At 41.5% G+C, this 72,089-nt stretch overlaps 2 protein-coding genes across 6 annotated transcripts; one reads left to right on the top strand and one right to left on the bottom strand.

The window, feature by feature from the left end:
• The first annotated feature begins 19,650 nt into the window (after window positions 1-19,650).
• On the top strand, window positions 19,651-22,948 carry dnajc19 (DnaJ (Hsp40) homolog, subfamily C, member 19). The gene is made up of 6 exons (XM_080722923.1): window positions 19,651-19,793; window positions 20,148-20,199; window positions 21,089-21,162; window positions 21,278-21,357; window positions 21,818-21,888; window positions 22,780-22,948. Exons 1-6 carry the CDS (start codon window positions 19,791-19,793, stop codon window positions 22,848-22,850), a joined length of 351 nt encoding a protein of 116 aa, XP_080579049.1. The 5' UTR covers window positions 19,651-19,790; the 3' UTR covers window positions 22,851-22,948.
• Window positions 22,949-25,359: 2,411 nt separating this feature from the next.
• fxr1 (FMR1 autosomal homolog 1) lies at window positions 25,360-47,401 on the bottom strand (the record flags this gene model as incomplete). 5 transcript variants are annotated; one of them, XM_080721598.1, is made up of 18 exons in its annotated part: window positions 25,360-27,535; window positions 27,872-27,954; window positions 29,480-29,587; window positions 30,154-30,360; window positions 31,214-31,317; window positions 32,102-32,192; window positions 32,604-32,838; window positions 36,687-36,773; window positions 37,003-37,184; window positions 38,711-38,789; window positions 39,142-39,312; window positions 39,712-39,828; window positions 40,088-40,178; window positions 41,687-41,835; window positions 42,904-42,975; window positions 43,154-43,247; window positions 43,687-43,739; window positions 47,321-47,401. In XM_080721598.1, the coding sequence occupies 18 exons, from the start codon at window positions 47,369-47,371 to the stop codon at window positions 27,359-27,361; spliced, it is 2,151 nt and encodes a 716-aa protein (XP_080577724.1). In that variant the 3' UTR covers window positions 25,360-27,358. The 5 variants fall into 5 exon arrangements, with proteins under 5 accessions (XP_080577724.1, XP_080577723.1, XP_080577720.1 ...); XM_080721597.1 differs by lacking the exon at window positions 29,480-29,587; XM_080721594.1 differs by lacking the exon at window positions 29,480-29,587 and having other exon boundaries at window positions 27,878-27,954; window positions 47,321-47,371.
• Between the last annotated feature and the right edge of the window lie 24,688 nt (window positions 47,402-72,089).

Raw genomic sequence — 72,089 nt, 5'->3', positions numbered from 1 at the left:
AACTGAGGGGATTAATGCTCATAGTGATTTTTGTCATGGTATACATGTCTAGAGTTAGAAAATATGTGATAGCCTTGCACCAGTGGTAGCTTTATGGGTGCTATCATGCATTTTATTATGTAACACTAGGCGAAAATTACATGGGTCATTATATGAAAACATACTACTTAACCCCCATATACAAAAGGTTTTTCAACTAGTTCTGGTACATCTAGGCATGCTTAAGAACACACTAAAGATGTAGGAATGTATATGTCTTATAAAGCCATCATTTTCGAGATGGCGTCCAAGATGGCTGCCTGGAGCTTAAATAGCGTTATGATACTGTTCAACCTATAGAAAGGTGGTATTGGTTATCTAACCCAAGGTTTTAGGGTTCAAGGAATGTGGCTGAATCAGTGAAATTACCATCAGTTAATTATTTATTGCCAAATCCATTGTATTACAATGATCCAATGATTTTATGATTCATATGGGGACCTGGGAGGGTTGGGGGCATACAGTAGGTGTAGATTTATGTTATATATTCAATTGCCAGTCAGTCTTAGGCCTATGTGCTAAAGGTCAGGTTAAGGTCTCTCACACCTTATCACTCCTTATCCAGGTGTCCAAGCAGGCAGCAGCTATGGTCACTGGTTGACAGAGTATTCACCTCACGATTGACAATGTTATACAGTCATTCCTCAGCTGCATTGCAATACTGTTGCAAAGTTCAGCACTGGAAATGCATGTGTTTGCATATGGAGGGCTGACAGGCAAGTTCAGTGGCAATAGTCTTGAGTGTATCAAGCACTCTGAAGTGGTTTCTATCAACTAGACCAAAGGCATTTGAACAGATTCAGCAGCAGTCTACCTGGAGACTGTGCATCTGACTGGCTGACTTTGGGTTGACAACTTAATTATTCCTACTGTATACTTCCCATCCACCAGTTTGAATGTGCAGGGGGACACCTTGTCAATAGGTTGTCACCTTTTCTCTCATGACGCACATGATGAAGTACTTCTTCCGTGCTGGCCATGTGCAGTATGCTTGATATCTCACCCAGTGCCTGCTGAGATGCATGTGCTCCATGCCAGAGTCTAAGCTAGAACTTGTCTGTCAGCACCATGATGGATTCTGGATCACTGTCTCTGCTCAACATAAAGAGCAGGAATGATGCTGCTCTTTATTTTGGTGCCTTGCATGGTTTCCTCTGCCATCGGTGTCATGACGCATGTGGGTGGAGCTGACTGACGCCTTCTCCAAAATGTGCAGAAACAGTAGTAGGGAGTCTAAGCACGGGTGTGTCTTGGTTGTAAAATATTGGGGTGTATACACGCACGCACGCACGCACGCGCACACACACACACACACACACACACACACTCACACACACACACACACACAAAACAGCATTCATGATGAGGCACCAAGATTTCCTAAATTCCTATGACCCTGTTGCAGCCATCTTTGGAACCTCATCCTTACATCCTTACTGTGTGCCAGTCAGGAGAAATACGAGTTCTGTGACATGCTAATGGATATTCATCAAGTTTTTCTATTTGTTGTTCTCCCAGAGGTCAAATGTTACCTTCAGCTGACCTTTAACATGTGAGGTATTATGGATTCTACACATATAAAACCAAAACATGAGATTACACAGGTTTTCTATACTAGGACAAGCGGATCAAATAGTGGGCATTTTGGATATTTTCTTACACACTTGCACTATATTTTGTTTAATGAATTTCACAATACATTTACTTAAAATATATGTATGTAAACATGGTTTAAAATCTTTAGGTTATTTATGAAGGAACCCTTTGTGTTACATCTTTCATGAAAACATCTTATGTAATGTAGTCACTACACTAATAGTACAGTATGTTGTCACTGCCTGTTACCATTTCTAGAGATGCTACTTTAAACAACCTTTATGAAAAACATATAGTCTGAGCTTTATCCTTGACAGAGAGGGTCAATACTAAGGGAGATCTGCTTGTGACTGCAATCGGTTTCTGTTCACGGATGACTCGGCTCTCTCTCAGGCAGAGATATATTGCAGGTTGAAAAGGCCCTTAATACTCCAGTACCTGGCTTAAAGTCCTGCTCGCAATTTGGTGTTAGGGGAGTTTCTCACCTGAACTGAGTCAGTGGGTCCCTAGACATGAAAAATCACTGAGGTGCTCGTTCGCCATAGTGGCACGAATGGCGCAATGGCCATATCAAATATGGCTGCCATTGGCTATGATGAAAATCCAGCTTTTCTGTTTCTGGGTATATATGCACATGTAATACCTCTATTTGGACTAATTGGGGTGTGGGGAATTCATTTCTGACATTGTTTTGACCATTTTGGGTGATCTGGACCTCGACAAGGTCATGGTCAAGGTCATTTTGCTATTCCGAAGACTGTGGCCATAACTTGGCCATTGTTAGGAGTAAAAACAGGTGCAATAGGTCTAAATCAACTAATGCTGACATGTATAATTCATTTCTGACATTGTTTTGACCATTAAGGATCATCTTGTCTTTGAAATATCAATGTCAATGCCATTTTTCAAAAACGATTTTGTTCATTACTTGCACTTTTATAGTATTTTTTGTAAGTTTGTTACTATTTTATTGTAAGTTTGTTTTGTTTATAACAAAAGACATACTAGTGAGATATACAACAAGTGAACATCCACATTTAACTTTAAAGGGGGGTTTAAAATGGGTGTTTAAATGAGCAAATAAGACTATTTACGAATAAAAGTGACAAATAAAAATCACACACAAAAGCACACACAAAATTAAATAACAATTTCCCTCAAAGTGCACCATATTGTGATTGTGTGCATCCAAGTTAGTATGATGTGTTTTTACAGGATGTATTTGCCATTGTTCCATGGCAAAATATGATGCACCGATATTGGGGCGGCATAGCTCAGGGGTAGAGAAACCGTTATTAGAGCACGAAGGGTTCCCAGTTCGAATCCGGGCTCCCCCTGAGTTAATGTCGAAGGGTCCTTGGGCAAGACTCTGAACCCCACATTGCTCCCGGTGAGCTGGTTGGTGCCTTGCATGGTTTCCTCCGCCACCGGTGTATGAATATGTGGGTGAATGTAATGCACAATTTCTGTAAAGCGCTTTGGATAAAAGCGCTATATAAATGCACCATTTACCATTTATCCATCAGCAAGGCAGCCATATCCTCGAGAGTCAAAGTGTTCCTTGCATCCATCCATGTTCCATTGGTTCTAGTCTTTCCTCAGGTTCCTTGGCTGTTGCAAGCAGGTAGCAAGACATGCACTAGAAAGGTGCCTTGTTGGTCTCAGCAGTTGTACTTCTCTGCTACCAATGCTGTGTCTTGTTCTGTCAAGGTCTTTGCCTCTCCAAAGTTTGTTAGATATTGTATTCGGTCAGAAGCCATAGCTGCATGCTTAGTCCCCACCTGGCCCATGCAGTCATCTCCAGTTTCCAAGGCATATGTCCCCTGATCACTGTCTTGGCTAGTGGTGCTCCAAGATGAGAGACTGCTTGATGCTGTAGAAGCATGTGCCGCTGCACACCTAGTGCCATACTGCTACCAGATCTACTTAATCCCCAGTGCTTGGAAGTATCACTACGACAACTCTCTGGGGTCCACTCATAATCCTGGCGATCCATTATTCCCTCCATTAGGTTAGGGTTATGGGTAGGTTTAGTTACAATAGGGCCAGTTGACTCCACATGTACCAGCAGCTTGGTGACAGCCTCCTCAACCTAGTTCAATCTTTGGGATCTCTTCACCTCCAGCCCCTTTTGCAGGGAGCCACTCATCATCAGAGATAACAGAGTCGACAGACCCATCCCTCATCAACTTTACAAATTCTGGGTGTCTGAGGAGAACAAACAGCTCTCCAGCTGTGTGTTCGGAATATGGTGTCCATTCAAGCTTGTGGCGATGTAGGTAGAACGGCTGCCTCCTGCTTATTTGTCGAAGTGTCCTTAAGCAAGACACTGAACCCCTAACTGCTCCCGATGAGCACCTTGCATGGTTTCATGGTGTGAATGTATGTGTCAATGTGTGTTGTAAAATACATTGTACAGCGCTTTGGAGAAGAGTGCTATATACTGTAAATGCAGTCCATTTACCATTATCAGCTCTGTTGTCTCTGTTGATGATGTCGCTAGTGGAGAAGAGATCCCAGACATCTTGAATAGGATTGAGGAGGCTGACACCTGGTGCATGTACAGCCTCCATTATAACTAAGCCTATCCCTAACCTTCACTAACCTAATGGTCAGAATAATGGGATGTCGGAACTATGAGCGGACCCCAGTCTCCTTCACATTACTGCTATACTACACCCCATATTTCCAAGCACTGGGGATGAAGGAGATCTGGCAGCAGTATGGCACTGGTGAGACTCACTTCCACTGCATCAAGCAGTCTCATCTTGGAGCACCACTAGCCAAGACAGTGATCAAGGTACATACTGTATGCCTTGGAGACAGGAGATGACTACATGGGCCAGGTGAGGATTAAACATGTAGTTATGGCTTCTGACCGAGTACAATATCTAACAAACTTTGGAGAGGCAAAGACCTTGACAGAACAAGACACAGTATTGGTAGCAGAGAAGAACAACTGCTGAGACCAACGAAGCACCTTTCTAGCGCAATTCTTGCCACCTGCTTGCAACAGCCAAGGAACCTGAGGAAAGACTAGAACCAATGGAACATGGAACAGGACATGACATAAAGGCTTGTCCTGTTGTCTGGGACAAGTGCCCATACTATGGAGTGGAGGGAGCAAGGGGGTTCATTTTAGCCGTCCTTTTGTTATTATTTCAATGTATGAGATTTTTATCCGGACAAGTGACTTTTGTCCCCAGACAAGTGAATGGGAAATATACTTGTCCAAAGGACAACTGCCTCAAAAAGTCAATGTCAAGCTCTGATGGATGGAAGGAGCACTTCACTCCTGCCATGTCTGAAGCAAGACACTCGACACTGATGGAGTTCTGTGCATCATATTTTGCCATGGAACAATGACAAATCCATCCAGTAAAAACACCTCATACTATACTTGTATGCACACAATCACAATATGGTGCACTTTGAGGGAAATTGTTATTTAATTTTGTGAGTGATTTTGTTGTGTAATTGTATTTGTTACTTTTATTCGTAAATAGTCTTATTTGCTCATTTAAACACCCATTTAAAACCCCCCTTTAAAGTTAAATGTTGATGTTTACTTGTTGTATTTCTCACTAGTATGTCTTTTGTTATAAAGAAAACAAACTTACTATAAAATAGTAACAAACTTACAAAAAATACTATAAAAGTGCAAGTAATGAACAAAATCGTTTTTGTTCATTACTATTCATTTATAGTAAAATGGCATTGACATTGATATTTCAAAGACAAGATGATCCTTAATGGTCAAAACAATGTCAGAAATGAATTATACATGTCAGCATTAGTTGATTTAGACCTACTGCACCTGTTTTTACTCCTAACAATGGCCAAGTTATGGCCCACGGTCTTCGGAATAGCAAAATGACCTTGACCATGACCTTTTGAGGTCCAAATCACCCAAAATGGTCAAAACAATATCAGAAATGAATTCCCCACACCACAATTAGTCCAAATAGAGGTATTACATGTGCATATACACCCAGAAACAGAAAAGTTGGATTTTCATCATAGCCGATGGCAGCCATATTTGATATGGCCATTGCACCATTCGTGCCACTATGGTGGACGAGCACCTCGGTGATTTTTCATGTCTAGGGACCCACTGACTCAGTTCAGGTGAGAAACTCCCCTAACACCAAATTGCGAGCAGGACTTTAAGTCAGATACTGTATTATAACTGTGAACTAAACGAGATCTGCACCTGGCTCAATGACAACAGACTCTCAATTCATCTAGGTAAAACTGAATATATCCTCTTTGGATCTAGTCAGAAACTGAGCAAAGTTGAGAACTTCACAATTAACTTAAGTAGGTGACACTGTGATAGCACTGTGGGTTGCATCCTGGAGGCTAACCTAACCAGTGAAAAAATGACTACCAAGGTAATAAATAAAGTCAACCAACGAATTTGATTATCGCAAAGGGTTGCTCCGCTGATCAATTTTAAATCTCTAAAGACCCTAGGAGGTGCACTTATTGGGCCCCTCATAAAATAGACTAAGCCCCCATGCTCCCACCCCCCCTTTTCTCTGCCCTTATTTCAGCTTTTTCTGCTTTTGAAATTGATGTTATCCTAGATACTATGTTCTATCCGTCTGTCTTTCAATGTTATATGAGATACTTAAAGTGTGGTTCCTGTGGAAATAAGCCTTGGCTTTCTAGGATCTCCTTTTAGTTGACCTTGTACCAGTGATTTGTATTTGACTTGTACTGTACTTTTCTATTGCAAACTTCTAATAAATTCTTCAATCAATCAATCGGATTTTGAAAACTGTGTTTTGGCATGTGATTATAAATGAAGTAATAACACACAGAAAGCTACCCCAGATGCAATGCTCTCACATATTTCCTAATCCTAAGGATGTATACCTTCCCAAAAGTCACTATGAGAATCATTGCCCCCAAGATGGTAATGATGACCCCACATTTGGGGCCCTGGCATATTATGTCATAATTATATAGTCACTATATGTCACTGCCTATAATAAAGAACAATTCTAGATATGCTAATTTGAACCACCTTACTGGACAATATATAGTCTGAACTTTATCCCAACCAGAGATAGGATGAATAATAAGAGAGAACCATCAGTTTGAAGTAGAATGTTCCATTCGGATTTGAAAAGTTTTTTTGCATGTTGTTATAAATGGAGTGATAACACACAGAAAGCTACCACAGATGCAAGGCTATCACATTTTTCCTAGTACTAGGGATGTACAGTATACCTTCCCAAAAATCACTATGAGAATCGTTCCCCCCAGATGGTACCGATGACCGAACAATGTGGAGCCATGGTTCACAGAGGATTATGTCATAATTATAGTCACTATGTTGTCACTGCCTGTAATAAAAAACAATTATAGATATGCAAATGTTAACAACATTAGTGAAGAATATATAGTCTGAGCTTTATCCCAACCATTTTTCAAAGAGATAGGGTCAATATTAAGAGAGAACCATCAGTTTGAAGTAGAATGTTCCATTCGGATTTTGAAAACTGTGTTTTGGCATGTGGTTATAAAAGGAGTGATAACACACAAAAAGCTACCACCACTGCAAGGCTATCACATTTGTCCTAGTACTAGGGGTGTATACCTTCCCAAAAATCACTATGAGAATTAATCCCCCCAGATGATACCGATAACCCCATATGTACGGTGCTAGCTCACGGCCTACTACATTTCTGCCATATACATTTCCACCATTTGAAAATAGCCGATCTTTCAAATTATTTTTCTACATTTTCTACATTGGAAAAACTGTAAAATGGGACATTCTGCATAATGACTATTTTCTACTATCGGTATTTTAAGTGCATTTTGATACCGATACTTTTGTACTTTTACTCAAGTAGCCTACATTTTAATTCTAAACTTCTACTTGTGGCAGAGTATTTCTACAGTATTGATACTTTTACATAAGTAAAGAATGTTTGTACTTTTCCCACAACTGTTCATTAGAATGGCAATGGAACGGCTCCCAATACTGCGAACCGGATCCCATCGTTCATTTCAAAGAGCCGTTCAAAAGACTCGATTCGTTCGCGAACGTCCCACGTCTACCTCCAAGTACAACGATAATACCTCACTCTGACAAGTACAAGTACTCTGACAACAGGTATTGCATAGCCGGGGGGCATGCGTTTCCTCACAAGCATCGCCCTAGTATATTTAAGTCATGAAGGTACCTCTCTCGTTGGCTCCATCTACTTTTGCAGAATGGACAACACGGTAAACTCACAAGTTTAAACTTGTCAATATGCCATCTCAGCTCCACGGCAGGTAGGGAATACATATACAGTAAGCCTGTGAAATATTCAATTATACTTGATAAACAACAGTCAATTGGCATTTAACTTCGAATTTGCTGGTGAAAATACTGTGACACCATCCATCATCACATCCCGGCTCGATTATTGTAACGGCATCCTCTACGGCACCATGGCAAAGATCCTCAACAAACTACATTATGTGCTCGTCTCCTCACCAGAAACCGCTCCAGAGACCACATTACACTCCATGACCTACACTGGCTCCCCGTCAAGCAAAGAATCCACTAGAAAGTCCTGCTCACCACCTACAAGGCACTCAATATACTGGCACCCCCTACCTCTCTGCTCTTATTGAACCCTACGTCCCCTCCTGTTCCCTCAGGTCCAGTGATGACAACCTTTTGGAAGTCCAAAAGGCCAAGCGCCGTACCTGTGGGGACAGGGTTTCTCTGTTGCTAACCCCACCCTCTGGAACGCACTCCACAAACACATCAGAGATGCGCCCTCCCTCACTACCTTCAAAACCACACTCAAAACACACCTCTTCAGTATAGTTTTTCCCAGTTGAGGTCTAGTTAGGCTGTCTCCTAACCTTTTTATCTTTTTATTCTAGAACTTGTCTTTTTTTTGGGGGGGGGGGGGTTACTTTTTTCACCTAATAAAGTTGGTTCCTCCTTTTCCTTAAGTAAAGCGAATTTGGGTATTTAGAAAAGCGCTATATAAATCTGAGCTATTATTGCGACCGTAGGTCGCATTTACTGTGAGTGAGTCAGTGAGTCCGTCACACGTCACACGTCACACTTTTTCCCTGCTTATATCTCCGCACCCGTTGACCCGATCCATGCCAGATTTTACACACAAACACTCCTTGCCTGCCAAACTACAACCTCCAAGGACCCCCGGAGCCCCAGGGACCCCCAGGTCCCTGGGGGACCCCCAGATGTAAAAAATGACCAAATGTGCAAAAATGACCAAATGACCACCCCAACGGGGCTGCTCACGGGGAATTCCCGGGGACCACCGACTCCTGGTGCTCCAGAACGGTTGCAAAAGTGGTGGCGCCCCCAGTGGAGGACCCCCTGCCACTGCAGCGCACATAAAATGCCGTAACTCGGGCTAGGAGCGTCCGGGAGAGCCGGGGCCGGTACCTATTCGTCCGCCAAGGCAACGCGGAGACCCCACCCCTCATTTCTCACATGGCCCTATTCTAGCGCCACCTTCAGGCCGATTTTTAAAACACATTTTTGGACACTGCTCCTACAGTTTTTGCCCTAAAATCACGAATATCACTACACAGCATGTCTACACTCATGTCATCAACATGGATCAGGAAGATTTTGGAAAAACACATTTTTGCCCTATTTGTGGAGATAAGCCACCTACGGTCGCTTATCTCCCGATTAGGGAGTCTTACTGGTTATTATTAATGTTGATGTTTTTCATGTATAGAGAGGTTTCTTGCTTGGTTGTCTACATTTACAGTTAAACATTGTTAATGTCCTTTGGCATAGACTTTGGTTGTGAGGATTTTTTTCCCCTTCAACTGTGCTAAATAGACAGGTCATATCCATCTGCTGTTATCAGAAAGCAGCAGCAGATAGAGCAGGCTGCCATTTAGGGATCTGATGCCAGTGTTTAGTCCTCATAAGAGGGTTGCGACCTTGTGACCAACAGTCATTAGTTTACTGCTGTCTTCTTTGATAAGCCCACCCAGGCCAAACACCCCCATCATCCATCTTCTGATAAACCACTCCAGGAAGTTGATTTCTGTACGAGAGCTCAACCAATGAGGATGCAAGGAGGTGATAATGATTAGTGAGAGGGAGCAAAGAAAAATCTTGACTAGGTACAGACTCAGTGAGTACAGTCTTGCAATTGAGAAAGGACGTCATAGACATACCTGGCTCCCTAGAGAAAACAGACTTTGCACCAACTGCACACAAAATTAAGTGGAAACTGAGCTACACTTCCTAACCACCTGTCCACTGTACCAATAAGACATCAGAGACACATACTTCCCACAGATCATAACCATCCAAGGAGAATTTGCAATGTGCAAACACAGCAGCAAGATTTGTGAGCTGCTGCAATAGGGGGAGGATATCAAATGGAATCCAACCACCTTAAAAAAAAATCAAACCTCGGTTCGAAGTGGAGCGGTGAATTTGAGCAGTTCCAGGTAAATATATATATATATATATATATAATTGAATATTGAATATACATATTTTGGGGACCTCTCTGCGGGTCTTGACCCACAGATTGACAACATTAACCTCCCGTGGCAGGGGGAAGAGAATAGAATAGTCCATGACTTTTTTTTCACCAATTTATATATTGACATGTGTCAATTCTTGATTGCCCGTGGCTCGCTACGGTGGCTGCATGCTTCGTGAGCCTCCACTCTAGTGGCTATCACGGGTGTGTGTGTGTGTGTGTGTGTGTGTGTGTGTGTGTGTGTGTGTGTGTGTGTGTGTGTGTGTGTGTGGTAAAAGTCCGCGCATGCGCAGATGCCGCCGTGCTGACCAACACAATTTGGACACAGTAAAAGTCTGCGCATGCGCAGATGCCGCCGTGCTGACCAACACAATTTGGACACACAAAGCCACACAAAGGGAGCTGTGCTAGCACACCGCTCCAAAAAAAACCACATTGTATATATCCCTGCTTTGCCTACACGTAACCTTGATGCATGAAAACGGATACATTCTTTTCACCTGTACATATTTTGTTCCGATTGTATTGTATTGTATTGTGTACACGTCTGCTTTGGCAATGTAAACATATGTTTTCTCATGCCAATAAAGCCCTTTGAATTGAATTGAATTGAATTGAATTGAATTGAATTGAATTTAATTGAATTGGGAGCAGAGGTACAGTCAAATTAGGACAGGTTTACACGTATGGTTGGTCAGATAACATAAAGATGAAGGCACTGCATTGTTACCGGTACATGAAGTTAGAAAACAAAAAAGAAAGAGATCGAGTCTAAAGGCCAGCTCCAACGTGTGTTGCCCCCTGAGTCGAGAACAGCACTGGATCTAGAAAACGGGCCTGTCGGGCCCGGGCAGCCCTATATGAAGTTGGGCCAACTTATAAACACATCCACGTCCTGACCCCAAATTTCAGGCTGAATAAAAAAGACCCTATCCACCTGTTCCCGCGAGAATTTACTGTAGCATTATGTGTGGGACACATCCGGAAAACAGCTGACATACAAGCTCACGTCGCATCGCAGTTGCAACCGTTTGTGGATATACTCTGCAGGGGGGCCCACAGCCAGGCAAACAATACAGGAGCATCGGGAGCAATACCACCAGACTCCTGAACAGTTTCTATCATAAGCAATTAGACTGCTGAATAAGAGCTAAGCCTGTGGCCACTGCACACTGAACTGTGTATTTAATGCATAGACTGATCTGATCTTTTAAATGGACTCTTATTTACATAGTAATGACTCTTAAATGATTATGCAAATTTGTATTCCACTTTATTCTTCTTCTATTCTCTAATTCTTTATCTATCTTTTAAGTGCATTGATGGGCCTGCACAATTAAGACTTTCACCCATGTTACTTGTAATGTGATGTGACAATAAAGTTTGATTCTGATTCTGCAGAGGCTTAGTTTTGGTGTCCTTTCTGGTTGCCCATGCACCCTCTGCAAACTGGTTGGTTGTTGACGGTATTTGGCAGGTCACTACAGCAGGCCTGATGCTTTAAGCCCTAGCCTAGCCCATGTCATTATCTAACTGAGGTTCTATACATGGTTGTTGAAGACACCTTGTCCCCTTTTCACTGTACAACATTTGCCGGTGTGTGTGTGTGTGTGTGTGTGTGTGTGTGTGTGCGTGCGTGCGTGCGTGCGTGCGTGCGTGCGCGCGTGCATGTGCATGTTTTAAAGCTATACTATGGAAGTTGCTCAACTACTGGTCAGTAGCGGTATTGCTTTTTTCTGCAGTTTTTCGCCCGGGGTCGCCGCGGACCACCGGAGCGGGCTGCAAGACCACCGCGACCGCCTGCAGCTCGCCGATACGCATCCGTATAGTGGTCTCACGTTCCAGGCTAGACTCCTAGACCAGCTTAAACACTGCTGTTGAAGCAAGCTACTTCCTGAAGAGACGGCAAGACGCGCTGTGATTGGCCGGTAGTGTATGATCCATTATAGAGATGGTATATGGGCAACGCTAGCTCAGCATCTCCGAAGCTACTCCCCAGGGGCCATCTGCGTCTAGCTCACCTTGATACTCCCACGGCCCCGCCCCTCACTCTGGACTGACTCGGTCTCACACCCTGCATATTCTGTTGTAATGCTGATAGGATGTTATCTCAGCCAGGAGCAAGGATTACAGTATGTTTTCACCCCTGTCCGTCTGAGTGTGAACGTATGTTTGACGTTGAGCGGCTAATCTCGGCCACCCCTGGACTGATCGGTGTGAAACTATGCACCAAGGCCAAGGGAGAATGTCTACAAATACTGTATTTCAAATAGGCCTCATGGTGACGCTACAACAGGCCGCTGAACCTTTTGATCTATAACTCTTGAACCGTAGGTCCAAATACTAACATAAAGGCCTGTTTAGCAAAAATCATGCCATAAATCAAGAATGCAGCGCCGATCTGGCCCACATTTGAATTACTCATATAGGGGGCTAAACAACGCTAAGCTAAAAGTGATTTCACAATTTGTGATTTCCCATAATTTCCATCACATTGTTGCAGAAACCAAATTAGGCACAATTGGTCTTGTGATTCATGTGACCGACACTCCATACCGTTTGGTGGTAACTGCTGTAACACATTTGTGGGTGTGACCTATTTCTTTAAGAAAATGTTATATATCATGCATGCAACATCCAATCATACCCAAATTGGAATCGCACGTTTAGGGGCTTCTACAAACGCACTTCCAAAACCGATTTAACTTCTGCCCACAGGAGGTGCCACAAATACAAACAGTTGCACCCCAAGACTGACCCAGCCCTGGGTAGGCAACCAGGCCTGGCACTTTTCTAGTTTGTTTTTCACTGATCATGAAATCAAATTAATAATATCACATCTTACTTTTTCATTAAATAAAAGGGCCCAAATGGTTCCGGTGACTACATCTTGTGGGTCTCCATATGAAAGAAAGAGATATTAGGGAGATGTAATCATGGTACAATAATCAAGAGTCAGGAGGACCCAGCATATTGACAGCATATACTGTACATGTCGGTTCCTTCAAACTATGGAAGCAGTTAATGAGCCTGCTTGACAGTGCAAGAAACAAAATATTAAATGTATTAACATAGCCAGAAATAAATTGCAACACCTCTGGATCTTAAAGCATGTTAAACTGTATACTTATACTTGCTTCGCGATGCGCTCTGAACTTGTTGATCTACTATTTTCAACACATTGTACGATGCTAAACAATCTGATAAATTAAGCTTTAGCCTTCAATAGTTAAAAGGAGTAGAAAGGGAGGATGAGGAGAAAAAAAACATACAAACAAACTTTCATGTTAACTTAAATTTATGTTAGTTTAGTAAAATATTCATCCTTTCAATTTTATCAATTGAAAGGATATATTTTCTGTGAAATAGGAAAAGAAAGTTGGGAGAGAAAACTTATCTAATAATTAAAAAAGAATGGCTTTAAAACAAGAGGGTAAATAGTTTGCTGTAGAACGGTGGTTCTCAACCTGTGTGTTGGGAGTCTTGGGACCCCCAAATTATTTTGGGGGGTCCCCAGATGATTAGCTTAATGTGCAACATTGTTTTCTCACTCAACAGTAAACAAACCAACACAAAGTTTAAGTGAATAGAGGGTATCTGTACATTTAAAGTGACAATTGAAGGACTTTTTAATACCTCTAAAATGGCAAATTAAACATTGGCCAAATTGTCAAATATTAAAGGCAGAAATGATGAAAATAGACGATCTACATGCTCACAACGCCTCACAATGCGAGGCATTGTGAGCATGTAGATATGCTATTTTCACAATGTAATGCCTCAACTCTCAGTGCTCGTCAGGGTGGGGGATCCCCAGTTAAAATATGATTATTTTGGGGTTGCGGCCTGAAAAGGTTGAGAACCACTGCTGTAGAAGACAAAGTTTTAACTGTACAAGGCTGACTTCAATGTCACATAATTATGGATTCAAGTTTCCTGTCAAACGCCTTCAACCTACTTCTATTGGCAGAAGTGTGTCTTTAGTATGAACTTATTCTTGCAAGTGATTGGTCCGGAGAATAAGCCGCCCAATAGTCGGTCAGCAGGTCATCACAACCTCAGAACCTTGCTACTAGTTGGCAGTTTGTTCAAATTCATCTAGTGGGGGTGGAGGGCAAGGCCCCTGTCCTTAAGCCTTTCCTCTAATTTGCATAATTTGTGCACAACTACAACAACTATTACCAACAGCCTCAATATCTATTCTGTCTCAACAACTTCTGATTGACTGTCAATCAATAATAAATTGCATCATATAGTTTAAAACCCCATTTAGGGCTGACCTAAGTTTTCTGAAAAAACGACAAATATGATTCAAAATGTACAAAACAAAAATGTTGCTACATACTGTACATGTACTGTACTACACAAAAATTTGTTCCCGGCCTGAATGGGTTAAAGTATATTGTTAGCACAGTGTGGTTGAGTTACTGGAGTATGCCACACAAACTTGACAAATAACGTGTGACAAATAAAACCTCTTGAATCATATGTCAAAACTTTAATAACTGTTTAAAAATGTTTAAGTCATGTGTAGTTTAGTTATAATTCATACCATAGAATACATATCATTTCCTTCCATGGATGTTTCAGCATCAAGTCAAGTCCAGAACTTGAACTAAACGTATCACCTCATCAGCATGGATGAAAAGTTAGCCCTGTCCCTGCTCATCCCCTCCATAAAGCTCTCCAGTATCCAATATGCTCTCTGAGTCAAAGGAAAAACCTTCATAAGTCCCCAACGTGTGCTATTGTCATTCCTAATCACTCCTCAGAATCGTAAACAATCCCACAACTTTTTATTCAGCCTCTCTATTTATGCAGCTCCCAAAAGGCATTGCCTTTACAGAATGGCCTCTCCTGCGAAAAAGACAGCGCGGAAGACAAACAGTGACGGAAAACAAAACAAAACCAAGTCTCCTGAAATACCTTGTGGATGCCCAGAGGAAGACGTTGGACAGACAGATGAGCAGATAGGTTTCCTCTCTCTCCCTCTCTCTTCCTCTGCCGGCTGCCTCCTCGCTCTGCGTGCTGCGGGGAGTGACTGCTCAGAGCCCGCCTGGCATATCTAATTAGAGCCAGACTGTTGCCACTATCGGGCTGAGGATCTACCTCTCCAATCTCTCCTGACTCAATCTTCCCCATCTCTGATTTTCTTTTATATTTATGCTGGAATATTTAATTGTAGACAAAAGGTTACTCTGGGCTCTATTCATCGCACACAGGCAGAATAATCTCCTTTAAAAGGCTTGACATTTCAGGCTTTTCAAACGGGGCTGAAAAAATTATATCCCCGCTTTTGTTAATCAATGAAGTAGAACTCCCCCGAACAAAAGAATTAAATTGCTTGGTTGGGTTAATAAAACACACAGAAATAGCTGCTTCCTGTGGGCTTTTGTGCTTGCCACTGGCTCCCCCCACATGCAACCAGCACTGTAATTCCATATGATTTGGGGGGCAAAACTCTCATTTCTCCACACAGTTGGCTTTTTAAATCCTATTGAAAAAGCAGGCTGTGTGGCTGGCTGATTGGAACCTCTTGCCTGAGTCTGGCTGCCTGGTTGGCTCGTGAACAGAGCAGGCTCTCTCCATTTAAACCTGACTCCCACTAAAGAAAGACAGCAGGTCCACTACAATTTACAATTTCTATACTGCCCCTGCCTCAGAAAAACATTGTAATTATGCAAATGATAGGGGCAATAATTAGGCCCTTTGCTGTCCCATTGTGTTAGCTGCTGCAATGTTCCGTTCCGATGGCAGAAGAAGCAACACAGTAGGTACATACTGTTTTAAATTGCTCCTTACAGACACACAGACAGCCTGCAGATGTTCATAGCAACTTCAGCTCCTGCCACAATGCCTGCTTGTATGCACTATGCTCCCATCATACTGTAGCTACAGACTATATTTGGGAGATCCCTATGGTCTTCTCAACAACAGCCTAGCTGCTGTTTTGTCCAGTATGTTATATACAATGTTGCAGCCTATATAGACAGTTATTAGAGGGCCTGTCTGTTTGCTTTTAAGTTATAGTTAGCAACAGAGCTGGCCTGGGCTCAGTTCGCGCTGTGAATGTAGGAATGAAACAGAGATGTACTTGCTGAGATTTCAGTGGTTCAAATGCTGATGAGGAACCAGTTTGTAATATAGCCTGACATGGGCTAGTTGCTCCCAAAACGTAGGCCAGTACTCGTTTTCCTAAAGCTTGAAAGATTCAAAGAAAGAAAATATGTGGCCCACAATTTCAGAAAATAAATGCACTGTATTTCATGGAGAATGAATGTTCCTGTTTACCAGTAATTCCCTTGTTCCCTGTTGCGAGGCAATGTGAGCTTGTAGATCTGCTATTTTCACAATATTTATCTAAATGTAATACCTCAACTCCAACAATTCCAAGCGCTTATCAGGGTGCGGGTTCCCAATTCAAATATGATCATTTTTTCAAATATGATTATTTGGGGGGGGGGGGGGGGGGGGGGTTCTCAAACTAGCATTTTAACTACAACCAGAAAATATGGCCTGATCAACCCTATATCTCGTCCCTTTAATCACCTCCAATTCATTCATTATTATAGAGCAGTTTGTAGAACCTATATATTACATGGTTTAGCATGATCTTACCCAGCAGATCTTCTCTCTCCATATCCATCTCCCCCTCCAGTCTTCAGGGGATGGCATCCTAACAATCAAAAGAGTTCAAAATAAATCAGGCAATAGCAGTGATGTCATTACGTGCGCATCCCGCATCAAAAACTCATTCAAGTCGCCTAGGGACTCATTCATGTCATGGTCCTGGGGTCCCGGGGATGCGCCTCCATTGGAGTCCATGTTAAAATAATTTACCGGGTCGTGGTAAAAAAAAACATTTTAAAATTCCACAGACACCACCATTGTTCATGGGTGAAAGCATCCTACTTTACCCTACGTTAACACAAATAAAATCCACGTAGAAAGTCTTAAACAGGCGATAGAAACGTCAATGTTTTGATTCCACCGACGTCCGACGCCATTTTGCGCGCCCGAATTCATTAGGGGCACATGTTTTAGTAGTTCTAAGTTCAAACATTAGCCAAATTGTAAAATAAATATAAGAAATAGGCAAACATTTTGAAAATAGCCGATCTACAAGCTCACAGCGCTCGAAAACATTGTATTGAGGACTCATAAAACTTTTCTGGGACCCATTTGAATGACCACCTGTGGGTCCCCGGACCCATTACATTGAAAACCTAGTAACATCACTGCAATAGAGCTTGTTCCTATATCGAGCCCATTGGAAAAGTCCTACTGTAATTAGGAAAGCTATTAATGTTTTATAGTTTTACGTCAGAGAAATTACAGGGAAACCACAAGGAGAGGTATGCTGCTAATCAGGTGGGAGAGAACTAGTGAACTTGGGGACTTACCCATAGCCCACTGGATAACCCCAGTGGGCTACAGGTATGGTTACTATTCGTTAGCCTATATACTTATTAAACAAAACCACTGCCACCACCCCCAATATTAGTGTTTGAAGTGAGCAGTGCTATTTATGAGTTAATTTCATCAAGCGTCCTGCAAAGCTTGGCCAACGTGACACAGGGCGAACAACAAACTTTGGACAAACGGACAAAGTCAGATGTTGGAGCTTAGCTCCTTCCAGGAGCACAGAAAACAAGCGCTCCTTCCACACGCGTCTCCTACGGATTCCAATACAGAGTACTGCATATGGTACATCCCTTTTATGCCCATACATGGGAGATCCCTGTCTGAACCAGCCACACAGATATGGGCTTCCTCCATATATGGGCATTCCCATATGAAGTCCTGTTAGATATGGGCTTAATATTGATGACGTCAGCAGGGGTTGACACTAAGGTCTCAGATGCACTTGCCCGTTGGGCAAGTACAGGTCATGTTCTACTTGCCCAAAGCCCAAAGGTCATGCCCACTTGCCCGAAAAGTAACAGTATCGTCTGTTATAAAAGGATTGGTAAGATTTTAATTACTGCTCATTAACAGTTAGTTCTTTACTTTCTGGGGCTGTGCGATAAAAATGTCATACTGTACCTCAATACTTACAAATCCAAATACCAAATACCTAGCTATGATTGAATATGTCTATGTTTTCACACTTGTTATTTTACATTTTTAAGTGTAGCAACAGTAAAAACAGTACATTATAGGTAATCAGTGCTTATATTTTACATTCCGCAGTCCAGAAGACAGAACGCTCTGGCCACGTTCAGGTGTTTAGACAGATATCTGGTGTTGTGTTTATAGATGGTTGCTTCCCCGTTCAAATGAGCACTTGCCCGGTCGGGAAATCTGAAAGCTAACTTCACCTGCCCATCACAACATACAATCCCTTTTATGCCCATACATGGAGAGCCCTCCATGTCTTGGCCATCTGGCCAGTGATGTATATCGATGACATGAGGGATCTTCATATATGGGCATAAAAGGGATTCTGGGGAATACCCATACTGTGTATGGACTTTTACACACCTGTGATGTCACAGTGTCAGGGGAACCACAGTGTCAGTCGTGACATATAGACAGAGATACATGGACAAGATGTGCCAGTTTTCATAGTTTGCGACCTCGCAATTACTTTTACATAACAGGCAGCATGTTTGCCTTCTTACAAATGGTTGTGTGTGTGTGTGTGTGTGTGTGTGTGTGTGTGTGTGTGTGTGTGTGTGTGTGTGTGTGTGTGTGTGACATTAAGTTACCTGCCTTCTGGCACTCTTGTGACTTGTGTAGGTAGGCTAACCTATAAACAAACAAAAACAAATAATAACTCATATCTAACAAAACAAGGTAACAAATATTAGGACATAATTTAACAATGAACCTGTTCATGAAAAAACATATAGGCCTAGTCCCAAAAGCAAGCTGGGGTGTGGGTTACAGAATTATTACTGTGATATGAGGCTATAATATAACATACTGTACATTTAATTTCATGTCCGCTCATTTCATCATGTAGGCCTTTTCCTAGCAGACTCGGCAGGCTGCGGCCTGCGGGGGTAGCTAGCCTAGTACTCTAACTAACTCACCTATAACTATCCTGTCCTGTGACTGATAAATTGTCACATAGTAGGCCTAGTTTCATATCCATTTGAAGGTTCTGGAATCAGGACTTTTGGCAGAAAAGTTGTACATTTAGTAAAAAAAAAAATACAAGCTTCTCACACGGAATTTCTAAATGGGGCTACACATAAGAGCGCATAACGACAGGTGTCACCGTGTCAATGCGCGCGTCATTATCAAACCAAGTCCGCAACGCACCCCTCAAAAAAGTGTAGATATTTAACAAAATACACGTTTTTATGGCAGGATCCTTTGCTACCCGCGGGGAGGGCATGGAAGTGATATATTATATGGTCTGTCAGACTAGGAGGAGTGCATCTTGTAGACTGACTGTGGCTCAGTTTCCTCCGAGGTGGAAAGTCTGGTGGTGACGCGAGGCGAGGTCAGCTTGCTGCCAGCGATACTGATACCGTTTACGACAGCACCGGTCACTTTCCGGCAGTCGTGTTTAGACACGAGTTGTAAACATGAGAGGTCAGACAGTTAGTTAATGTGACAGACAGTTAATAACTGACCAGGCAAAGGAGTCATATTAGAAGTTATGGTCGTGTTTTTGAGAAGAGACAGCAACGTTACATAAACATGGTGAGTTGCACTCTACTGTCCGAACCTCCGATTTTGAATGGGTGCAAAACGAATGATGGTGTGTTAGCCAGTGTTAGCTTCATGTGTAATGCAATGTCCCTCTTTACGATACAAACATAACCATTGCCATTAATCATTTAATGATTGAATTTTGTCACGGTAAAAAAAAAGAAACACCGTAATATGATGATAATAAATGTAAGTACTGCCAAGTAACAACAACATACTATAACCCTTGGCTAATCAAATATGTGCAGTAACAGTTGACTTATTATGTGAAAACCACTGAGATGAGGTCTGCAACTCTGCATGGTGTGTGCTGTTAGTGTAAACTGACCTCTGTCATCCACACAGGCCAGTTCAATGATTGCTGCAGGACTGGCGCTGGCAGCAGCAGGATTTGCAGGTGAGGAAGAGAGTGTAGAATAGATCTTTTAAAGCTGCAATCCGTTATGTCATGACTCATGTTGCCTGGGTGGGAAGTGGGAAATATTGCACTTCAAGTTCAGGCAGCAGTACTACTTGTCAACCAGTACGTGTTCATTACATTATGTCTCTCGTCACTATAAATGTACAATTATATAAGACTTTTAATGTTATAATGAACATATAGATTCAACATCCTTGCAAATCAGGTGATTCAGGGCACCAAAAATATGTCAGGAATAGATATTTATATTGTAAAAGAATCTCAATGTATTCTCTTACTGGTTAATAAAGATTATATTTACATATTTATATATTTTTTTTATCCAATTTAATTCTATTTCGAGCTTTTAAAACATATTCCCTTCCTTTGCGTTCCTTCCGATTGTAGTAGGCTGACATCAAAATCAGGCACGCCGTTCAGTTGAGTTTTAAAAGCCTTTATTTTGTCATGCTTGCTTGGCAAAGTTAAAAACATTACCAACGTGTTCTGGCTCAGGGGCGTGATATTTCGCTGCTTTAATCAGGGTCCAATAGTTATGACATGCACACACACGTCATTATATTGACCACATTGATTGATTGAAGAATTTATTAGAAGTTTGCAATAGAAAAAAGAAAAGTACAGTTTCATGACAGTACAAATCATTGGTACAAGGTCAACTAAAAGGAGATCCTAGAAAGCCGAGGCTTATTTCCACAGGAACCACACTTTAAGTATCTCATATATAACATTGAAAGACAGACGGATAGAACATAGTACTTTATCTAGGATAATATCAGTTTCAAAAGCATAACATCAAATACAAAGGCAGAAAAAATATACAGACTGTCAATATACATTGACTTTGTATTTATTTTGTCTCCAGGGCGCTATGTAATGCAGGCTATGAAACACATGGAGCCTCAGATGAAACAGGCCATCCAGAACTTTCCCAAGACGGTACGATGGAGTGCACACACACAAAATAAACACAATTTTCAAGAACCATGACCAAGTTGTGTTGTATATTGTGTGAAGATACAGGGCACAGTTTGACCTTTGGTTGTTGCTACAGGCGTTTGGAGGAGGATATTATAAAGGTGGATTTGAACCAAAGATGAACAAGAGAGAAGCTGCACTGGTTTTAGGTGTCAGGTGTGTATCAGAAGGTTACCAGTGTACAACTGTAGATACGCATAATATGTTGCATTTCATGTAGCTTTTCCTTTTAAAGACTACTGTGTGTGTGTGTGTGTGTGTGTGTGTGTGTGTGTGTGTGTGTGTGTGTGTGTGTGTGTGTGTGTGTGTGTGTGTGTGTGTGTGTGTGTGAGAGACATACTGTGTAGAGTTTGGCTAGAGTTTAGCTTTTACAGTATGTGGGCTAAATTAATACTGACAAGATCTACTCAACAATATTTTATCGATTTCTGGACCAACAATACTTTGGGCAGGACAAGAGATAGTAATTAGCTGATAGTAAGTTTTCTCACTCACACACATTTCTTTTTGTTGTTTTAGTTATTACGTCACAAGAGAGTTCTACTCAAAGTCTAGTGTACCATTAAAAACTATGATACAATATGATGATTTACTTTATTTTCCTCTGTCTCTCCAGTCCCACAGCCAACAAGATTAAGATAAGAGATGCCCACAGAAAACTGATGATCCTAAATCACCCTGATAGAGGTAAACAGAACCCTGCTATTCAGGAAAATCCAACGGGGCCACATTCTGAAACAATAACATCATGTAGCAACCGGTAACAAGTATGCCATATAGTTCCATTAAGTTAAAAACAACAACTGATGACTATGAAGTTAACCATACTGTATATGATCAGCCCTGGTTACATCTCATTAGACTAGAGTACCTGTCAGAGACAGAATATAAATATAGAACGTTTGTGACATTGCAGAAATATGTGGACTTAAGCCCCTGAAACACGTAGCAATTTTTTCATCAATATCAACCAGCAACGACCAGAGGTGTCAATTGGGTTTGGCAACTTCCATACCTTGGCTAAAGGGGGAAAAAAACATGTACTTCTTAAAATAAATTCATGCCTGTTGATAAGGTATGGCAACATGACTGGTGGTCATAAATCGTCATTGGATTCATCTTTTTGAGCCTTCACCCGTGCAAGACACCAGTCATGTTGCCATACCTTATCAACAGGCATGAATTTATTTTAAGAAGAACATTTTATTTTTTCCCCCTTTAGCCAAGGTATGGAAGTTGCCATATCCAGTTGACGCCTCTGGTCATTGCTGGTTGATATTGATGATAAAATTGCCACGTGTATCAGGGGCTTAAGATACATTCTGAAACACATGGCATAGATACCTCAAAATTCGGAGCTAGGGCACAGTCTAAGACATGCAAAGTAGATATACTGTATTTCATATATACAGTCAGTGTTTATTCGGCGTGGAATACAGTTTGTCACAATTGCCATGGTGTGTTGAGTGTCCAGTAGGGCATGAGTCAGTCAGACTTATCAATTTAGAGAGCGTGCATTACTTATGAAATGTATGCATAACCTTGTGCAGATGGATTGAATTGTCTCTCTCTCCCCAGGTGGCTCTCCTTACATAGCAGCAAAGATAAATGAAGCTAAGGATCTTATGGATGCCCAGAATAAGACCTAGAAGACATTGTTCCATTTCATACTGTTGTTGATATTGATGTTATTCTGCTGACTGAGAAAGAGGCTTTGTGCCCAAATAAATTATGTATTGATTTCTCACTTCATGTCTAGTGGCTGTTAATTTAATGATGTGGTTTTCAACCTTTTTCATATCAAGGTCCATTATTTAGTCAGCATTTGAGCCACTGACCACCATTTGATGAGATTTAGGCTAAGAGTATTTTATCGTTGGATAGGATTTTGTCCACAAATCCATGCTGTATTGATTTGGTACCAATTAGGAGAGATAACAGGCACACTTTGATAAAAATAACATCTTTTACTTTAATTTTGTAGACTTGTAAATTAAGTAATGCAGATGTTTAACAATTTAACTCTTGACTTGTGAGTGTAAAAACGAACCAAATCATTTGACTGTGGACCACCTGGAATCCCTTCAAACCACTGATTTAATGTATCATTTTGTTTATCCAAACAATACTGTCTAAAATGAAAGCAGTGCTAACTTAATGCCAGGCCTTGGCTATTTGAAATCTTGGCTATTTGAAATATTTTTTTATCATTTAAAAGATTTTATTTTTGGACTTGCAAGGTTTCTACCCGACAGCAACAACATTCATATTCAAGCCGATATTATTTATTTCAACTTATTTCAAGTGGCAACATCAAGTGTGGGGTGAACTAAACATTTCCCCCATAAAGTGGAGTCCTAGTGTATAACATATGTATAGTATACTTGTAAGACGCCTCAGGGCGACAAGCGGCGGGCGAGGTCACGCCATGTCTTGGCCATCTGGCCAGTGATGTATATCGGAACAGTTACCCATATATGAAGACCCCTGGTACCCATATATGGAGATCCATGTACTGTATATGGAGATATGCTGTGAGAGCCCAAACATGCTTACTCAGTTATTCGTTATGTGAAAGTCCTATGACGTCTATGACATCTGACATGCAATCCCTTTTATGCAGATACATGGAGATCCCTGTCTGTAAAACCAGCCACACAGATATGGGCTGTCTTGGCCATATATGGATTCTGTTAGTGTAGTATGTAGCCTCCATATATGGGCATTCCCATATGAAGTCCTGTTAGATATGGGCTTAATATTAAATGGTAAATGGTGCATTTATATAGCGCTTTTAATCCAAAGCGCTTTACATAGATTGTGCATTACATTCACCCATTCACACACACATTCATACACCGGTGGCGGAGGAAGCCATGCAAGGCACCAACCTACTCACCGGAGGCAATTAGGGGTTCAGAGTCTTGCCCAGGGACCCTTCGACATTAACTCAGGGGGAGCCCGGATTCGAACTGGGAACCCTTCGGGATTTATACCCTTCGTGCTCTAATGCCAGTTTCTCTACCCCTGAGCTATGCCGCCCCACCAATATTGATGACATCAGGGAAATATATATATATGGGCATAAAAGGGATTCTGTTAGTGTGGCTCCCCTGACATCACAGTGAAGTCAGAGTGTGATGTCAGAGCGGCAAACTCATTCTGTTAGTGGTTCCCCTGACATTACAGTGATGTCAGAGCGGCAAACCCATAGACCGTAAAAAGTGTACACGTCCATCCAGACAGACGAGTCGGCACACTTCACACACTTAAACTGGTCGCAATAAAAAAAAGTTAAAGAACCTGAATAATTATAGTAATGATCAATTGATTGTTGGGGCAGTGCACAGAGTTGAACATGCCTGGGGAGAAGCTACAGATTTCAGCAGCAGTTTAAAAAAAAAAAAGTTTTTCCCACTGCCAGGGTTCTGCCTGCGGTGGTTGAGTGAGTCATAGGGCTGTCACAATTATTACATAATCGTCCAATTGCAATTATTTGAGGTAATCGCAATTATTTTGCATAATCGTCATAATCGTTTCCATGTTGAGAAATGTTAATATAGTTTCAAACACTTTAAAAAAAGTAGTGGAAATAGCAGATCTACAAGCTCACAACGCGTCGCAGTGCGACACGTTGTGAGCTTGTAGATCGGCTATTTCCACTATCAATGTTCTTTTTTTAAGTATAAAGTTGTCAAATATGTCAGTAATTTCTTTGTATATTTAAGTTATGTGTCATAATTGCCATGTGCAACTTCAATGCCTAAAAGCCAAACAGAAATGTAATTGTCAACGACAAAAACAATTAAATAGTTAATCGCAGTTATTTGCGTGACAATTAATCGTCATGTCAAATGTCATAATCGTGACAGCCCTAGTGAGTCACCACAGAAATAGTTGTCAAGGGTTAAACGGATTACGCAAGAGATAAACATGAACCTGGGAGGCAGACAGTCTCAATTTATAACATTTGCTGCATCTGCTGGTCATTTGGTGAAGTCTGGTTATGTTGTGAACTACTGGTTGGTACTTATTTTTATAAACCAGTGGAGTTTCATAATTTCACAATACAGTATCATATACCTACAGCAGATATTGTTTTCATTCTAAATATCAAGGCACAGACAAAAGGTTTTGGTTTTAGATCTAGGTGGAAGATCATATTTATTTAAGAACTACCTGCATACAAAACATATTGCACATCAACCAACCAGAATGATCCTTTTAAAAAAACAGACAAACATACTGTAGTCGACCCAACAAAAACACTTGGGGAGATACAACTCTCAGTAGTCCAAATTGTCACCTGCCTCAGAAAATGACTTACTAACGCCAGTTTTAGTGTCAGAAAGGATAAAACAGATTATTTTTGTTTTAAATACTGTACATTTTTTTTTTATTTTCTTTTTTTTAAATAAATAAACCAAATAAATCTCCTTCCTCAGTGAAACAGTCATGACCGTCTCCAGCCAGCCAGTCTGTGGAAGAACCATGAAAATGACATCATCGTGACCTGGGCTCAATTTCCCAGAAGCATCTTGACAGTAGGGTCATCTTCAACCCCATAGTTGACCAGATTCCCAAGGGTGCTAGAATAGGCCCCCCTCCTGTTTTCACTCTCTACAATCCTTGTCGTAAATAACCAATCCACAATGTAGATCGACTATTTTTGGCGTGCGGTACACCCCAGAATAGCGACAATAGGCTTCACGTGGTTAACCTTTCAACAGACTAGTTTTAGCAGGAGGCAGATTAGAGGGAGATGAAGACAGAAGGAGTGAGGGAGTCCCCTCTGTGTCAACACAAATAATGTCTTCTCTCCAATTTTAAGAATTGTTCATGGGGAAAATGTGACGGCACTTCCCGTTATCATTGTCCATTTAAATGCAAACAAACCCACTGCGTAGCACCAAGATGCTTTGGAGAAACCCAGCTGTGATGGCTACATCTTTGTCCAGCACTGAAACAGTAATAGGCCACTTTCCAGACTTACCTACAATTATTCTTAAGGAAAAGAAGTTACAATTCAGTGCAAAGAAAAACAACTCTTATATTGTTTGTTTGATTGTTTGTTTGTTTCTTTTCCAGACACACTGCAATAACATTGCCTCTTATGACAGAAGTGGTTGCATATTGAAAGAAAAAAATAAAGTCAACAGAAAGCAGCTAACGACACACTCCTCAACAGATAAGATAAAAGGATAACTGGACTCATCTTTTTCCCATGAATAGAACAGAGACCTGATTTCAGAAAAGAATATGCTACTGAAATAGTTTCATATGCTTTAAACGTTTACTTCAGCCTGGCTACTTCTGATGTCATAAGGGAATAGTTCCCACTTGGGGACTATTTAACAGCCCTGGCAGGCGAGACCAATCAAATAACGCAAAGTAAATGAAGGATTTCAGGTGGTATGGGGAGCCAGGCAACGACATGTTGAATCTACTCAAGGCACAACAGCTGATCACATGTATGGTAAACATACTTGGACTGAGGTTCCAGCAAACCTACACTGTGGTACCCTTCATGCAAAATGTAGAATTTACAAACATTTGATGCACAAAAACATTGTATTCTGTGAAAGAAAAGAAAAGCATTGGAAACGTCTCAATGAGTCCACCAGGTAGAAGATAAGTATTCAACACTATAACCAGGCCATAATATTCTTCAAGTATTTGAAAAAAAGAGCTACTGCATTAATACCACAGTCTGGGTTTGTGTGGAATCTCTGTCTTTTATAGTCTTTTATTCAGTCCGGCCCCTCCACGGAGAAGGGACTGAAAAGCGCAGTGAGCTGAGATATCTGCACGTCTGTGTTTTTACTATCTTTGGCAAGCTCAAACAAGAACTATCGTAAAAACGGTAGCAAAATGAATGAAGTTGGACAGAACCTGTTTGGGGGTGGCGGGGGCAAAGTGGCAGACCTCAGCAAAAACCTACAGGTCTCAAATATCTGTAAAAGGAAAAAAGGAAGAAAAAAAAAAGAAGAGGAGAGCTTGTGTTATTTTACTCTCGTATTCCATCTCCAATGCTGTCCAAAAATGGCCTCTTTGCATGTGCTTGATTTGTTCCTGGGAGTACAAATGAAGAACACACAAAGATGTTCAAACATTTGAAAACCTTTTTCTTTTCTTTCATTCTTTTGTCAAGGTCTGATCAGGAGAGTCCGTTGACAACAGCTTGGGGGTTTGATTCCCCCTCGTAAGAGACTTTCGCAGGCTTCTCTGTGGAAGACCTGGGAGCTCTGGCTGCTTTGCTGTTCTCCCCACCGTTATCTTTGTTGCTATTGCCGTTGGTAGTCGCACTGTGTTCTGCAATGGCCTCCTCCTGACCCTAAGAAGAGTGACAGATCACCTGGTTACACTTAGTCCAAATTCAAATTTTAGTCCACTTATTTTTTACTTAAATACTTAGATGGTTCTTAACATTGCCCAGTGGAACTCATTCATATAGATTAGACAAAACAACAATAAATAAATAAATATTAGTTGATCAGAAAGAAAAAATGACTTGTTTATTATGTCCATGAATAGCTTTTCAACAGCAGTCAGTGAAAAAAGGTGCAGCGTAAACGGTGACAAATGGTCCAACCCTTTTATGGATTAGCTGTAGTGCACCTGCCAAGCAATAAATACATAAAATGCAGCTGGCCTCCAACTATATACTAACCATTACCTTGTTCTTCTTGGGTTCCTTGGCAGGCTTCTGTCGGCTCTGAGACTCTGCCCTGGATATGTAGTCAGCCACTGTCACTTGCAAGATAATAGAGAAGCCAATTAGTCAAGATATTGCAGTCCTTCTTTGACTAGGGGTTACTTCGGACTCATGCTGAGTCATCTTCTATTCCCCTAGGACTATGGGACAAAGTTACTAAACAGCAATTCTTAAAGCATTTTCATTTTAGGTTCTTCTAACCAAGGAAAATGCCACTCTGTTTGTGTCACATTTCTGAACATTTCAGTTTTTCTACAAATATCAAACTGCTGACAGTGTATGTGTCACTCACTCATACAGGTACAAGCAGTGACATGTTGGTGTCACTAGTACCTTCTACATTGCAAGGGAGAAATACCCAACATGAACATGTTATGATGACAAGGCATACAATAACCAGTTACTTGGCAAGACACATTGACCATGACAAAAAAAATCATGGCTGCTACAGACACAAAATACATTGCGTATAACTGACACCACAGTAGTGCTTACTGCTAGTTGCAGCTGGAGACCTTGCTTATCTTAATCAGTGGGGAAATAGGATTAAGGTACTACAAGTTATACAGTGCAATGCCACACAATAATTGCATTTATTTTAACAAACATAGTATATCTTGTGCAGTGCAGACGCTTGTTAGTGAATAAGTAAATTTCCACATGCCTATGAAATAAGCTGCAGATACATCATTAATACACTGTAAGGTAGCAGGCCTTACAAGAGTATAAAAAGGTGTATCATAACACTCATTTAGTGGGGCGTTATGGAAGAACCACATCACTCCTATAGCTCATAATCAGTTAGATAATCAGCAAATCGGCAAACCCGAGCCAAGTGACAATTATCAAGCCCAAATCAAGACGACCAGTCGCTTATAATAACCACTTGAAACCCAGCATCCATATTCTGAAAAACGCAGTCCAAGTAAAGAGCCAACACTCAGGTCCAGTCGAGTCTAGACAAGGGTTTAAGTCAGGGTTCCCCAATAGGCGGCCCGCGGGGGGCTACTGTCTGGCCCCCACCAACCCCAGTAATAATGGTGGTATAAGAGCAGCAACAACACTAGTATATCATCATTGTCGGGTGAAACCTCGTATTTCCAAATTGGTACGTTATTTCGCAAAGTAAAGCCCTGCTTCTTCATACAAGGCCGTCGCACAAAAGTAGTGAAAACAGCCGATATACAAGCGCTTGTAGATCGGCTGTTTTCACTAGTTTTATTCATTTTTAAAATGATACCGTAAATGCAAAACGAACGGTTTTGGACATACAAGATTTTCACCCGACAACAACGATATCTGAACTGTCGCTGGAGTAGCGGGAACGCCACCGTCGCCCCCTGCAATGTTGTGGCCCTCGGCTTGGTACCCTAGACATAATTCGGCCCTTGGGGAAAACTAATTGGGGAACCCTGGTTTAAGTGGTTAAAACAATTAATGCGTAAACACTCAGTATGTTGTTGTTGGAAACACAACAAGCACCAGAACTGGGGGTCCACAACCGTTCAGCCAAGCAGTTAGTAAGAGTGACCACACGCAGTCAGTGGTGGTTGCCATCGTTACCTGGCTGTCTCTCACGGTTACCTGGCTGTCTCTCTTCTGGCAGGGGCTCGCCACCACCGCGGCGGCGGCGGCTACGGTTGCGGCGCTGAGGTTTAGCCTCGCCCTCATCTATAGACCAGGGTGGAGGGGGTGTCAGAAAAGGGGGGGTGTGGGGGGGGGGTTGGTGGCATACCAGATCCACATCTTCAGGGAGCTACCTGCTATTGTTCCTGTCTCCCTAACAGCGAGGAAGCACCGCTGCACACTGCGGATGGCTGAACGCTACAACTTTTAGCTGTCTTTATTTTGTTAATTTCTTTTGCCATATTTTGGGGGCATTTTCAGTTGTTTATTGACAGCGAGGGTGTAGAGAACTGAAATGCGGCGAGAGCATAGGGGGATGACATTTAGCAAATGGTCCATCCGTCCGGGAATCGAATTGGAAACTCGTTGGTCAAAGCTTTGAGCACATGTGGTATGAGCCCCAACAACTCAGCTATCGGGGTGCCCTTATTTAGCAACCTTCCTAAAGCTGCCGCTGACGAGTCATTACCTTATTGTCATAACTGGACAATTATTTTGTAACTACTTCATATGTGTTGCTGCCTTCTTGGACAGGCAGCGGTCATTATGAATGGTCTCTGTTCAACAAGGACATTAACAAATGACATGAAAAAGAAGGACAAACCGGTCACCTATTCCGTTTTCGCTCGTTGCGTTGTCTGATTCGCTCATGCCGTCTATGAGTGTGGCCTCCTCATCCGTTCTGCGCCGCCGGGACCTCCGGCGGCGGTTAGCCATCATGTTGGACTCGCTAGCGTCTGTATCGGCGGTCTGGTCGGTCTCTGTGTTATTCTCCAAGGCCCCGTAACCCTGATTACCCTCAGGATCACGAGTACCAGCTAGAGGAAACAGACAATTCAAATTAAAGTTACTGTCAGACTTCACATGTGACAGGCAGTGAGTGTGCGTTTCAAACTCTGTCACGACCCCCCCAAAATAATCATATTTGAACTGGTGACCCCCCACAATAATCATATTTGTTTCAAATATTTTTATGATTCGCGAAAAGAACCAAAAAAGAAATTGCATTATTTTAGTACATTTTGTCATTATAAAATGGCATTATTTTAGTAATTTTATTTTTTTTGCAAAAATGTAATGTTTGACCAGTTTTCATAGTACAGGTAGTTTGTTGATTTATGATTTCCAAAATGAAGCAAAAAAAAAAGGGAAAAAAGGAAAGAAAAGACACCAAAAAGTACAAATTACAAATCTCAAAGCATAAAACGGCATTACGATAAAATTGCAAAAATGAAATGTTTGACCAGTTTTCATTGTAGTTTTTTTAAAAGGCCATAAAGGAGTAGTTCACCCCCAAAATGACTTTCTTTCTATTGATTACTCATGCCATGGAGAGTAGAGTTCAATAATATTTTTAGTTTTTTGTCACATTCCTAAGACATAAATGTGATAACAATAAATTTACCCCCATTCATTTCGGATGGTGACCCGTTTCGAAACGGGTCACCATCCGGAATCAATGGGGGTAAATTTACGCAAATCAAATTTTTGTCTTAGGAATGTGAAAAATACCAAAAAATATTATTGAACTCTACTCTCCATGGCATGAGTAATCAATAGAAAAAAAGTCATTTTGGGGGTGAACTACTCCTTTAAACTATCACTTTACTGTCATCTGGGGTCCCCCTGGGGGTCCCGACCAACAGGTTGAGATCCACTGTTCTAACTTACTGTATCCTCCTCTTCCTCTCCCTCCTCGGCCTCTGCCGGGTCCAGGTCTCCTGCGGCCGTCCCTCTGTGGGCGAGGGCCTCTCTCCCGCTCCCTGTCTCTGTCCCTGTCAACCAGTTAATGACTCAATGAGAATGTCACACAAAGACAACATTATGCTATACTGTATGAAAAGCAAAACCATATATTAACCCATTTAGAACAGGTACACATTATTGTGTATCATTATTTTATGCTTTAACTATTGAAAAATAGCAGATATACAAGTTCACAGCACGGCACCGAGTGCCGCACTGCGAGCTTGTAGATCTGCTATTTTTTTTTTTATCGTGAAAATTAGAATTTTGACCCGATTCTAAGTGTCTTTTGAATCCTTCGAAGATTTTTTGAAAAACCTATGTTTCTATGTCAGCAATCTGGCCAGCCATCGTCAAAGAAAAGGTCCTTTTCACTTAAATGGGGCTCAGTTAGTCTGTTCTTGAGAGACTACTATGTCAGTGGTTCTCAAACCTTTTCATGTGAAGGACCCCCAAAATGATATTTATTTGACCACGGACCCACCATCTCAAACACCATCTCAAAATATTTCGTTCCAGGGACCCCCCAGAAGCAAAATTTGAGTTACAAACGTTCGCTTTGAAAATACATATATTCAAAGATTTGCACACATTTTCATGACTTTTTCACTCTGTGCCGCGCTGTGAGCTTGTATATCTGCTATTTTTCACTGGTTAAAGCATTCAATAATTCTAGGCCTAAATGGGAAAAAAAAGATCAAGAAGAGGGGGTCTTGCACTAAGTCACCACTTGCTCAACCATGTCCACCAAACAGTATTGCGGAGATAACGTGAATAACTGCAAACAAAAGCTTTTAAAACAGTCTCACACACCTGTCCTGGTCTTCACCAGCCAGGGACCAGTCACTCAGCTCAGCGGCATTAGAGTCAGTCTCTGAGGCATTAGACTGCTCTGAGTTGGTGCCTAGTAGAAACATGATAGAATTTTTAAACAGGCAGGAGATATATGAAGATATTAGGAGAGGTGTAGAGTTACTTCCAAAGGCTAAGTTCATGAACATGACACAATGGGTGCATCCCAAGTCTCTTATTTGATATTTCCTCGATCCTCGTTTGGGTCTCTCAAGTCAAGGTGTCGCGTTAGGACCCGTTAATAAAACAATCTTTAAGACAAAACGTTTTTGATATTTGGTTTGTCTAACTTCTCAAAAACAAAAGAAAACTTTATCTCTTCTCTCCAAGCATTGTTTCCTTGTGTCTCTACTCTCTAAACACATCCTTGGTGGGCTGAACTAATACACAAGGAAAGACACAAGTGAAGGAAATGAGGAGGATACCATTAAGAGACGTGGATATGGCTGTGATGTGAGCCTACCATATCCAGAGGTGTAGTTGTTCCCCCTGCGTCCTCCACGGCCACGGCCAGAGTAGGAGCGGCTGTTATGCAGAGAGGAAGAGGAGGCCGTGCCACTGCCATCCACGTTCTCTCGGTTCTCCCTGTTCTCCCTCATCCTCTCCCCTCTCTCTCTGTCAGAGGGTCGGTAGCCCTGGTTGACCTGCCTCAACTGCTCATCGATCTGCAGCCGCTCCATGCGAAGCTGCTCTACCTCCTAGATGGATTGAGATAGAGGAAGGTGGGAAACAGAAAAGAACGAGAGAGACAGGAGACAATGGATGATGAGAAACCGAGAACGGATGGCAGGATATTAGAGAGAGATAAGGAAGGGAGGGAGAGAGACAAATAATGGATAAAAAGAACGACTACTTCCAAAAGAGTCATCTCATGCACAGGTATATTCCAAAAGCATTAAGGTAAGATTAAGGTTCAACTTTATTGTCAACAATACCAATTACAAGTAAAAGGCATGTGAAATTCATTGTGCACTAAAAACCAACACAGCAGCTAGTCTCAAGAGTACCACGTTAACAACTCAGGGTCTAAAGTGTCCAGTGTTAAAAACTAAGCTGCTTAAATAAATAAACAATCTATATAAAACATCTTAAGTAACTAAAAGTTCAAAATAGCTCAAGTGCAAACTGCATTAATCCATTGTGGCATGCATCATACACACATCTACAAATAATTGGTGCCTTGCGCTGCTTAGTCTCAATGTTGCTAGGCAGTGTCCCTGTGTAATCTGCCTCAGCTCCTCGTGCAACTGTTGGCTCTCCTTATGAAGCAGCAGCATCTCCTACATACACATACATGCACAAGAACAAAAAAGGATGCAAAATAACAACACACACACAAACCACCCAAAAGAGCACAAGACATGCAAAACAAGAACACGAGGAACACACATACATACACACAACGCACAAAACACACAAAGCAAAACAAACTGTAGGTATGCTCATCAAAACTGGTGACAGATTATGTAACGGATAATTCAGTCAGTTATGAGAAAATACTGTTAGCAGGAGATTTTCTCATAACCTACTTATACAACAGCTAAGCTGTGAAGTCTCCATAATTGCCAAAAATATGAAACGTTAAACATTTATAAAAGATATATAAATAGATACATTTAATGTAGCCACAGCAAGATATTTTTGTCACCCAGATGTTATCAATTAAAGGGGAAGACCACCCATTTTCAATATTGAACTATGTCATTAACTCATATGCTGCCATTTAACAATACCTTCGTACTCTTTAACTGCCATTCGTCTCCATAGACTTCCATGTAATTCATAGTGCACGGATCATGCACACCCATGCCTAGATAATGCACCACGTGTGTCCACATTGCTCACAGCTTTCAAACAAAAAAATCCGAATGGAAATCCGTTCAGGCATTCATGAGATAGCAGCCATTATGTTTTACACTGTTGTGAGCTTGGAGGTCTGCTACCTGAGTTGTATGGGGGTTAAACAAGCAATTTCGCGATCGCTATCATGCCTACTAACGTTTTTGGGGTCCCAAAACATTTTTTGAAAAAAAAAATGTTTTGAAAAAAAAAAAAATGGCGGAAATTCTCTAATATACCTCTAAGGTATATTAATGACATAGTTCAATATTGAAAATGGGTGGTCTTCCCCTTTAAGAACAGGAATACTTTCAGGAATTGGAAGTACAGTGTAAGCACTAAGCAGCACTGATTAGTTTTTGTTTGTTAAGCTGGGAACAAATTGTTCTGTTCTCGTTAAATGTAAAAAATAAATTAAGGGACATGAAACCCTAGGATGATTTTGTAATTTTCTGTTTTCTGATTCAGGTTAAAAACTACAGAAGTGTCATTGAAAAAAAAACATTGCTTGTTTAATTATTCTGACCTTATCGCAGTACACAGTGATGTAAGCAACTCAGCTGCACCTAATAAAATTAATAATGGGTGCGGTGTGGTAGATTTAGGTGTGCCAAAGCATGCACGCATGGACAATACTGTTGATTGCTGTCTTGCACATTGGCACACCCATGGCTCAGGGCACATGTACTGTATCTAAAAACACCCATTGTTAATTGTATTAGCTTCAGCTGTAATGCTTACTACTACATCAGAGTTTTTGAAATGCAATGTTTAACTTGTGTTTGACCTTTTATAGTATGTTTTTATTCATGTATGTTGAAAATTAAGAAGAAAAGAAAACAAGGTTATAAAATATACTAAAGCACCAAAGTAAATTATAAAATGTATCCTGTGTTGAGGACATGGTGGTTACAGTATGATGAGCATAAATGCAGATATACATTATAGGCTACACAACAACCTCACACACACACACACACACACACACAGCCTGTGTGTGTCACTCACACACACCTTATTACCAAGGGTGTTTTTAGAGTAACCCTTATTGACGATGTCCTGTCTGTGTACTCGATGCAATGATTTATGCTAAAGTTATTTAAATGACGCAGCACCCCATTAACCTCTCAGCTGAGCCTGAGTGTGAGCGTGCACACACACACACACACACACACACACACACACACACACACACACACACACACACACACACAGAGACTACAGCATGACATGAGCATGTCGAGGTGGGACTGACAAGAGATTTTTTGGGTAGATGCGGGTTGTAATTAATTGTACATGCAAAGTGAATTACAACTTGTGAATTAGTTCAGACTCAGAGGTAGCAGATGCACAGCAGGCGGTAAAACAAAATGGCGAATCTTCCGTACATATTGATATTTTGTCGAGGTAAAATATCATGTGTCACCTGGACGAAACGACAGTGTGTTTAATGCATGCTTTTGGAATGAAATGTGTCTCAGAGTGACACAGGATGCGTATAACAACATCCCTGCAGGAAAATAAACAACAAAATCTGCTCATTTTCATGCCCCTCGTATTAAATGTCATTATGAGAAGAAAATCCAGCATTTGCTTTTCCTGTCTTTCTGCCTTCCTGTACACATTCACATCCCCAACGGAATTTAATCCACCGATTACAGATAAGATTCAATTATCATAGCACACCTACTACTCACAGACCACTCTTTCAAACTCCCCACACGCGCGCGCGCGCGCGCGCGCACACACACACACACACACACACACACACACACACACACACACACACACACACACACACACACACACACACACACACACACACACACACACACACACACACACACACACACACACACACACACACACACACACACACACACACACACACACACACACACACACACACACACACACAGTGTGTGTCACTCACACACACCTTATTACCAAGGGTGTTTTTAGAGTAACCCTTATTGACGATGTCCTGTCTGTGTACTCGATGCAATCATTTATGCTTAAGTTATTTAAATGACGCAGCACCCCATTAACCTCTCAGCTGAGCCTGAGTGTGAGCGTACACACACACACACACACACACACAGAGACTACAGCATGACATGAGCATGTCGAGGTGGGACTGACAAGAGATTTTTTGGAAGTGGTAGATGTGTTGTAATTGTACATGCAGAGTGAATTACAACTTGTGAATTAGTTCAGACTCAGAGGTCGCAGATGCACAGCAGGCGGTAAAACAAAATGGCGAATCTTCCGTACATATTGATATTTTGTCGAGGTAAAATATCATGTGTCACCTGGACGAAACAACACTGAGTTTAATCCATGCTTTTGGAATGAAATGTGTCTCAGAGTGACACAGGATGCGTATAACAACATCCCTGCAGGAAAATAAACAACAAAATCTGCTCATTTTCATGCCCCTCGTATTAAATGTCATTATGAGAAGAAAATCCAGCATTTGCTTTTCCTGTCTTTCTGCCTTCCTGTACACATTCACATCCCCAACGGAATTTAATCCACTGATTACAGATAAGATTCAATTATCATAGCACACCTACTACTCACAGACCACTCTTTCAAACTCCACACACACACACACACACACACACACACACACACACACACACACACACACACACACACACACACACACACACACACACACACACACACACACACGTGTACTTACGTTGAGGTAGGAGATGTGGTACTCCAGTAAGACCTGGACATTGCCGATGCTCTCCTTGGTGCCCACAAAGGTGAAGGGGACCATTCCCTGTGTCAGCAACACAGACACGATCCACAAGACACTCAAGAACTGCACTAAACAAAATTCATTCATTCTTTGTGGTAAATTTATAACCATGATATTAGTATGTAGTACACAGTGAAATCCTTGTGTTAACGTATCCATTTGTGACAGAGAGTACTAAATTAAACTTCAGGATTGTACAGAGTAGTACTGTAGTAGTAATAGTAGTAGTAGCAGAGTAGTGTATGTTTACTTCCTGTTGTGGTTCCTGTCGTGGCTCCTGTCGTGGCTCCTGTCGTGGCTGCTTGTTGTCATTGTCTCGCTTGTTGTCATTGTCTCGCTTGTTGTCATTGTCTCCCTCTATCCTGACTCTGACCACACCGGACTTGTCCACAATCTCCTGGATCACTTTACCATTCTTACCAATCACCTTGCCTGAGAAAGAAAGACCGACAATCAGGAATAAAGTCAGACAGACAGACAACTTGAAAATCATAAGAAAAACCGAGGCCAAATGATTGATGATGTTACGAGACTTCAGGAAACTACAGAGCGGGGATAATGAATTGTCAGCAGCCCCTGCACTATCCTAAAGTAGTGGTGGGAAAAGAACGTTCATGTTCAGGGTAAGGATCCGTTCAAAAGATTCCTTCACCTTCACCGTTCAGTAGCGCTATTGTCTATTGTGTACAGTATGTGATTGAATTTTTAAATAAGTGTTAAATATTCTGATAGTAATCATTGCAATGGAGTCTCTCCAGCCCTTTAGTAAACAAACAATACATTTTCAGGTCAGGATACTAATTTCATCCAATCAGGAGAGAGAACTCACAGGATAAAACGATGAACAAGTGAAACTGGAAGTAAAACATAACTTTCAAAATTGGGAATGGAAAACTATAACATTTAAAGTTATACCATGTAACTTTTTTTATAAAACAAATCTTAAAATTGTCCTAACTGTTAAATCGCTAAAGTTTTAGAACCCCAACTCGGGGAGGGATTTCCCGGCAAAATTACGTCATCACACTACCGGCCAATCACAGCGAGGGTTATACACTGCCGGCCAATCACAGCGCATCTTGAAGTGGGGTCGCTATGGCGGCCATATTTGTAGTTGCCCGTGTGTCTCTATACTCAAAAGGTAATCTCGCCTACCAGGCAGGGTGAAGGAGTCCGTTTCTCCGGAATGGCTGAACGCACAGGAACCAGGGACCCCTCTTAAGATAGATCTCGGCGAGGTGGAGGCAGACGCGGGGGTGTGAAGGTACGAAAAACGGCCGAAAGACGCGGACGCGACCGCGGTTTGCTATAGGGCTACTGACCACTAGTTGAGCATCTTACACAGTATAGCTTGAAGCTAATAAATGGATTTAATTGGATGAAATTGGCAACCCACCTGAAACTGTATTTTCTGTTTATTAAAAAGATGGAAAGATGGGGAGACCCCCGTTACTGAACAAACATACTATATAGCTGAATGAGTATCATCATAATATAGAGCTTTAACCTTTTTAGCAAAAAGAATATCACTTACACTACTTTTATGTGATCCGTATAAGGTACTGTTGGCATTGGGGATCATTTATGGCCACCAGACTGAAGTGGTAATGAACATAACGTACCAACCAGGTTCCTAGGCACCAGTACAGAATCCTCTAGGGATCATTTATGGCCACCAGAATGAAGTGGTAATGAACATAACGTACCAACCAGGTTCCTAGGCACCAGTACAGAATCCTCTAGGGATCATTTATGGCCACCAGAATGAAGTGGTAATGAACATAACGTACCAACCAGGTTCCTAGGCACCAGTACAGAATCCTCTAGGGATCATTTATGGCCACCAGAATGAAGTGGTAATGAACATAACGTACCAACCAGGTTCCTAGGCACCAGTACAGAATCCTCTAGGGATCATTTATGGCCACCAGAATGAAGTGGTAATGAACATAACGTACCAACCAGGTTCCTAGGCACCTGTACAGAATCCTCTAGAAACTCCAAGAAACCCCTGGCCTTCTTCACCGCCTCCACTGTCTGAAAAACAACACAACACAAATATTAGCCATCTAATTCAGAGCAAGTTGTGTGTCAAGTCTACTGCATTTCTTTTGTTTCTTTTTTGATCAATTGAATCATTTATTTAGACAAACATGAGTAACATGACAGGTACAGACAACACAAACATATGCAGTGCAACACAGGACAGTTAAACATCCTGCCCAAAAACGGAAAATCCCAAATAAGACTGTTTAAGGCTTTAAATCTGTACAAAACACATATACATACACAAACTATCTCTCTTACTCTGCCTCTCAAAGTGATATTGATAGATATTGATACAGTATGTTCCTTCTCTCCTCTTCCTCACACACACACACACACACACCTCTCCATAGATCCTGAAGGTGCCAGTCTCTTCATCCAGCTCTATTGCAGTGACACCTGGAACTTTCCGTGCCTGCTGAATGTTGCTGCCATGGCTACCAATGGCCAGCCCCATCAGGTCCGTTCGCACTGTAAACTCCTCCTGGAAGGATGATGCCAGCTGCTTGGAGCTCTATTAGACAGATGGATGGATGGATAAATAGATAGATCCATATACTGTAAGATATACACACATTGTTATTATTAAAGATACTGTATTCTCTTTAGGCTTATTAACCAGCTTATTTCCACAAGAAAGAAGCAATTCTGTTGATAATGAAAAGTGTAGGACGAGCTCATACAAGTCATAAGTGGAGCGGTAAAGTATCCTACTGAGTGTATATCTGGCCTATCTAAAGAACCGCCAGACCGATCCACTTCAAATCGGCATGTGTATCACCGAAGATTGGAGGGAGTACAGTGGCCGGTGTGAAGTCTGTCGGATAGGCGGTTCTCCTGAAATGAATATAAATGCACTAATCCAAAAAAATCACAATACCATTATTAACTTGTTACTATGGTTAGTACTGACCTCCAGATGTTTTGTGGCTTCCTGGTTGCGTGACATTAGAAGCAGCTTTGTCCTAATGCTGCGCAGGTGCATGTCACTCAGCAAGGAAACACGCTTGACTGTGGCCTCATTGGTGGACTAAACACAGAAACACACACACACCAAGTAGGAGTAAGAATCACTAACACATACTTCACTTGCTTTGACGATAAGAACCAAAAGAGCACCCGAGTCATCTACTGCAAGAGCACAGCTCTCACAGGAATAGTCTACAATATCTATACATATACTGTATACTCTTATATATCTCTATATACATGTTATCCCAAATCCTGCCATCACAGAATCACAGGCATAGAACAGAAGCAGGGCAGAAGGCAACAAGAGAAACAGTCACCATGATGACTAGTTGGCTGGTCTCGGGGCAGTAGGAGATATGAATGGCTCCCACAGCTTTCTTAAAGTCCTTATGTGGGTCATTCTGGCACCTGAAATCAAAGAATAAAATCTATAAATATTAAGGCTGGGACTTTAACTGATTAATTGTGATTAATTAATTACAGAAAATTAACGCGATTAAAAGAATTAACGCATTTTAATCGCACTTAGTTTTTGCACCAAAAAACCTTCAGTTTCGGGCATACTGATCATAGCGATGCACCAACCAAGAAGAGACAACAAACGCAAAGGGAGAAGTAGCCGATCAGAGCGCTTTGCTTGGCCCAGTGGATGCGAAATTTAGATTAAAAAAACTCACTTGTTGATTCACTCGTACAACAAAATGTGTTTGACCTGCTTCTCAGGTCAAATATCGATGTGCGATTAAAATGTGATTAATTGCGATTAATTAATCACAGAGACTGTAATTAATTAGATTAAAATTTTTAATCGCATCCCAGCCCTAATAAATATGCCTCTCAGGCTGCATTTTTAACTTGGGTTTCTCTAAGGCAATCTGCAAATATCGATCTCCTTCCAGGATGAGGTCTGTATAGCAGAGTTTGGATTGATTCTTTCAGCCTACCCAAATCCTGTATGCAGCATAGAGCTTGTATACTTCTTGTTGTACTTTGGTTGTTGCATTTGTTGTATGCATGCATATTTTTGAACAGTGCTCCTGGGAGGAGCTAAGCTCCAACATCCAGCATCCAGGCTCTTAAGTGTGGCCTACAACTGGCCTACATCTTGGCACAAAGCACTCAAAGTTTGTTGTACGGCCAGGGTCATATTGGCCAAGCTTCACGGGGCGATTAATGAAATGAACTCATAAAAAGTGATTTTTATATAAAAATTTAAAATGTAAGCAAAAAGCATTGAAAATACATATTTTGTGCATGAGTCATTGTCATTAATCAGTAGTAGCCAAAGCAGGACTGGTCTTAATTCTCCCTCCCAAAATCATGAAGGCTCCCGAATTCTGTGCCCACTCTACAATTCAAAAATTGACCATGGCACCCGCTACTTGTGGGGTATGATCCAGACCTACAACACTTTCTGCATACGGCAAACAAATCAACAAACACAGGTCTATCTCTCCTGTCCCAATGCTCAAGGCAGCCTAGACTTTTCTCCATTGTGTCTCCCAAGCTGTAGAATGATCTCCCTCCATCAGACCTCCTTTCAACTGCAGAGTCACTTGACTCGCCATCTTCTGCCCAAATCTGAAAACTCATCTCCTTGCATTTTCTTATTATCTTTGTGTCTGGCTGTCTGCACTTCCCATTTGTTGTTTAGACAGATGCTAGTCATGTTATTTAGATGCCAATTATGTTGTTTACTTGTTGCTCAAGTTACTTTGTAGCTCTCCAATTCCTCTAGACTACAGATGGTAAATCTCTCTAATCTACTCTGCATATACTGTATGTGTCTGCTAAATGCCTACATTGTAAACTGTATTTGCCATTAGGAATTTAGTTAGGTAGTGAGTGTGTTTCAAGTATAAATAGTCATGGTGTGAATTAACATTGCAAGTCTGTAGATGCTTTACTGTACATACGCTTCTCGTAGATCCTGCGGAACAGGGACAGTGCACTTGAAGAAGGAGTTCTTGGTCATTGCCTTGTTGGTGTTGACCGGACGCAGGCGATCAAAGGTTACTATCTCGTTGTAAGTGGCATCGCAGGCTGCATACTCAATCACATAGAACTGGACAGATGGAGGGTCAACACAACACATTAAAAAAAATCATGACAGACTTAAAGAACAATGTTCTGTTGATGTCCACATTTTAGTCTGCTACTGGATTTCACTTGTTACAAAGTTGTGGAAAAAGTGTAAGTGAGGGTGCTTCAAGTTAGACTGGACTGAATCCCGATCTTGGGAACTCTTTTTTGATTTTGACGATATATTACACAGATAATGAAGGGGCGAAGCCCTCAGACCATAAGGAAAGTTCCTCCTATGCCATTTGCATATTGCCACTTTGAATTTAATGACTCCCGATGAGCCAGCCACCTTAGGGAACCACACAAGCCACCTACTGTTTTTTTTCTAGTATGGGCGTGGCTAAATGATTGGTAGGCGACGGTCGCTGTGGATTCAAACGTGAAAACCAGTTAAAACACGCTCTGTGATTACGTGAATAATGCACTATGAATGAGGCTTACCCAGACTTAGTGGATACATCTCACTGTACCTCACTGTCACATTAGCCAGCCAAGGTTCAAGTTACCAACAAACAGTGATTGCTATTCCCTCTGACACATTATGCAAACCACACCCCCATGGCTTTGATTTTGACATCACCTGACAACAAGGCAAGCGCACTGACATCGACTTATGCATCCACACCCGTTCTCAAATTGCATATAACTTGACATAGTTGCGCTTTAGGTTAGCTAACTTTATCGGGCAAGTTTTGGCTGCAAGAGGGCACACGTACGTAGTGTAACCAATGAAAAAGATCAGGCATTTGTGTGATTTGTCAGAGAGCCAATAGCACACACGCTATTCTCAGTCCCTGTTCAGCTTTTTTTAGTTCACCTACTTGGTCATTCAGAAGGACTTAACAGTGTACCATTTTATTTTTGACTATGCTTTTAGTCTATGCAATACAAACTATCTTTCTAGGTCCACATTTCATCTCTGACCAATTCCATAATTAAACTTGGTACTGACCAATTCCATAATTAAACTTGGTTAATTGTTTTCAAGCGGTACTGAATGGTACTACTCATGAGGAATCTTTTGAGTTTATAAGTAAATGGAACTCACATCTCCCTTCATCATGCGCACTTTGGCCAGCCACCAGCCACAAGGCTCCTGGTCATTGGCTCTGGAGAATATCTAACAGGTGAGAGGCAAAAACAGAAAGGAGAAGAGAGACAGAGAAGAAATTAGAAAAAAATAATTAAATAAACCTGGAGAATGCGCAACAAAGAGCAAGTAGTTATAAATAATGAAGTAAATGGTCTATAACTGTATGAAAGGTCTTGAATGTGTGCACAGTGTGACTCATGCTCACCTCCACCTCCTCTCCTTCGCCAATATCCTTCTTCCCATCAGCAGGAGGCGGCATCCTGACATCACTGAAGGGCACCTGGCGTTCTGGCTGCCAACTGGAAACATTCACAATGGCAATGAACAAACATACAAAATGTATGTTTTGACCACCAATAGCATGTATTTAAAATTGTGACATCCGTTGAGTTGAAGCTCGAGACAACAACCCAAACACCCCCAGAAGCCCTGGCCTGCATAACCAATTCCCCCACCATATACCCCCAAAATAAACCTCAAACGTTAAGGAAATTTACAAAAAAGCAAATGTCTACATTATATGGTATTTATTATCATCATTGTATAAGTTAAATTACCCAGCAGCACTAGCACTTAAGTTTGGTTACCTGCCTAAATTAATATTTGCTATCATAAATTGTAATATTCCATCACAACCATATTAGTTTGCTTAAGGGTATTTGGACAAGAGTTTCAAAAAGGTTTTTGTTAATAAAACTGTCTGGACATAAAAAGAAAAGAAAAGAAAGACAAACTCACTTGTTCTCAAAGGCAATGGTGAGTGAGTCATCGTGAACATCTTTGACAAAGCCCTGCAGGCCAGACAAAGAGAAAATTGAGTTATTTTTAAATAAAACTTTCACACACATTTGTTGTTAGTTTCATTGTCAGCATTCAAATGTGAAAGATGATTTGTTTTTCCATCTTCCAAAAACTGACTGGACCACATTGGACCATTTTAGTTACATATGATTCAAAGAAAAGATCATATGATGACACGAAAATGGTAAATCATGCTAAAAGATTGTTTTTGCTAGTTTACAATATGAAATGGAAGTCTAGCAGCTGACATTTCAAGACACGTCATGACAATTAAGAGCAGAGGAAAATAAAGACACATTTAAAAGAGCCTATTTAATTCATAGCTAATCAGACACTTTCTGTTTTGAAACATGAAGAACCCACTGGCTTAGAGCCATGCTTCACTCTGCCAACTGTAACAGCCAGAGCCTGAATATTTCAATGTTGTTGCTACCAAACAGCAGATTGACAACCTAACGAAGAAAATTTCACTTTTTTATGATGTGGCTGGAGGTCAAGCAGGTCTAGAAAATGATTTTTCTGTATGCATACCTGTCCCCTCAAAAGTACAAGATTTACAGGCCGCCGATGGCCTAGTGATTAAGTTGCATACCACTAGCACATACTGTATAGAGTCTATACAGTATGTGTAGTGTACAGGTATGTGGTAGTGGTATAGACTAACGCACCATGACAGCATGTCCCGGGTTGCCTTTGCTGTTTGTCATTCCTCCAAAGAATGTATTATATATTATACATTTATTTTTACAAGTATATATACAAGTAGAAGCTTTACAAATCGTGCATGTGCATGACCTCACAATACAAAATCACATGCAGCCAAACAACAGTCCGCACAACCAGGCCCAGGAAATGCCTGGTGAAATGAAAGTGAAACTTATGAAGATCAGACAGATCATGTCTAAAATATATAAATATAAACTAATCACTTAGTTGCACCAACATTGTTTTTGTGAAGCCTTTGTTTTGTTCCTATTCCTATATGTTAAGATAAGAATAAAGATTCCCTATTTCCAAACACAGGCTAGTCATCACAAAGTCGAGTCGACATGCCCACAAGCAGGCAGTTTATCCAGGCAAGGATTTTTTCCTGTAAAATGTTGCTTTGCCACTGAACACCTATTGTGATTTGTGTAGTGTGTGTTCACAAACTGCACAATATATGAGGCAAATGTGTGTCCTTTCACAGGTTTAGAAATTAGGACTGAATTATTAGGCTATGCCTTGATTTGTATGTATTAATTTATATATTTATAGTCTTCTAAGTCAAAGACTCATATTAGACTTTGACTGTTTGTTGAATCATGTGCTGGCTGGTATTTATTCATTTAATCAAAGGGAAAGCTTGAGAGGTTTATGTGCTTATTGTGGAAGGCAGTTCACCAAATATATATCACTGTGCAGTGTGCGCTCTATGCCAGAGTTGTACAATTAGCAATGACACCAATGGTTTTGTTTTGTCAAGTTTAATTACGGATGTTGGTGGAGTATTCTAACCTTAGCTTCACTTAAACTTAGCCAGCAATACGGATTAAGGACCGGTCCTGAAGTAATATTTTATTCATGCATCTAATGCATTGCTAATTGACTACTATATTCTCCTCATTATATTCTCCCAAATGTTGCAACTTTTACTGTAACAGATATAAGGGCAGAACATGTCCACACCTATAGATCAACAGGTGAGTCAGAAGACCACGGGCTAACGATCATAAAACAACGGACTCCCTGCACACTGTGCACAGTGCACACTGTCTTCTTGACTTGCAATTAAAAGAATGACTCTATTGGAAACAATGTTAAAGATGACAGAACCTTAAAACACCAGAGGTAGGGCCAAGTGACACTGGCTCAAGTCACAAGAAGGAGAAAATTCCAAGCGAGATAAGCCAAATCATAAAGTCTAGTCACAGGAATCAAAAAAAAAAGATCACAACTGAAGTAGTGTCAAGTCAGTCAAATTTACCAAACTACTGTCAGTAAAAAAAAAAAACAATGGATGAAGTCGGGAAAGTTGATAGGAATTTGATTGCGCACAAGATATTCTTTTAATTTAAAACGGTTTGTAGTTAATGATTTGTTAAGACTGGAACACACATCGATGAAAACAAAAGCCAACTAGGAAAACCAAATAAACCAAATCACATCAACAGCATACACAATTACACCACAGAGTAGATAAACTCAGTAATAAAGCTTGGACAACTGTAGTGGCAACAGGGCCAAGAGGATCACAGGGGAAACTCAAAGTCAGGGTTGATTGGGTAGAGAATGACTAAAGAGACGATTGTAAGAGAGTAGAGAGAAGAAAATAGTTAGATGACAGGAGAGGTGTGATGAGAAGAGGGAAGGGGGAGGAAAGATGAGGAATGGGGCCAGAGGAAAGGAGGGGAAGGGGGACAGGGGGCTTTTCAAGCAGGCATGTCTAGAAATAGCTTAGAGACAGAGTACAGAGTATCAGTGACCCTGTCCTGACATGACAACTGGTCCAGATTGACACTGGACAGCTGACACAGAAACACACAGGGCACCCACGAACCACATAGCTTAGCTATGAATCATAATCACATAATAAGAGTGTTACACAAGCTTCTATAGGAAACCACGTTCAATAAACGCTATAATGCCACGACTTAATGTTTACCTCACAAATCTAAACAAAATGAATACTTAAAATACATGCTTATTTGGAATATTATATTGAGTGACCGTGTCAGCTGTAGAAATACCAGTCTAGGGCAGTGGTTCTCAAGGGGGTTCTCTGTGGGTTCCTTTAGGCCGGGGGATCTAAAATGACCCATACAAGTCTGTAACCCTGACAGTGTACAAATGGAACCAAATGAACCCGTTAGGGAGACCATGACATGTGAAAGTTTGATCTAGGGTGTAATGTTACGTAAAACACTGAGGCAATTGCTAACGTTAACTTTTTGTTATTAAAGAGGCCACTAGCTAACAGCATTATAGCTTTCTGCTTTTGCATCAGTCTATTTAAGACCAAATACTATCAGATATCAAACATTGGGTATATGATTGTGTTGGATACATAATGATAACGTGCAGCTCATCATCATCTTATGAAAGAACGTCGCTAACAGGTGAGAGTTGAGGACCTGCGACCTAGAACAAACACACCAAGGACCGCAATGTTACGTCACAACCCTGAAGCGTGCGTAGTATCATTGGTGCTTTTGACAAGGGCTGACAGATAGAAAACTTATATTTCCAACTGCAAATACTTAAAAGCTGCCATTTTAATTCATACATTAAGCTTTTGCGTGACAGGGTCGCTGTTTTGCGTTTCAAGGGCCCCGGAACACTCCCTGCTCGAGGATACTTTGTGGTGACATCACTGACGGATCCTTAGTGCTGTAGCCCCCAAATGCTAACGAGCATAGCCCCGGCTAACTTTGGCTAGCTTAGCGAGTTGAAGCTAACGATTACCCACTTGTTAGTGTCATCTGCGTAGAGCAACAGGGACACATAACCATGCTATAACAAAGGCTCCGTGCGTGTCTCGTGTTGCAGTCGGTTTGATGTTTGTTATGGTGCTATTATAGCCGGTGTTTACCTTGTAATAAGCTCCGTTCGCTCCACGGACCTCCACCGCCAGTTCCTCCATGTTGGAAACGCAAAGGATTCTGGGGGGACAGGTGCTGTTGAGGTTTAATTTTGGAATCCACCCAAGAAGCAGTGTGGGAACTTTAAGGATCTGTCTGGAGCCATGCTGGCTTGTCATGGACATTTTTGTAAAAAGTCTATTTTTACCATGATGGACATACACAATGAGTAGAAATAACATAAGGAGCTAACTTTACATTACAATTATCTGCAACTGAGAATGTACAACTTGAACCAAAATCTCAGAGTTTTGGTGGTTGAAAATAAAACATTTCAGAACCACTGTCCTAGTTAGCTCTGGTCCATAGCATTAGAGCAGGGGTTCCCAAACTATTGGCTCAGGGCACCCCTATAAATATTATTGCGACCGTCAGGGAGCAGTTTACTATGAAAACCTCCACCGGCCGTCCGTCCGTCCGTCCGTCACACGTCACACCTTTGCCCTGCTCATATCTCCGCATCAGTATGACATCACACCACATGTGTACACAAACCTTTGTGTACGTTGCTGTGGCAACAGTCTGTTGTTGCTGGTCTGTTAGTGTACGTTAGCAACCACCTTAGCAACCATGGTTTTACCCTAGCAACCAACTGTTTACCCTAGCAACCAACTGTTTACCATAGCAACCATGTTTTTTTACCCTAGCAACCAACTGTTTACCATAGCAACCAGATACGCAGAGCAGGGATCTCCATATATGGGCATAAACAGGTGACATCACACTGATGTCAGATACTCAGAGCAGGGATTTCTCCATAATATATGGGCATAAAAGGGATTCTGTTAGGGATCTCCATATATGGGCATAAAAGGGATTCTGTTAGGGATCTCCATATATGGGCATACAAGGGATTCTGTTAGGGATCTCCATATATGGGCATAAAAGGGATTCTGTTGGGGATCTCCATATATGGGCATACAAGGGATTCTGTTAGGGATCTCCATATATGGGCATAAAAGGGATTCTGTTAGGGATCTCCATATATGGGCATAAAAGGGATTCTGTTAGGGATCTCCATATATGGGCATAAAAGGGATTCTGTTAGCTGTTAGTGATCTCCATATATGGGCATAAAAGGGATGCTGTTAGGGATCTCCATATATGGGCATAAAAGGGATTCTGTTAGGGATCTCCATATATGGGCATGAAAGGGATTCTGTTAGGGATCTCCATATATGGGCATAAAAGGGATTGTATCCCAGATGATGCCCTGTTAGGAGATCCACACTAACAGAATCCATATATGGTCCTACCGACAGCTGCTATAAGCCAACCCTGGCGATAAGGTCTGAGTCGAAGAAATGCTTCTTTCCTGGCAAGAATTGCCCCTTTATACTGTAGGGCTCATTTGTGTATTGTATGACATCACGCCACATCATCGGCTGAGGACTGTGTGATGTCATCATATCTCCATATATGGAGACATAAGTTGCTCATGCCCAAATATGGGCTGGTGAGGTCAGACTTAGTGTGATGCGTAGGTTATCTCCATATATGGAGATTCAACTTCAATGAGTAACCATGGCAAACTGTCAACTGCCCGTATGTCTTGATAATTGGTAAAACAAACTTTTGGCCTATTTGTGGAGATAAGCGACCAACGGTCGCTTATCTCCCGATTAGGGAGTCTTACTGGTATTGATTATGTTGCAAGGAAAACATTGAGATAATAGCCATTTTGATTAGAACTAACTGAAAATAACTTTTGTACTTCAAGTTTACAATGATACTAAATATTGTTTTAAGTGTCCAAATGAATTCCAAATATTATCAAATTATCTCGCGGCACCCCTGGACTGCCATCACGGCACCCCAGGGTGCCCCGTCACCCACTTTGAAAACCCCTGCATTAGAGGAGTTGACCAGAGCTAGTCCTAGTGGACTCCTGATGTGCCATAGAAAATCAGTGTCATAGACATTCTGAAGAAAACCTGGAGACCGACATTCAGTATTTGGGTCATGATCAAAATAAGATAACATTATGGTGGTGGTGTATAAAAGAAATCAAAAATTTCGCCACAGACACATTTGTCTGTGTGTGGACATAATGACCCCTGGTCAGTTAGGCCTATATTATAAAAATCACACCTAGTGTGAAGTGAGCTGTGCTATTTATGAGTTCATTTCATTAAGCTGGTACGTACAACAAACTTTGAGCGCTTTGTCCCAAGATGTAGGCCAAATGTAGGCCACATGCACTTCACGTCCCGAACAGGGCCATAGATGTTGCAGCTTAGCTCCTTCCAGGAGCACCGCTCTAAAATGTTTGTATGTATAGTTATTTCTACAGTACAGTAACCCTGTTTAATATGAGTTTTAAGGCCCATTCCCACTGGGCCAGATAACAGATATCTGGAGATATTTCTCCAGATATTTTTCCATGCAAAGTGGATGGTAGATACAGATACAAAAAATATTTGCCACAGATAAAAGTATCTGTGGCAAATATCTGTGGTAGACTTTTTTTTATCTGTATCTACCATCCACTTTGCATGGAAAAATATCTGGAGAAATATCTCCAGATATCTGTTATCTGGCCCAGTGGGAATGGGCCTTTACCATGAAGCTCAAGTTATAGGTAACTAATCAGTAGGCAACATTAGGGGAAGTTCTTGTACTTTATACCTCAATAATGGATGTTTTCTTTTAAATAGTTACAAAAGGAAGATTAAATAAAGCCAGAAAAAAAACGGGATGGAAAAAGCATAATCATTCACAACAAATGGCACATAAACAAGATAAAACAGACAAAATAAAAGTTGGACACGTAGCTCCCTTTTGCATATGTATTGTTGGTACCACGTGAGTGGGCTGCATGAGCGACATTTCGTGAAATGTGGCTCTGCCCACTACGTTTTCTAGTTTGAAGTTCAGCAGAATCAGCACATGCCTTTAAATGGAAAATGATGTACGCCTCTATTGATCCATTGCGACCGCCAGGTCACAGTTACTATCAAAACCTCCACCGGCTGTCAGTCTGTCTGTCTGTCAGTCAGTCTGTCCGCCACACGTCACGTCACACTTTTGCCCTATTCATATCTCCGCCACCGTTGCCCCTATCCATGCCAAACTTTGCAAATTTCATTTCTCACATGGCCCTCTTCTAGCGGCACCATGAGGCAGATTCTTGCAAAACACATTTTTGGACACTGTTCCTACAGATTTTGCCCCAAAATCACACAAAGCGGTACACAGTATCTCTAAAATCAACATGGATCTGTCCCATTTCCCATATTCCCTCCTGATTGGCTACCATTGCCTTCTAAAGTTTGTGTATGCGACCTGATGGTCGCTTATCTACCGATAGGGAGTCTTACTGGTATACCAATGGAAAAAAATATATCTACAAGACTAATAATAAGAGAGAGAGAGAGAGAGAGAGAGAGAGAGAGAGAGAGAGAGAGAGAGAGAGAGAGAGAGAGAGAGAGAGAGAGAGAGAGAGAGCAAAGAAATACTGTACAGTATAGGCTATATTAAGCCTATATAGCATGGTCACATCAGTGAGTGACTGTATGGTGGTAAAGTGAACAGTGCAGAATATTAGCTACAGGACAGGAATACAAAATAATTAGGTTTTTCATTGTTAACATTATTACCCTAAGGAAGTTCTTCATCAGCAATATGCTCATTTATTAGATTTGAATTGTACCTTTATTAAAAAAAAGATTAAAAAAAAAAGAAATCCTCTTGGATTGCTTCTTGACTCTTGTGCTACCTGTACTCCTTACTGCTGTTGCTGATATGACACCTGAATTGTCCCCCTTGGATCAATAAAGGTTTATCTCATGAGAGGCAGTTGGAAGAGGCACATGAATGTTGAAAATGTTGTCTGTTAGACAAGGATTACGTTTGAATTTGTTTGTTTCCATTGTCTGCCAAATATGGATGTGCACACGCCCAGAATGTTCACCCTGCATGTGTAACTAAATGCCACAGACTGCCAGTCTGAAGGAGTTGGAAAGAGTTTCTTGTAGTCTCTTTGGTGTGAAGTCACCTTTAGGAGCAGTGGCACTCACCACAGAGTGCAGACCCACTCCAGCTCTAAGACCAGTGCCTTATCCATAATCCCTGCTCCTAAACAATACAATGCAAAACACATGCCCTAGGGCCGGGGTGGGCAACTGTGATGATGGAGAGGGCTACTATAGTTTCACACTCACTCCAGAGGGCCACAATGCATAGCCTACCCTATACAGTCAAAAATAACAAAATTTACCGAATTACAAGCTCAAAACACGTCACAGTGCGACGCGTTTTGAGCTTGTAGATCTGCTATTTTTGAATCAGAATCCTGAATTATCTTGAGCTATTTTTTAATTGGAATCCTGACAAAATATATATATTTTTTTATTTTCAAATGCATTTCTACATTCTTATGTTAACTTTATGAACTTAAATACAAACGCATTGAAAAAAAGAAAAAAAAAGACTAGTGCTAGTCATTAAGCTACTACTACAGACTTAAGTAATTAAAGCGGGTCATTTGGAATTGTAACAGCTGAAATCAATAATATATCAGTATTCCGATATTAACCTGCGGGCCACATTAAGTGAAGGTGAGGGCCGCATGTGGCCCCCGGGCCGCCAGTTGCCCATGTATGCCCTAGAGTGAGTCCTACAGCCGAATGATTAACTGATTAATTGTCTTCACAATATAGATTTCTAACGGCTATTATATTATAATAACAGATATTAAACATGTTCCATGTTGGGGGCTGGGCGGCCAACAAAGTAAATCGTCACTGTCGGGCAGAAACCTCATACCTCCAAGTTTCAAATTTGTAATTTTTTTTTCACAAAGCAAAGCCCTGCTTCATCATACAAGACCGTTGCACAAAAGTAGTGAAAACAGCAGATCTACAAGCACACAACGCCTCGCACCGTGAGGCGTTGTGTGCTTGTAGATCGGCTGTTTTCACATTTATCATTTTTAAAATGATAAATACAAAACAAACGGTTTTGGACATACAAGTTTTCCACCCGACAACAACAAAATATAACTCATGTAATTGGCCCACTGGCTTGTCACTTAATTGTCATGATCTGAAATGGCAAATCTTTGAGTAGCAGCAGCAGCGCTATAGAGATCTCTCTCTATAGCGACATAGTGACATAGTGACAACTGATGAAGTGTTTAAAAAACTGCGCACCCTACCTCAATTCAAGGCCGCTGGCCATGATAAAATCGCCCCCAAATTTCTCATAGACTCAGCTGCCACCATTGCCCCAATCATTACCCATATTATTAATCTATCTATCAAGCAGGGTTATGTCCCCCAGGACTTCAAATTAGCCAAGGTAACCCCCCCTGCACAAAAAAGGCAGTAAACTTGACCCTGGCAACTACAGGCCAATCTCAATCCTTAGTTCCATCTCTAAGGTAATGGAAAAAATTGTCTATGAACAGGTGGCTAAATATCTTGAAGAGAATAAACTGATCTACGAGTTCCAGTCTGGCTTCAGAGAGTCCCATTCCACAGATACATGCCTCATCTATTTGAATGATTACATCAAACGTGAAATTCACGATGGCAAATATTGCGGCATGGTCATGCTGGACCTCCAGAAGGCATTTGACACAGTCGATCATTCTATTCTGATTGAAAAACTCAAAGCTATTGGTCTTGATAGCACAGCAGTGAGATGGATGCACTCTTACTTGGTGGGGAGGGAACAGATGGTGGAAGTCAACGGAACCCTGTCCCCCCCCCCTCCCAGTAAACTGTGGAGTACCTCAAGGGAGTATACTAGGACCACTGTTGTTCTTAATATACGTAAACGACATGTCATCTGCTTGTGACTGCAATCTGTTTCTGTTCGCGGATGACTCGGCTCTCCTAGTCTCAGGCAGAGACATATTACAGGTTGAAAAGGCCCTTAACTGTGAACTTAACAAGATCTGCACCTGGCTCAATGACAACAGACTCTCAATTCACCTAGGCAAAACTGAATGTATCCTCTTTGGATCTAGTCAGAAACTTAGCCTAGTTGAGAACTTCACAATTAAAGTAGGTGACACTGTGATAGAAAGAAAAAACCACATCTGCTACCTGGGTTGCATCCTGGAGGCTAACCTATCCAGTGAAAAAATGACCACCAAGGTAATCAATAAAGTCAATCAACGAATTCGCTTCTTGCAAAGAGTTGCCCCGCTGATCAATATTAAATCCCGAAAGACACTAGGAGGTGCTCTTATTGGGCCCCTCATTGATTACGGAGTCCTTGTCTGGTATCGCGACGCCCCAGCTGCCTTAAAGTTAAAGCTCCAAACAGCCCAAAACAAACTAATTAGGGTTGTGCTTGGTCTCCCTCCTCTGACCCACCTTACCGAGCATCATCACGAAAGCGTGGGGTGGCTCAAAGTAGCTGACAGAGTACAGCATCTTGCAATGGGCCTGGTGTACAAGATACACTACACCTCCAAGATTCCCATGTACCTGACAAACTACTTCTTAAAGGTCAAGGATGTTCACGATCATAACACCAGAGGCAGCTCCACTAATCATCATCAGCGTAGATTTAACACTAATCAAGGCGCTAACTCGTTCTCCTGCTATACCATCAACATGTGGAACGCCCTTCCACAAGCCCTAAAGGAGAGCAAATCCCTAGCCTCCTTCAAAATTGGTATGAAAAGTCACCTTCAGACAGCAGCTACCCGTGACTTGTAAATAGACTAAGCCCCCATGCTCCCCCCCCCCTTTTCTTTGTATTCTGCCTTTTGTATTTGATGTTATGCTTTTGAAACTGATATTATCCTAGATAAAGTACTATGTTCTATCCGTCTGTCTTTCAATGTTATATGAGATACTTAAAGTGGTTCCTGTGGAAATAAGCCTCGGCTTTCTAGGATCTCCTTTTAGTTGACCTTGTACCAGTGATTTGTACTGTCATGAAACTGTACTTTTTTCTATTACAAACTTCTAATAAAATTCTTCAATCAATCAATTCATTCAATCAGCGCGCAATGAGGGCCTCTCCAACTCTTTTTCCTGGGCTGAATCAGGGGCCCAGCACGTCCCTGCTTGGTATTAATATATGTATGTATTCATTCTGCTATTGCTATAAGACAGGTGTTTCCTTGAAACCAATAATTCATCAATAAATCATAATTCTTCTGTATTGCTATATACACAGTGCTGATCTATGAAAAGTGAAATAACCACTTAAACCCCAGCATCGGTATTCTGGGAAAACGTGCACAGAAAATAGCAGATCGACAAGCTCACAAGCGAAGAAGACTCCAGACAGTATAGAGCCCTGAGGGACTCCGCTCAACAACATTAAGTGCATTAAACATGCTGTGTGTGGTTTGGAGACAGTGCTGTGGTTATAGAAACAACTACTGTGCCACCTGGTGGCCAATAGTTAACATCCTGTGCCTGCTAAGCAAAATGAAACATTATTTTGATATTTCACGATTTAGAGCTTGACATTTAGCTTATACCCAAATTCAATAGAAATTTCATTTCCCTTTCTTTTTTCTCAGGTTTGGGTCACCTCAGGTCCAGAAATATTCCAGAAGGAAAAATACTATTACTCTCTCTGTCAATGCCATTACAAAATTATTAACCATATTGGACCTTTTTATTAGACACATGGGCACCCTTGCCCCTTAATGCTTAATGCATGTTTAAACAGATTCTTTACTGGAAACACAATATGTATTACTGCATAATATTATTACACATTAGTACACAATTATTTGTTTGGAAACACAAGTATTAATCATATAGTAGTCTATCGAGAAAAATAATGTACCAAGCTTATAATGTCTTTACCTCTGTTTTACTATACAGAGATATGGCTAAAACGAGGTTGCTCGATTGTCAATTATACAGTTATTTAATTTCTTATTATGTCATTACCTCAAACTCAGGAAGTTCATGGTGGACAATGTATTGTTGCATACTGTATATATCTTTGTTCAGTAAAAGTTAAGAACAGGAATATGCGAATAATTAGAGAAAATCAAGAATATATAATATTCTTCCCGAGTCCCTCTCACTCATTCCATGCTGTCATTTTGAATATATTATCCTAATAAATAATTCAACAGCTTCAAGATACTTCAGAATGTAAATGGTTGTAAAAAATAATAATAACACCTTTATAACAGCACACACACACACACACACACACACACACACACACACACACACACACACACACACACACACACACACACACACACACACACACACACACACACACACACACACACACACACACACACAAATGAAAAGGAAATAATTGTAAATCTACAGTACAATAGCAAGTACTGTAGGTACCTACCTATAAAGGTCTGGGTTTCCGAGGCTAGTACATGTACTGTAGGTATAGTAAAGGGGACATTCTTCATATAGCATTCATCTTAAAGCTTTGTTTTGTCCGTCTTGTTTGGTTTGCTGTAAGGAATAGAGACCAGCTTACTTCATTTTAAGGAAAAGGCATGTTACTTACAGGTAATCATAATTCCACAAAAGTATTAATTAAAATGGAACATATGTTATTCCTAACCAAAACAATGCTTTTTAGGATGTTAAAGTCAAATGAACGAGTTTGGTTTGCATAACAATACAAGCCATACATTCTACGTCATTATTTAGTTTGGAGATTGATACCTTTTTTTATAAAAGATACCACAGAGGGGTGTACCACGAGTCCGACAAAAAAATAAAAATAAACATACAGTAATACCTCTTTGAACATGTGTGAAGAAGATATACATTGTGTTCTGACGAGAGATGAGAAAAGTGTGTGTGTGTGTGTGTGTGTGTGTGTGTGTGTGTGTGTGTGTGTGTGTGTGTGTGTGTGTGTGTGTGTGTGTGTGTGTGTGCGTGGGTGCGTGCGTGCGTGCGTGCGTGCGTGCGTGCGTGCGTGCGTGCGTGCGTGCGTGTGCGCGCGTGTGCGCAGTGCCTGCGTGTAGTTCTGCAAGGAAAACATTTCCCCGGGTCTGGAGACGTTTACCACAGACCCTCACAGTCTGCCTGATAGTCTGTCTACATGTTCTGATTTAAACCAGTTTACCAATTCCATTATGCTAAGCCTGAACACTGGTTGGTGAAATGATGAACGATTATGTGAAATACATAATCTCTCTGCCGCACCATCACTGCAATATGACAGCCAAATTTCATTCATCCTATCCAATTTCTTCCTTATTTAAGGAAAGAAAATTACTGGGGCCAGTAATCAGATATGTAGCCAGGCTGTGTGCAAGAGTTAAGCCCACTCCCATTAGGCTTTCAGCCTTGCTCCCAGTTTAGTCAAACACATGCACACAGAGAGAGAGAGACAGATACACATGTTCCACGTGTCTGACCCTCCTCAGTTTTCACATCCCTTTCAGCCATTTCAAGGACTATTATTTGGTTTTGATATATTCTATAAAACATCATCCGTTAGTGACGCCAGTTTGAAACACAGTGTCACTTAAGTGGTTTATAAGGCTGCATACAAGCAGTTCTCACGCACGCACGCACATGCACGGGCCCACACACACAAACAAACACACACACACACACACACACACACACACACACACACACACACACACACACACACACACACACACACACACACACACACACACACACACACACACAACCCAAAGCCAGGGGAAAGGCCCCCCTTTTTCTTTCTCACTTCCTTCCTCTAAGAATAAGTATTGTACAGGTAATTTTTTCCCCCCAAACTAAAGCATACAGAGATATTTCAAATTAGAGTGCAATATTGTTTTTATCATGTTGTATTTTGCCCATGATTAACCTCTGACAAAAAATAAAGAAATTAATGGATAAATTAAAGAGTACACCCCATATTCTCTGGATGTTATAGGCTCTTAGCAAGCTCCCTAGTCCTGTGTTACAAACATGTAAAAAAAAGGGAGAGAGAGACAGAGAGAGAGAGAGAGAGAGAGGGAGAGAACTGTGGGAGGGGGGTGAGAAAAGAGGTTCGATGACTGTTTGTTCCCCTCCAGCCTCCACACATGTACAATTTCTCCCTCCAATCGGGAATGCATTATAGGTGTAATTGAAAATTAGTAGTACATCTTCTTTTTTTTTCCAGGGGTAATTTATCAGGCCTCATTGTTGCTGCGTGACACCTCCAGGGCCTGCATCATCTAACAAGGAGGCTGGGAGCAGCGAGAGGCTTTCTGCCTGCCCGGGCCCCGCGCTGCGCTGCTCTGCCTGCTTTGTCACTAATTGTGGCCTCCTCTCCACTGAATTGTGAGTCGTGGGTAAAAGAGCTTGTTGGCTCGGTGCGATGAAACAGCCGGTGACGCTCTCACCATTATCAAAGATACTCTTGATCTTTTCAAAAGCAGGAAATTGATTTTTTTTGCCCCCCCCCCCCCCCTCCTCCACAGTGCCTGTTCAATCAGAGAGGGGGGGTTTTGGAGAAAAGTAATTTGCAATGCGTCCATTAGTTCTTCATTAAAGCAAGATTAAATTGCACCTCAAATCACATCTGCCTTTTCTAGAGTAAAGGGTGGCAGTTTTAGGGCCAAAACTAATTACTAGTGCCAATGAATAAGAGAGGAAAAACAGGGCTGTTTTTACATAAGATAGTGTGGTCTGTCATTATATTCAGACTAATTCCACTCTGCCTGCTCTCTTAATGAGACCAGAACGTCCTCATCTTTCTCTCTCTCTCTCTCTCTCTCTCTCTCTCTCTCTCTCTCTCTCTCTCTCTCTCTCTATCTGTGTTCTCCAAATGTATAATTTTGATAGCGCTTGGAGTTTGCATTAATTAATTTTTCTGATGGACCTGCTACAAATGCCAAATCTGTGAGGTTCTGAATTACCATTTAGAGAGAAAGAAAAGACGGACTGACTGACAGACAGACAGACTGACAGACAGACAGACAGACAGACATTGGGACTCAAAGCAATATACAGTAGGGCGTATCTACTTATGTATACTGTATAAAGGTGAGTGGCTTCTCAAATTAGACGCTGCAGCTTAGTGATAAGCCATCTCTCGAAGGTATTTTTCACTTTGCTAGAGTATTTCCAATATTCAGTACTCCACTACAATTATAAGAAAACATTACTTACTAGTTACTTTGTAGATTTTGATTATTATTACAAAACACACTAACCCATTTATATTTCAGCAGATCTACAGGCTCAATTGTGAGCTTAGATCTGCTATTTTCAAAAGATTTGTTATAATCTTTGAATTTGTGAAATGGGACATGACATTCTACACTCATTCTGTTTACTTTTGTTACTTTAAGCATATTTTGATGCCAATAATGTTGTATTTGTACTCAAGTGCATTTTGAATACAGGACTTCTACTTGTAACAGAGAGCATCTACATTGCAGTATTGATATTGATTTTGGGGTTTGTATTGTAAAGTACAACTTGATGACATCACACCGTTGTACTTTACAATACAAACCCAAAATCAATCCTCCAGTTCTAGGCAACACAGAAGGGGGGGAACTTTTTTTCTATTTCCACACAACTCCTCTAAGTTATATTAATGACATAGTTCAATATTGAAAATGGGTGGTCTTCCCCTATAAGTTAAACATGTGAGCACGTCTTCCATCACTGATATTCAATGGGTACTTCAAATATTTGAGCGTGTGAGTGTTGTGTGTGATAAGGAAGGCATGTGGTGAGTGTATGAAGAGCAGCACAGCACACCTCTCACCAGGCCTGGTTGGTATGCAGGCCAAACTTCCCCTTTCACCTCACAATCAGTGGACTGTTATTAGTCTAAAAGGACATTTACCTCATTCTCCATGTCTTCTTCAGGGAGCTAGAAGCCCACACTGCCATTATGCACATACAGTACGGTAGGTAGCACCTTGCTCAGAAACACCACTGGCAATCACAGAAACCTATCCCACTAACCAGACCAGTGTGAACTTCAGTGAAGTTTCATGTGTGCCTGATCTTATATATCTATAAATTAAAAAATTATCTCGGGCAATGGCGGACCGTTTGACTTCAAACTTGGCATGTGTCCCATATGACACGAGGGTCTGACATCTGTCTGTCTGCCTGTCTATCTGTCTGTTTGTTTGTCTGTCAATCAGTCTGTCTGTGGACACAAAGAATCTCTGTGTGTTTGGGGGGTGTGTGGCTTCCCTGATTGGCTAACCCAACCTGTCTGTTTCACAGATCGGCAGAGCTTTGCATCACGTTTGTGCCGCTGCGAGCCTGCGACCATTCCTGTATATAAGTGTCAGTGTGTACAATAGAGATCCATTCCTGTATAAGTGTCAGTGTGTACAATAGAGATCCATTCCCGCATGGCCTTATAGCCTACATCATCAATCCTCATATCATATGCATTACCCAGCAGTAATGCAGCCGTACTGATACGGACAGACAGACATACACACACGGTCAGTTGTTGGAGTGGTTGGCACAGAAAACAGCACAATGGGTCGCACTCGCAACGCAAAGCATTGTGAGCTTGCAGATCAGCTATTTTCAGCAAGGAGAGAGGGGAAAAAAGGAGTAGGACTTTTAGACCTTGGGGATAGCTTTACTGGTAAACAAAGTACTGCATATAGACTCACAGTCCATTCAGCCATCAAAACCCTTCCTCTTTACTTTCAGAGATCCCAGGCAGGTTTACTGTAGTTCCCCTTGGCCAGCGATGACTAACGGTTAATTTCCCAGTGTACCTGATCACTATCAGAATGGATGCTTTTCACAGTGGACATGAAGCAACACATAAGAGCACCAGTAAGATCAGGTTGCATACACAAACTTTAGAAGGCAATGGTAGCCAATCAGGAGGGAATAAGGGAAATGGGACAGTTCCATGTTAATGACATGACTTTAGAGATATGTCATGTGTTTTTAAACAATCGGCCAGATGGTGGTGCTAGATGGGACAGATGCATTTTGATGACATGACTGTAGAGATACTGTGTACCGCTTTGCTTGATTTTAGAGCAAAATCTGTAGGAGCAGTGTCCAAAAATGTGTTTTTAAAAGTTCGGCCAGATGATGGCGCTAGATGTTACAGATGTATTTTGATGACATGACTGTAGAGATACTGTGTACCGCTTTGTGTGATTTAGGCCCAAATCTGTAGGCGCTAGAAGAGGGCAATGTGAGAAATGAGGGGTGGAGGTTGTGGTTTGGCAGCCAAGGAGTGTGTGTGCAAAGTTTGGCATGGATGGGGGCAACGGTGGCAGAGATATGAGTAGGGCAAAAGTGTGACGTGTGAGAGACTGACAGACAGACAGACAGCCGGTGGAGGTTTTGATTGTAACTGCGACCTGGGCTCAACAGATCAGACCACAAGGATGATTGCATCCTTACCATTTCCAACTGTCACGTCCAATTGCCATTGGACACGACAAGTTTACCAGGCTGCACATAAAACACCATCTAATCTAAATATACATGACATGTTCACTGTAACCTTTCATCACTAAAACTGTTGGTGCCTCTTATGGCATGTTAATGAGTATGTCATTGTCAATACAATATAACTAGCACATCTGCAGTGGTTGGAGCTGGTCTCCCTACTCTTTCATTGAGAAATACTTTGTTTTTGTAACATGTATTTCACGTATTATCACATTTCATCAGTTGTGGCTAGTGCTATGTATTAACCTCCCCTGCAGAAACTTTAAATATGCACAGGAACGTAATGATGAACATGGCCACCTGGTCCACATTTGATCTAGAGACCAGTGTTTCTCAACCACTGTGCCTGGGGACCTTTGGTGTGCCCCTGAGAAGGGTCAAGTGTGCCCCTTGAAACTGCTTGAAAGCCAGTATTGTATTTATCATTTTAAAAATGATTTTAACTAGTGAAAACAGCCGATCTACAAGCACACAACGCCTCGCGGTGCGAGGCGTTGTGTGCTTATAGATCTGCTGTTTTCACTACTGTTGTACACATGAAACTTGGAGATACAAGGTTTCTTCCCGACAGTGACGATATTTACACCCCTGTATTATGTTGGTGTGCCCATGAATTCTTGGGACATGAAAAGTGTGCGAAAAAAGGTTGAGAAACACTGATCTAGACTGGCAGAGAGCTGCCGTGGACTGGATTCAGATTCTCGGCTCCTGTCCCCACAAATTGTCAGCTGCACCATTTTCCGTGTGCAGGGTTGAGTGCGGTTAGATTAGTCTCAGAGCTGAGTGCAGCCGAGACACACAAACAGGATTTAGCATGTTGTCATATAGTGGCAGCGACTGCACTGGGATCACACAGGACTGATGAGCCTGGAGACATGACATGCTTATGGCAGATACACTGCGATTTGCAGTGACAGGAGAAGTGCCGAGTACACCAACTTAGCGTGTGCATTTGTTAACAGTGCACAAAGTTGAGGATGCTGGCATCTTTAAATGAGTCAACAATGATACTAGACTTTGACTACGCTGCCTATAAATCTCTTAATGCACATTACAAGCTTTTCAGAGTCCCCAGCTGATTAGCCCTCTCAAGACGATTTCTTGCCTTGGCAATATATATAAATATATATTTTTTACATACAGTGCATTTTTTTGCTCGCAAGGTGCCAAACCTCCTATCCTTGCAAAAAATAAAAAATGCACTAGCACTAATTTTTAAGCAGAGGAATCACCCCACCAGTTTCTGCTGAAGTGAGATTTGGCTGCAGAGACGGCGCCGGTTCCAGAAATTCAAACCTCATACCATCCCAGGCGGAGCTTATCCTAAGCTTGTTAGTATGTGTGATGCTGGGAGTGATAGGGACCTCTGCATTACCATAACGCCGCAGAATTAACTATGATCTTCCTCTGCAGCGGGAGAACTGGCCAACAGAAGTTTTGCAGTGGCTATGCTGCACAGGATATTATGATAACATGCCATAATAAATGTTTATAATCTACTTACCGGAGGACCAGGGTTCAAATATGTTTCTATATTAGGCCTATTAATGCTCCTGCGGATGTATGAGAAACTGGCCCACAGTCGAACTGAGCATGTGAAATATGTACACTTGGTCAGAAATATTGAAAATGAAGTAAAACAAGGTCTCTCTCTGGATAATCATTCATTTAAAATAAGAGATTTCTTAAGAGAGTGCTGCTGAGAGTGTTTATTGTGAAAATGTAGTATTTAGTAATTCAATGCGTATTACGCAGTCAAGAATACAGGCCCACTGGCCTTGCGGTCCAGGCGCATAGCACATAGGCTCTGATGACTGACAGACACTGTATCACAGGTTCGTATCCCGATCCCGACGACCTTTACTGCGTGTCACTCCCCATCTCTCTCCCCATTTCCTGTCAGTCTACTGTCCTATCAAAGCATAAAAGCCCATTAACAAAAAAAACAAAAAAAAAGAATACAGGCACTGTCAGGAGACTCAGGACCCAAGATGACCTTCTTTTTTAATGGAAGCTGGTAAACACCAAGAATCAAACACTTACATCAAGGTCTGTCACATACCGGTATACACTAATATTTTCATGTGACCTTTATGTTAACCTGCACACCTTAATTGTCTCCACCAGCCGAAGGCTGAGGGAGAGTATGTTTTCCCCTCCGTCCGTGTGTCCGTCCGTCCGTGCGTCCGTCCGTCCGTGCGTGCGTGCGTGCGTCCGTGAGTCCTCGCAGTTTGTGAGCGCCAAATCTCAGTCGCCGTTGGCCCGGTCGCTGCCAAAGTGAGCACACACATTCCCTGGATGCCAATCTAGAACCTCTGCCCTAAATTTTTCAAATGGGCCTTTTCTAGAGCCAACTAGTGGCCGATGTTTGCTAAACACATTTCTGTGCACTACTCTTACAGATTTTGTCCAAAAATCCTACAAATCGGTAGGCAATATCTCGACAGTCATGTGATCGACACGGATCTGTCCGATTTTGCATATTCCATCCTGATTGGCTAAGATTGGCTTCCAAAGTTTGTGGGATTGAGCCGTTTTGATCAAAATGCCTCAAATCACAAACGCAAAGTGCAATTATCATGAAATCGCGTACACACGTTCCCACTAGGCCGAGGAAGAAATGCCACTTAATTTTTTTTTTATCAACCTCATGGTGGCACTATAACAGCCCGATTTGTGGTTTTACCTATAACTCTACCGATCAGTTTCAAACTTTGTAAGCACACTCCCTAGAGGCTAAGGATAAACCTTTGCCCTGCATTTTTCACATCAGCCTTTTATAGCGCCACCTTTGGGCCGACTTATGTAAAACACATTTTTGGATATTACTCCTTGAGATTTTATCCAAAAATCATGCAAATCGGTACACAGTATCTCTATAGTCATGTGATCAAGTCCGATCCGTCTGATATTTCACATTCCATCCTGATTGGCTAATATTAGCTTCCAAAGTTTGCAGGATTGCTCCGTTTTTGAACAAAATGCCTCAAATCATCAACGCAGCTTGCGATTACCGTGACATTTGCCACACATATTCCCACTAGGTCAAGGAACAAATGCTACCTTTTTAACATTGTCCTGTTATAGCGCCACCAGCAGGTAGACTTTAGCAAAACACATTTTTGGAACACAATGCTTGAAATCATGCATGCAGCGTCCGATTGCCATGAAAGATCTAAGGTGAAGAACATATGCCACCCTTTTTACATTGGCCTATTATACAGTAGCACCACCAGGACGCACAGCCTGGTGGAGACCTGTGCTCGGAAGAGCACTGCTTCTAGTTGCATTTTGTTTTTACTTGAACTTATTGTCTAGCACCCTTGACTCCTGCATATCAATAAATAAAGTATCAATAATCACACCAGTAAAAGTTCTCCCACTTGGTATGCATACTGTATAGCGGCTATGGACTTTATGGAAATGCCATAAGGCCCATACACATGCATTGACAAATCCGTGAGGTATTAGATGATATATTCCTAAAGTAGTCTTATTATATTGCCCGTCTTATTTTTGATAAACCGTAATTTGGTGTCATGGAGGACAGTGGGGGGTGAATAGGACCTGTCTGTCGATCCATCTCCCTACCATTCACACCATTCTCTGTTAGGTTAGCCCCTCCAACACTCTCCCTCTCTCTGGCTGTGTTGACACATATACATATCACACACAAGGATTAGCATGACATTGACTGTAACAAACCTAGCGTTTGAGAGGGGGAAAAAAACTCCCTATTCTATAGTGGAGGTGCCCAGCCAGAAAATAGCGTACTTAGACAACAATGGCATGGTAAGTACCTTAGCAAGGATCAGCGCTGGCAGAGTGAAACACATTACAAAACAATGGCTGACTGCCTGGCTGCTTGGCTGCCTGTCAGAGCTGTGGGTTGCCACTGTGATGCTGGTATTTGTCAGAGGAGAGAAAGGGAGACAGAGACACACATCATCATCTCTCTCTTCATCGCAGTAAACACTGGTGTGAATGGCTGGTCACAGAGAGCCTAATCCTCCGCAACCATATCGCCTGTGATCCCCTCTGAAAGCGTGGCGTGTGATGCTGTTTCACAACATAACAACAACATGGCCCTGGGATGTACACCCAGACAGACAGGAGAGATGGCACGGTACAACAAACATTTAACTCAACGGCAGCTGGATTTTGATATCGGTGGCAGTTGAATTGTGAGGCCTTTTGAGTTTTGTGCATCAACGGTCCAGAATCAAGTTTTAACAAAGTGAGAGACAAAAAAGACTAACAGTCTGTGACAAATTAAAATGCACAATCCTAATAATAAAAGACAAATAATCCTGCCATTGACATATGCTAAAATATTAATGACATAGAATATACAGCAATTATTCATCTCAGTATCATGCATTAAAATTGCACATTTATATTCCAATATTTTTCATATAATCTAAATCAGGAAGTCAAATATATTCCAGTTGTATTATTGCGCCAATAATCAGCAGAGATTGTTTAATGCCAGTTAAAAGAGGAAAAGGGCTGCTGTAAGTAGGGGGGAGGGGCGTTACTAATGATATAAGAGAGAATGTAGGAGCATCTCTGGAAATCTGGCAGAAATCCTAATGTCGCTCCTGTCCCCTTTTAATGCAAACCAAATGAGCCTGCACTGTAATAAGAAGCTTCCCAGAATTAGTTTCCGTTTGCAGAAAATTGCGAGAAAAAAAAACGTAGTACTTTTATCTATGAATTTCACTCTGGTATAAGCAAAAAAAAAAAAAAGAAGTAAAAAAAAGGAGGCAGACCCTCCTACATTATTTGGATGACGTGCCATCAGTAGAAGCAGCAAGAAATAACATTGTGCAAATTCTATGCATGTTAATGATAAATAGGAATCCACCTGCTCACAGATAAAATGAGTTTAATTTCCCCCACCCGTGCCCATGTGCCTGCCTGGCCTTTCAGAAATTACTTATGCACAGCTATTATTAAAATAGGGCCAGAGCAAATGAGAAAGAAGCGCTATCTCTGGAGGGACTGGCTGGGTTTAGACTGCTACTGCCGGGACGCCCTGCTTCACACAGTCAGCATTTCTCTCTCACTCACTCACACACACACACACACACACACACACACACACACACACACACACACACACACACACACACACACACACACACACACCTACACACACACACACACACACACACACACACACACACACACACACACACACACACACCAACATAAGTCTGGGGGCCACACACCAGGCTTGTGCACACACAAATACGGTATATGCATGCACGCGCACAGTGTGCATATTAGTGCACACACACGCACGCACACACACGTGCGCACACACACACGTGCGTGCACTGCACACACACACACACGCACGCACGCACGCACGCACGCACGCACGCAAGTACGCACACCGCCTCCTTCATTCCGCAGCTCTTGCTGTTGTGGCAGCCCTGACCCTGTGTTTACTAAATTAACCCAAATCTTTTTGGAGTTCTTCAGTGTAATGGAATTTGCAAGCTTTCTGAATGTGTGTAAGGCTTTCGTGCATGCATATGCTACTATGCGCAGGTGTGTGTGAGAGAGAGAGAAAATGAGAGAGAGAAAGAGAGTTCTAGTGTACACTGTGTGTGTGTGTGTGTGTGTGTGTGTGTGTGTGTGTGTGTGTGTGTGTGTGTGTGTGCTTGCGTGCGCATGTGTGTGTGAGAGAGAGAAAAGGAGAGAGAGAAAGAGAGTTCTAGTGCACACAATCTGTGTGTGTGTGTGTGTGTGTGTGTGTGTGTGTGTGTGTGTGTGTGTGTGACTGTGTGTGTGTGTATGCGCGCGCACGTGCGTGTTTTCGAGTGTAATTTTGTTGCTACAATGTATTTGTCCCTGCCTCTGCAGAGTAGCTGAGGAGGTAACAACTGAATGCTGATGCCTTGAAAAATATCAATCATAAGTAGTGACTGGAATATTTATGCATGCGGGGACAATGAAGGAAAAAACACAACATTTTGAAGGAGGTACAGAACGTAGGTGTTGGGTGGTGGGGGTGCCCGGGTCAGAGCAAGAGTGTTTTCATATGCAGAAGATTGTATTCTCTGCCATCTCTGCTCCATTAGCAAATCAACAGATTCCTCTCAGCTCCCTCTCTTTGGCCTTGAACACTTCGGGAACATTCATCTTTTCTTTCCAAAGCAGCTGAAGGATGTTCTGATAACTGGCTGTGTACAGGCTCTGCTCTCCCATCCAAGCCCATCCTCTTCAATGGCACATTCAATAATGAGTTAAAAAAAAGAAGAAGAAAAGAAAAAAGAAATCTGGAACCTCGTTAAGCAAAAGAAAATGAAGAACTATATTGGAAATCATCAGAATACTTGGAGAGTCTTCATGAGTAGATCTGCCAAAACTGTTTTAAAACTGTTTTAGCTTGAAGATGCAATACAGTAAGTCCAGTGGTCATCAATATGTATGTTCTCCTGCAAATGTGTCCGTGGCAAAGACTTAGCCTTGTCCGTGGCAACTGTCAAATTTTAGATCATTATAATGTTCTTATTTTGATCATAAGACCCATTACTGAATGTCAAGTCTCTAGGTTTTCTTATGATTTACTATGGCGCATTAGGAGTCCACAAGACTACAAACGTTTCTCAAATGTTTTATTTGCAAGGACCCCCTTAACTCTAAAGGGTTCCATTTGAACACTCTCAGAGTTAGAGACCTGTTATGGGTGTTCAGGGCTAGCTCTCCTTGTCCACTAATTTTGTATGTCCGTGGCCAGCATGGCGATGACCCCTGAGTAAGACATATCCACCACTGTACATTAAACATGAAGAGTGCTTGAAAAACAGGATATTTCTGTTCAAAATACTTTCTCCTTGTTTGGCATGAATGAAAAACATTCATAAAAAACACATTGCATCTTTAATGAAAAGCACAGGTGGGCGTACAATGAGAAGCGTCATGCCATTATAAGACAAACACTCCAGTGGTGTTCATTCATGCTCAGCGGACAATATTATAAAATGTCCAATGCCACCTTCTTTGTGATGTGTCGACTTGTTTGTGTTGTTCTGTGTCTCCTGTTGTTTGTATTTATAAATTACCTCCTGCTGTGATGGAAATGACCCCTCGAGGATGTTAAGATGCTCTCTCTCTCTCACAAACACACACACGCACGCACGCACGCGCACACACGCGCACAATAAAGTGTAAATAAAGTATTCAATATAAAAACACCAAATACTATGTCAAAACAGTGTTTAGGTAGTAACAGTAAAGAATACCATATATTTACAAATAAATCGCCCAGGCACTTAATTCGCAAAAATGATTTGAAGGGGACTGCCCATAAGTCCGAAATCTCATTAGTCCTACATCTCATTAGTCCGAATTTAGTTAGGGTTAGGTTTAGGCATCGTTTTTCTGAGGTTAGGGTTGGGGTTAGGGTTAGGTTTAGGCATAGTTTTACTGAGGTTAGGGTTAGGGTTTGGTTTAGGCATAGTTTTACTGAGGTTAGGGTTAGGGTTAGGTTTAGGCATAGTTTTACTGAGGTTAGAGTTAGGTTTAGGCATAGTTTTACTGAGATTAGGGTTAGGTTTAGGCATAGTATTTTATATATTCACCAGGTTAACATCACCAGATTCTGGCTAATGGGATGTAGGAACAATGAGGTTTTGGACCAATGCCATGGCACCGATTTGAACCCCCGGTGGGTATTTGGTGTTTGTCCCCAGGCGATTATTTGGAAATAGGCTATACAGTAGCCTATTGCTGTTGTGTGAAAACAAGTCAACTATTGCCTGACTGACATGTTCTCTTGTGTCTGAGAGCTGAGCTTGAAATTAGAGTGGTGCATTGTGGTAATGTCATTATGTAGTGTTTCTAAATGATATAGTATGGCATCTTACAGTAATAAAGACAAGAGACTGAACATATACCCTCATCCAGCATTATGATGAGTATTATACTATAAATGCTGTATAGTATCATGCAGCACCTGTAGGGTTATAAATGTCCTGCTCAGGGACACTTCCACACATAGACTGGGGCTTGGATGTGAACTGGGGAAGTCCTGTTCCCCAGGGGGGCCTCCATAACCCATTCAGCTATGCAACCTTTCGTTTGTTCAGCTATGGCCGCCATAGACATTGTATAATAAAATACGGATCCATTCCAAAATGTGCAGCAATGTGCATGCCAAAAATTACAATCATGAATCAGCTACCCACTGGGGTGCTATTGTACATTGCTGTATATTTTAGAATCAATGTAGGTGTAGTATGGATATACTGAATGTCTGGTTATACTCCATCGTACAACAGAGCAAAAATTAGGCAGTGTCACTCACAGTTACTGTATACCGTATAAAGGATTTTAGTCATAGTTCTGAGAGTGGAAGGTTAGTGCTGTGGGATAGGCTGAATTCAGCTTGATTAGCTTACCACACAGATTGTTGGGGCTCAAAACCTTATTTTGAAAATGTTGATCCCCAGGGGCGGTTCCTGGTGACTTTATTATGAACAGACATGAATAATGTGAGTGCAGGAACCCGGGTTCAAATCTGACTCCCTTATTGCAGGTCTCTCTCTCTCTCTCTCTCTCTCTCTCTCTCTCTCTCTCTCTCTTGGTTTCTTGTCTTTCTGCACTCTACTATCTGAATAAAGCATAAAATGCCCCAAATAAAATAAAATAAAATAAACTAAAGAAAGAAAATGTCGGTGCCCCAAGAAAAAGTTGGAACACCTCTGCTGCTGCACATTGTGACAGTACAGTGGCAAGGGCGAGTTTGATTGAATGGCATGCAGAGGACCTTACGGTTTTCAAATTCCTCATTATCCACTAACACACGGACACGACGTCCGCTCCTATTCCATTACCTACTCTTTCGTATTGTCATGCTCCGCGAATTCAATGTAGTACCCTTTATTGTAGAAAATGAAAAATGTCTTTTTCCCCCCCTTCTCTCTCTCCTAACGCCAATTTGAAATGTCTCATCTCCTCCATGCGTTCAACAGTCTGATTGCTTCGTCGGTGAAGAAAGAGTTCTAAGGAGAGGAATCCCCCTCTTTGTGAAAGGGGCTCCAGGTGGGAGAGGGGTGGAGAAGGGGGAGGAGGAGGGGGACAGAATGAAGGGAGATGATTCACAAGGGCTGGAATCTGCAGCTTCATCAGAGTCGGTCAAGCAGGACAGCTGCTTCCAGTCTTGGCCTGAGAGTAGGCTACATGGAGGAGAAGCTCAGACCTTCATATTCTCCTTTTTTCCCTTCTCTCTAACCCAGGGGTTCTCAAACCATTTTAGGCCGTGACCCCCAAAATAAACATATTTGAACTGGGGACCCCCACCCTGACAAACACTTTGTTTGGAATTGTAGGTATTACATTAATGTGACTCGGTTCCACAGATAAATATTGTGAAGATAGCAGATCTACATGCAACGCCTCGCAACGCCTCTTGCTTACTTCATATTTGACAGTTTGGCCAGATTGGTATTAAAACGGTCTTGAAAGTCCTTCAATTGTCACTTTAGAAATGTGCACATACCATGTATAAACTTACTGTGTGTTGGTTTGTTTACCATTGAATGAAAAAATAAATAAATACATTTAAAAAGAAATTACATTAAGCTAATCACCATCACAAAATAATTTGGGGAACAAGTTTGAGAACCACTACTCTAACCCTTTCTGCGCTCTCTTCTTCTTTCTTTCATTCATTCTAAAGCACTTTATTTCTATTTGTTCGGAACGATTAGAGCAGTGGATAGATAATGTTCATTGATAGACCTACATGTGTTTGTGTCATTTGTTGCAATGGATATCTTCTTCAACAATTCCATGTAGGTAAAAACAAATAACCTAATCAAAAAAACTAAACCCAAAAAATCCTATACTTTCAAAGAAAGTATGTTTGGTGGAAGGAAACACATGTTTTGTTTTTGGAGTGTACTGAATGTGTTTTCTCTTTTGGTAATCAGTTGAACGTTTACAGAGAATATCAAGAGAGGTCAGTGCAGAGAGACAGGAAAACAAGGATTCAAACCAGGGTTTAAACTCACAAGGAGTACTGTCTGTGCACTAACTGAACCATCAGACACCCTGACACACAATTGTTGATATAAAACAAAGGTAGACATCCCAGCCAGGCCATGGGGGAAGAGGTGTGTGAACCGCACACCATAATCTTTTATCTCAGACAATAAATACCACCAGCAAGTCAGAAATGGTATTGCACTGCCCTCCAGTGGTGTTTTGTAGTAAGCAAATCTTATTAACTCATGTAGAATGTACATCATCCATCATCAGGAATTGTTGTCTCCACCAGCCGAAGGCTTGGGGGAGAGTATGTTTTCCCCTTCGTCCGTCCGTCCGTGTGTCCGTCCGTCCGTCCGTCCGTGTGTCCGTCCGTGTGTCCTCACAGTTTGTGTGCAGCTAATCTCAGTCGCCGTTGGCCCGGTCGCTGCCAAAGTGAGCACACACATTCCCTGGATGCCAATCTAGAACCTCTGCCCTAAATTTTTCAAATGGGCCTTTTCTAGCGCCACCTAGTGGCCGATGTTCACAAAACACATTTCTGTGCACTACTCTTACAGATTTTGTCAAAAAATCCTACAAATCGGTAGGCAGCATCTCGACAGTCATGTGATCGACACAGATCTGTCCGATTTTGCATATTCCATCCGGATTGGCTAAGATTGGCTTCCAAAGTTTGTAGGATTGAGCCGTTTTGAACAAAATGCCTCAAATCCCAAACGCAAAGTGCAATTATCATGAAATCGCGCACACACGTTCCCACTAGGCCGAGGAAGAAAAGCCACTTATTTTTTTTTAAATCAGCCTCATGGTGGCGCTATAACAGGCCGATTTGTGGTTTTACCTATAACTCCACCGATTAGTTTCAAACTTTGTAAGCGCACTCCCTAGAGGCTAAGGATAAACCTTTGCCCTGCATTTTTCACACCAGCCTTTTATAGCGCCACCTTTGGACCGACTTATGTAAAACACATTTTTGGATATTACTCCTTGAGATTTTATCCAAAAATCACGCAAATCGGTACACAGTATCTCTATAGTCATGTGATCAAGTCCGATCCGTCTGATATTTCATATTCCATCCTGATTGGCTAATATTAGCTTCCAAAGTTTGCAGGATTGCTCCGTTTTTGAACAAAATGCTTCAAATCATCAACGCAGCTTGCGATTACCGTGAAATTTGCCACACATATTCCCACTAGGTCAAGGAACAAAAGCTACCTTTTTTCACATTGGCCTGTTATAGCGCCACCAGCAGGTAGCCTTTAGCAAAACAAATTTTTGGAACACAATGCTTCAAATCATGCATGCAGCGTCCGATTTCCATGAAAGATCTATGGTGAAGAACATATGCCACCCTTTT

The sequence above is a fragment of the Nannobrachium achirus genome (genome assembly GCF_963921795.1).
Source record: "Nannobrachium achirus genome assembly, chromosome: 1".
Classification (NCBI taxonomy): domain Eukaryota; kingdom Metazoa; phylum Chordata; class Actinopteri; order Myctophiformes; family Myctophidae; genus Nannobrachium; species Nannobrachium achirus.
The sequence above is the reverse complement of the archived record's forward strand: the minus strand, read 5'-3'. Positions and strand labels throughout refer to the sequence as shown.

Coding starts and splice junctions, on each gene's coding strand:
- dnajc19 (XM_080722923.1), top strand. Junction 21,163..21,277: donor TCCAGAACTTTCCCAAGACG/GTACGATGGAGT, acceptor TTGTTGCTACAG/GCGTTTGGAGGAGGATATTA. Junction 21,889..22,779: donor CCTAAATCACCCTGATAGAG/GTAAACAGAACC, acceptor CTCTCTCCCCAG/GTGGCTCTCCTTACATAGCA.